Source organism: Tachysurus vachellii, chromosome 21 (genome assembly GCF_030014155.1).
Source record: "Tachysurus vachellii isolate PV-2020 chromosome 21, HZAU_Pvac_v1, whole genome shotgun sequence".
Lineage (NCBI taxonomy): Eukaryota > Metazoa > Chordata > Actinopteri > Siluriformes > Bagridae > Tachysurus > Tachysurus vachellii.
The window spans coordinates 11,305,196-11,372,603 of record NC_083480.1 but is presented as its reverse complement, the minus strand read 5'-3'; the positions used below and the strand labels follow the sequence as shown (position 1 = coordinate 11,372,603).

Below are 67,408 nucleotides of genomic sequence, written 5' to 3'. Positions count from 1 at the left end.
AAAAACAGCAACAACTACAAATGCAAATTCAGAACAAACATCAAGGCCGGCACGAGCCACAGCACACTGGTCCACAACAACAAATGTACAAGCACTCAAGCAGAAACTGTTCCAGTTTCACCACAGCCCCAGTTATTAGAGTAAATGTGACATTATTTACAACTGGTACAACTTTCACTGATTTATATGAATTGCTGCAAATTTGCTGAATTGTTTCTCATAACCATGTTTTATTTGTTATATAATTGGAGTCAAACCGAACAACTGAGCAACTTTGGTTTATATGAGCAAGAAGTAGAATTTGATGGAAATGTAAATTATGTCCTTTTTTAAAATAATGGTAACACTGATGCTGATATTATAGTCTCACTCTGCTTTATAGAGAAATGTTTTCACTCTCGGCCCCGTGAAAGATATGAAACCTCCCACACAGCCAAGATCTGTATAACCCTTGAATACGGTTGGTGTTTGTCTAGTTACAACATTTCATGATGCAGCAGTTAAAATGGAAGAGACTTCAGCAGAAATTAACATAGAGAAAGCATGCTTGATTTTTTTTATTTTATTAAGCGGTGTAACAAAACACACTATTTATGCATTTTGCATAAACTTTGCTTTTGCATCGCATTCAAATATATGCAGCATAATTTAGCATTTATTTGTTTGCTGTTTCTCAAATAATATCACCTGTGTAGAGCACCACAGTGAGGGATGATGACTGCTTACATGGCACACGTTCTCTTCATGGCAGCCCTAAACAAATGTTTCTTCATTAAAAAACATTTATGTTGTTTCATCTTTGTCTAGGAATGGAATACTAGAAATACTGCAGGAAAGATGATGTTGATTTTTTAACATTAACCCACCGGGTGTATATGAACAGATGCTGGATCACCCTCTGAAATCATGACAGTGGACGCATATTAGAATTCGCAAAGTGGGACCGCAATAAACCAGACACGTGGTGTAATTCTCCCTGTAGTACCACTTTGTATTTCTTCTGCTACACAGGGTTCAGGAGGTTGTTGCACAGGAGATGACGAGCTAGAAGAGCTGAAGAGCTAGACAGTTGAGAACTGCAAAATGTCCTACACTGACCTGCTTTAGCTTGACCTCAGATACAACTCTGGTTTTGGCCAAAAATACAAGGTTGAATATTCACATGCCTAGATTTTGGATATGAGAGTTTGGATATGATTTGTGGACAAACAGAGAGCCTCTGAGCTACTGGGCCATGTTGTCCTCATGTCCTTTGTGGAGCCCAGAATAGTGGTGCTGAAGTCTAAGAAAACTCAGACTGTGAAAAAAACTTCATACATTTCAACAAAAATAGCTAAGTATCTGAAGTCTTCATAAACTACTACAAAATTGATTAGTATTAATGTGGCACTGTTATAAATTTTGAAATCATTTATATCATTGTGCTTTAATGAAAAAACAAAAATATAATGCCTTTGAATTAAAGTTTTCTCTCACAAAGGTTATAAAGAAAAGGACCACTGGCATTAAAACCGCAAGAAAACGTTTATATTATATGCAGTACAGAGATATTAATGTTGCTATGTTGTAACACTGAATTTTCCTATGCTATCATTTTGTTATTATGTATGATACGATGACAATATAATCTTTTACACATTATTTCATATAATGATTCACAGCAAGACCATAAATATAAAAATTTAAATGTGTGCAGTCAGGAGGTTGAAACATCTCTTTTCCTTGGTGTTGTATATTTGCTGAATCTTATGCTGAGCGTTGCATAAGTATTTATTAACCTTCAATAATTTACTTATCTTTTTTTTTTTTACTATTTTCCTGAAATGTCTCAAACGATATATGGAATAAGATTAGTTTAATGTGTGCATTATGATTTCTCCATGTGGTTTGTCCAAAATGGTTTTTGCTAAATGTTCAATTAGCACTTGATCTAGATCTGTGTTACAGAACTGCTGTATGGTTCACAGATTAAATGTAAATAATTGAGACACTCTTATCATATTTTAAATAAAAAACTTGTTTTCTATGCAAAACACACAACCAAACATGCTTTAAATAAATGCATTATTGTTTTTAAAAGGATTATAATTAAGAATTGAATAGCAATCAATTTCTGTAGTATTGCAATTATAGGTGCTTATGGCAAGATGAGTTCTTTTATTATACACACATATAGAGGGTTTAATAGTTGGGATGGTGCCATTTACTTTAGTCTGGAGTTTGTTATGAACTTGGAATGGTGAGCATGTGAGTGATGGTGCCATTTCTTTTAGACACCCTGCCCCCAAAGTTTCTATGCATGGGCCAAGTAGTTTCTATGGGATATTATCTTCTTGTAGTAAATGGCAACAGGTAAAATAAATATATGCTTTTTTTCACTGGAATTTATATGAACTTCAGGTCAAAGCCTCATAACTCTACACATGGTACAAAAATAGCATGTGTCCTTCACATATCTTGGGTTTCATCCATAACAGGGTCAGTGGTTTTTTATTTTCCATACGTGAGGAAACTTTGGAGGTGATCTCTCTGCTCGCAGCAGGAACAGTGCAAGTGAGATTGCAGTGTTTGTATAAGGGAAGCACTGGGACCTTGCGAAAACAGACTGTCGGAGCCGAGCAGCAGCCACAGTGCAGCCTGTCAGTGTAATGACTGAATAAACACTAACCAGGCTCCCTGACGCTTTCTATTTGTTCACACATCACTCACACTATCAACACTAACACAGAAGGGTTTAAAATGCAGGTTCAGGGTGTTATAGAAACGTTGATTCGGGTCAATATGGGTATAGTATGCTGCGCCTGCTCGTTTTCTTGGAAGCTGAAATAACACCAGGGAGACGCCATATAACAATCAGAATATCAAAAGAAACAAGAAGAACAAGTTTCTTTTCATTTATGCTTTCCCCCTGATTTTTTTAGTCACCTGCCAATTCACACTCAACAACCAATTCTCAACTATAACATGGTTATCTTCCATCTTTTAGGAACATGAGCTCACAAATAGTCATGATCCATTTGGATCTCTGCAATACAGCATTTTCAACTATACTAAAGCACCCAAGTGTCTACAGTATATATTAAAAGTATAATCTGGACACATTAACTATAGTTGTTGTTTGTAATTAAAAACATTAAAATGTTCATTCACTTATGGTCAAGCTTTTCTACCTAATACCTTACCATTACCTATTGGTAATTACTGGTTAGAGAAAAGGGAATGTAGTATTTTATTCCATATTTTATAGTTGCTGCTACTACAAGTATTCTTTCCACTTCTAGACAATACAGAACAGAGACCACACTCAAGGTATGCTCTATTTATATATTCTGCTTCAAGTCTGTGTGTGGAAACTGGAGATTGTACTGATATCTGTGATGCTCTGACAACTCTGTGACATTTACAAGCCAAGTGTGACCGTGCAGTTGTTTGCAGTGATCAAGCACACAGGAGCCACATGGCCAAGCTGTGGTGCAACAGGTCAAACACTTATGTCATTGTGTGTGTGTATGTGTGTGTGTGTTTGGGATGGTTTGTATGCTTGAGAAATTCTGGAACAGGCAAAGACTATAGTAGTAATGAATAGGTAGTAATAAAAGCTTGTAATAAGCATCTACAGTATAACAGCAGTTACACAACGCGACACAAAACATGTAATAAGCTACTGACAACTAAATGTTTCTCCACATTGCAGGCCATGTTGACTGCTTCAGAAAACACCACACCAATTGTGTACTCATTCACTCGTGCGCATTTGCAGCTCCGGGATTAATGTTTTTCTAGAGACCAGAAAGTTGTGCGTTTAAATCCAATGACTGCCAGAAAACTAGGGACTAGAAGAATCTTTTAGTCTTTAGAGACTTCCCAACAACACACTGCTAAGATCTAAACCAAGCGTGAACTCATCCTTGAGCTGATCCTAGAGCACATCCTAGATCCTTGTAATTGACCACCTTCTATAGGATCTTGAATAAAGACTTTGCAAAATATAATTTTATCATTCAAACTATGTATCCTATTAATTATCTCATCGCTCCCTATTTTCACTATTCTCTCTGCTGCTTTCTGATTGCCCCAGGTTTCAGACATACAGGTTTAAGTCAGATGCTGCTCTTTTACATGGGCCAGTTTCCGGAAGTGTCTGCTGCCCTGTCTCTAGCCCGATTTCAAGGCTCAAGTGCTCAATTTCACGGGCTCAAAGGATTAGCGGGGGTTCCCAGCGGCACTGCAGACATGTAGGGCGTTCACACAGCCTCCGGTCTGACCCGACCATTACACAGGTCACAGGGCGGCGCTATCCCAGGGCACACTATGCAAAGGCCAAATCGCTGCCATTTTGTCAGGGCAAAAGTCAAATACAAGACTGGAGATATCAAGGCTTGTTATCAAATAAGGAAATGTGTGAATGTGACAGGGATTGTGTATATGTGTGTATGTGTGTGTGCTGGTAGACTTGTCATCAAAAGAGCAATGAGATGAGACTGCAGCTAGCCAGCCTGACAGAATAATGACGTTGAAATCCATACTGTACATGAGTAATGGAGAACAGATTTAAATCTGTTTTATGTTCCAAATAAATGCATCCATGTTCAATCCTCTGTAGTATATTACAGTCTGGAACTGCTCAGATTTCTATTTTTAAAGGACACACATGCAGTCATATACACATACACACACGCACGCACATACACACACACACGCACACACACACACACACACACACAAGACAAGATGAAAGTATGAGAGTTCACAGACCTGAGCCCCCCTTTTTCTCCCTGACCGCACTGCTATGGTTGACGTTTGCATGTGGATGGCCACCCACTGTGAGTCACCTCAGAACTTCAAGCACTTCATTATGATCACGAGAGTTCCCTGAGAACTATTACATCTCAGACCAGTGTCAAACTCATATCAACAAACGGCAAAAACTTCATATTCCTTTCATCATTCCTTCCAAAAATGTAGTCACGATTGAAGTCAGCTCAACTTCCACAAAGGACTCTGGATATCTGGATCCATTTCCATGGAATCACATGGAGTAAAATCGAAAGGCTCTGACCACAGATCGGCTCTGTAGCCCAAAACACGACAGCCTGTCAGCACTTAAACCCTGCTTTTGTGTTTAGCGCTCATGTTTCCTCCTTCAAATATTCATTCAGAATTAGCAGACTGGAAAATGTTCAGTTATGTGAATCAAAGTTAGCTCGACTCTGGAAGAATTAAAGCTGTAGAGGTGTGTAATGTTGTTGATGGAGACTGCTTGTAGATAACCAGTGACAACTGGTTTGAGGCTAAAATCTAATGCCTATACAGTAAGTAAGCTTGACAGCGAACCTTTAGAGTTTAGCAATCAGTGTATATAATAAGAAGACACATTTTATTACATACACCCTGAAAGACAGGAAGATGAAGGAAGTGGAACTAAATAAACTAACATTAACTTTCTTAACTTAGATTTGTTTGTTCTCATGTTCATTCGACAACTCAGCTATTACCTTAATAGCTGCAAAGAAGAAAGTAAGAAAAAAATGCACAAACTTTTGCACATTCTTACCATGTTGAAGTTGCTATGATGACTGAATTGGTATGAAAAATCTGCATCAAAGAGTCATGGCACCAATGGCACCAAATAATTACAAAAGAATGGAATGATTTAGAAGGGAAAAGGAAGATGTTTTAACGTAGCACACTTTAAAAGTAAGGTTAGATTAAACTTCATTAACTAATTAATGCATCTTGGATGTGTGATCTTGAACTGTATAAACCGTATAAACTGTATAAAAAGTATGCACTTACATTTGGGATGTTAATGTTTTTCTAGTGTAACATCTATCCACAATGGCTGGTCATCCACACAATTCCTTTCAATCTCTGATCAGCAGCTATTCACAACAGATATTAAGATAAGCTGGTTTTTATCCTCAGAGACAATAATAGCAGTGAAACCACTTAGCTTTGTGTGGAATCCACTCTCACTGTGGGGGTGAAGTGGCAAATTTGGGTGGAACTGCTGGAGATCTCCAGAGAGGAGAAACCAGAATACTTTTATTATAATTCACAAAGCCATCAAAGGAAGGTGCAAACAAAGATGGGAGGAGGAACTCTGCAAATCATTATTACAGTGCTTACACACACACACGCTTGCTAAAACACATATAACCACATCACATGCTTACATAAACATTTCCAAAGTGACTGAAGGGGCTAGAGTGAAATGTGTAGGCAATACTCAATGTCTTTGGACTTGTCATGGTAAGAGATCACAGGACAAACCCCCAACCCAACCCCAACCAGCCAACACCAACACACACACGCACAAACACACCACACACACAGTATGCACACAGGCATATGCATGCATGCATTCATGCACACACACATTCACACAAGCAGCACAATGCAAGGTGTCACACACATCTCAAAGGGAATTAGGCACTACTTCCTCTCCCAGTATACAAAACAAAGCCAGTCTTCCTCTGTGAGTGGATTCAATGCACTGCTATTTATAAACAATAAACACGTCCCGCTGCCTGTCCTGCCGAAGAGCTCATGGTGACTTAACACATTGTTTCTGAGACTAGAACATCTGTCTGTCCTGTACACTGGATGGCGGACACCATGGCGCACCAGTGAGACAGCATAATTGTCTAATTATTTTTGAATTGCATGGATAAGTAAAGCATAATAATTAAGAGTTACGAATTAAATATGCAGTTTAAGTTGAGGAGTCACAGGGCACCATGCACACACACATTTGCACACCCGTTGACACCTAGGGATCATTTAGGTGCTCCCACTTATCTAGAGACATGTTTTGGGACATAGGAGAAGCACATGAAACTCCACACAGGCTACAACCTGAACTCAGGATTGAACCAGGGCCTCTAGAGCTGTGAGGCAGTAACACTATACCACTGCACCATCAGACTGCCTGATGCAAGAACTATTGTGTGCATGTTTGCGTCCTTAGTAAATAAAATGTTGTCAGAAAGAATACATTTTTATGTGTATCCTCAGGATATTATCCTTCAATATATGAAATAAGAAAAATGGTTAAATAGTGCAGGTTATAATAAAAAAACTGATTGGGGAAAAAATCAGTATCAGTTTAAATAGTTTGTATTTCTTCTTCTGGATTTGACATCATTTTTGCCTCCAACTTTGCATCTTCTGAGCTGTTTTTGGAGTCTCTTATCTGCAATGTTCTAATTAAATACAGTATATGACAGATACAAATAGATGTACATTTTATTTTTTGAATCTAATGCAAATATATGTACTGTAGAATGTATAGATGTCCATACAGTATTAATATGTAATAAGACTTCTGATAATGCTTCAGTTTAATCAGACTTTCATCAGAATGATTGTTTTAAAATAAAAACAATAATGGCTACCATTGCATGCCATGTCACAATATTGTACAATGATCCTATAGTCCTGATCTGCTCAGCTCATATGCTGAATGGACTCCATCTCTTGGCATGGATTTAAAGAGGCTGAAGGTAAAAAGGGAAAGCACAGCAGACCCACTGAGAGAAGCAAAAAGCTTCAGCTTGGACTGAAAGGAGGCCCAGGGCATGCTTTGACAGAGGAAAATAACGTTGTGTTGTTGGGCCTTCACCTTCAAAAGAGAGTCGGCGAGAGCACTAATCACAACATGTGATGAGACACTAGAACAAAGGCGAACGGCAGCAGAAAATAACGGCGTGGGAAACCTCTGTGAACTTGAGTTACAAGTCAAGTCCCCCTCCGCCTCCTCACATACACACTCTCAAAACACACACAAACACAAACACACACCAGCTCCTTTGCACCCACAGCACGCCCCACCTTCTGACACCCCACCAACAATCACAGGCAAACATGGGGGGGTTTATCTTTACCGCTAAGACCAGGCTGGTAGCAAGAACAACAACATGAAAACAAGCCCAGAGTGTTTCCTCTCATTCATGTATGCAGAATAAGAGGCTTCTCTTCTTCACAATTAAGCGTGCTGTGCAAGGGTCGATAAGGATCCGGTGCCCTGCCTTTCAGCCTGCAATGTAGCCCTGTGTATGTATGCAGACTCTGTTCTGTGTCCTTTTGCTATTCCTGGAGCCAGAATGCTGTTTAGTCAGAACTTATTATTTAAGGGTGGCACTTTTGGTAAGAGAGGAGGATGTTTGTCATGTACTTTTACTTGGATTGAAGCTATGATATGACCCTGAAAGATATTTGTGATAATCCTTGCAATTCTAAATGAATTGTTAGTTGTTGCTGTGTTTTCATTATTCCTGTAAAAGTTAAAAGCATCACAGCAATGAGCATGAGTGTTTAAAGTTTGGAAATTGATCAGTTTGAGCACACTGTATAAATAAGAAGGGAAAAGAGTTAAATATCTTAAATTAATAAAGCGCTGTCACGTTGTGATATCTTGAGGGCTAAATCTCACCGGTACCTTAATAGCAGAAAATCAAATTTGTCAAAATCAAAAATCAGAAAATCAAACAAGTCAAGATCACATGGTAGCTGCAAGTATGCAAAGTTGTTCACGACAGCTTTTTCCACTAAAAGCTGAAGTTTATTACTAAAAGTGGTGTTAAAATGTTAAAAACTCATCAGATTATCAGCTGTGGATTTATTTTTCAGCAGCTTTCCTTTGGATACTGCTAGTGCATGTCCAAGATTTTAGACAATAAAATCTGGACATAGTTGCATTAGAAGAATTTCTTCTTATAGATTTACATTTCTATACAGGCTTTATTAAGTGTAGTGTATTGTTTAATAATTGTTCTGTGTAAAGGCAAAGATAAATAAGTATGATATAAAGTATTTACGCATAGGACAAAATTGCATTTTAACAGTATTTGATTTTATTCTGATACACTCTGATGAGTTGGCTGAGGATGAGGATGCATCATGCATGGCTCATTTACACAGTGCCAAACATTTGCATTGCACGTGGACGATATGATATAAACATAAACGTGTGTTTAAGAGCGAACACGGAGTCCTTGCCAGAAGCTCACGCGCACACGTCACTGAGGGCGTGCGTCACAACCTGAATCGGTTTTAATGGTTTTATCTCCTTTCTCTTTTATCTACAGGCTGTCAGTAGTGTGCTCGCAGATCACCAGGCGGGGGCTGGAGCTGCTCGGGCCTGAGGTTTGAGTCAGGAGGTTTCCTCTGTACGCTGCGCTCCCCGTGATGAGTCAGTATCAGATTACAGGTTCACACGCTCGCGCACAGACCGCCCGTCGCCCCGACCAATTGCCCCATTCAAGGCAGCGCCGGAGACGGTCGTTCCCCCTGATTGGCTGATCCGCTCCGGGGCTAAAGGAAACCAACAGAACTTTCCCACGGCCTGCGCGTGCTGACAGGCGGCCGACCTCCTCCCTGCCGCCGCCTGGGCAAGACGCCGGTGGAGCACGGGGAAGGGCGGGGCTAAACGGCTCGCAGGATTAACTAAGATTCCTCCTAATTGGCTCTTCGTCGAAGGTATGCAAATTAATAAGGTGTGTCTAGAGCGCAGCTCTGGCGAACTGTTCGCCTCCGAACGCGGAGCCTCGCACTGATTGGCTCTGTTAGGAGACAAGATCCGCCCCTCGCGGTGCACCGGGGTGTTGAAATGACACCGTGGGAAAGCCGTGCTGTTCAAACCGCAGCAGACTTCACCTGACACCGCACGGACAAGTCGCACATCCATCCACGGCTTCAGCATGAAGAGAAATCACGACTTTAGCTCCTCGGACAGCGAGCTGGACGAGAACATTGAAGTGGAGAAGGAAAGCGCCGACGAGAACCTGTAAGTAAGCATGAAGCTTCTACACTCCATAAAGCTCCTACTATAAGGATCTATAAGGATATATACAGTGATCTATAATGTAAATGTGAATGACTGGACTGCTAAAGAGATGTTTGGGTTGATAAACTGCTTTTGTATTTCAGAGACATGAGCTCTCCTCTCGGGTCTGTTTCTCCTGCTACAACATCTCAAGTACAAGCAAGAAAACGTCGCAGAGGGGTGAGCAATGTCCTACAGCACCAAACAGAGGGGAACGAGATGAATTATTATGTGCATTAGGATAAATAAAAATATTAAGAAGAAGAAGAATAACAACAACAATAATAATATAATAATTCTATAATTATTATTATAAACCTTATTATTATATAATCTATATTATATCTTATTATTATTATTATATAATCTCAGATTATATCTTATTATTGTTATTTTTATTACTATTATTATTATTATATATTATAATTATTATATTATGTATTATTATTATTATATATTATTATTATATTATGTATGTATTATTATTATTATATTATATCATATTATAATTATATTATTACTATTATTATTAATAGTAGTAGGAGTCGTGGTTTTGTTGTTGATGATGTAGTAAATTAACAGTGTTTTAAATGTGTTTACACAGATCATTGAAAAGCGGCGCAGAGATCGCATTAATAACAGTCTGTCTGAACTGCGCCGTCTTGTTCCGAGTGCTTTTGAGAAACAGGTAAGGCAGCAACACTTCTTTAGTAAATCTAATCTTTTGTTAACGCTCATTTTACATGTTTACCTCTGGCTGATCTGAATCAGTTAAATTAAAAAATATCTTGCCTTTTTCTATCTAGGGCTCAGCTAAACTGGAAAAAGCAGAGATTTTGCAGATGACCGTGGATCATTTGAAGATGCTTCATGCAGCTGGTGGAAAAGGTAACACGCTGTTTTCCATATTCTATGCATATTGTAGCTTACTGTGAAATAGAATATACTAGATGTAGAAGAAATTAGAAACGTAGAAACTACCAGATCTTGTTGCTGTGGTGATGTGCTTAATCATGTACCTTTTGTACCTTTAGTATATCTTTTTACCAAGAAAGATGCATCTTAGTCTACCCTTACCATTCTTAATAAAGGAAATTACAGTCAGGCACATTATATTCACATTTCCAGGTGAAAGATACATATTAAAGGTTCAAAAGATAAGTGTGCCACCCAGCAACAATGAAAGGTAGGCTTACATGTATGAAGTTTATAGAGTACAGTGTGAGTTTATGTACAAAACAAGCCATGCTGTTTTAACACTATGCTTAAGTACATTTGAAACTGTTTAACAAAAGCTATAAAACCACAACCAAGCTTGGAATTATACATCAGTGCCAGAACTTCATAAACTAAAGCAAAATATCTAATTATATCTCTTCCTTTTAGGTTACTTTGATGCCCATGCTTTGGCTATGGATTATCGTGGCTTGGGCTTCCGTGAGTGTCTGGCTGAAACAGCCCGATACTTGAGCATCATTGAGGGTCTGGACAACAATGACCCACTCCGCATTCGTTTGGTGTCCCACTTGAGCAGCTATGCCACTCAGAGGGAGGCTCAGACCGGTCTGAGTCATCTAGCCTGGGGCTCAGCCTTCAGCACCCCTCACTTGGCACATCACCTCCTCTTACCACAGCATCAGCAGGGAGCATCGTTATCACGCAGCCCTAACAGTCTTCCATCCTCATCCTCATCATCGCCCTCCACTTCGCCATCAGCACCATCCTCAGAGCCTCATGGCTGCAGCAGGCTGACTGTCACAACAATCAGTGAGGCAGGAAAGAACAGGCTGCTCAGGGTACCCCATGCAACAGGCACCATTCCTCCAGGGCTCACAGCAGCATCAGCATCAAAGCTTTCTCCCCCACTTCTCACATCCCTGTCCAGCCTCTCATCTTTCCCCTTTCCTCTGAGTGCTTTTCCTCTGCTCTCACCCAGCTCACATGGTCAAACCACCCCTTCCAGCAGCCTGGGGAAGCCCTATCGACCATGGAGCATGGAGATCGGCGCTTTCTGAACTTTTAATCCAGAGCTCCAGGAGAAATGACTTTTTTTTTTAAAAAAAGAAGAAAAAAAAAAAAGACTTTGAAGAGCGTTGGGTGTTTGCCGGTCAGGACTCAACTAAGTGGAAAGACAACCCAGGATTTATGTACCAGAGAATTAGCTATGTATTTGTATGTGTTTTATTTTGTTTGATTGTTTTTTTTACAGCTATATTTCATTTCCATCAAATTTGAGCTAGTCCAGGATAGGTTCTGCTGATAGTCAGGATAATATCTTAAAAGCTTTGTCAATAACTTCTTTTTTTTTCTTTTCTTTCTTTTTTTAAACAGGGTGCTGTACTGGTACATTGCCCTGCTTGAATATTGAGGGAAGGCGAGGTGTTTTGATGAAATGTGTGTTTTAAGGCTGCGGTACTGTTGCATCTAACTAGCTGGCACTGAGAATAAAAGTTTTTATTATAGCAAAATATAATAAGTAATATCAGTGTGTAGTTCTAACTAAGAGACAGAATGTTTTCCACCCTGTGTTTCAAATAACATCCCAGAATTCGGTTCCTGAGATAATATTTAGAAATCATTATGACTCACAGGTAAAAAATAATGAAGTCATTTTTCTGCTTCCTCTCACATATTGCCAAGATAGCATATTTTGTTTTATGTTTGTATTTGACTTTGTATTTTACAAAGTTCAAGAGCTATGCAATTGATCAGTGGTATGACAAGATTACAAGATCTTCAAGAATTTAGATCTGGATCTTTCTTTTATATAAATACATACAGTAAAACCTATGCAACAAAGCCTTTAACACAAATGAATTAGGATTTTGTCTTGCGACATTGCAAATTTTGACTTTTTTTTCCATATATATTTATATGAGATATCTTGAACTGCGGTAGCCAGGTTTTAGTTCAGTTGCTGTTATAGACCCCTTTTTAAATCATGTCAGCTTTTAACAATGTTTCAAAAGGACAATCTCTTAAAAAGTCACTAAATAAATAATGTACAATATCATTTATGTGTTGTAGTCATGATTCACGGTATAATGAAATCATAACCACACATGCAGCACATACACATGCAGCAGTAGCCAGTTGATATGGTCTCTGTGAATAAATTATTATACTTCACTGACATTTATACCAGAAAGTAATGACTGTCCAATTTCTCTGTTATTATGCTCGCTTTGTTCTCTGAAAATGTTTAGCGACACAAGTCTGTATGACTGCATAACTGTACATGTGTACAAAATACTCGGGTTGAAGATAGAACTCCAGATTGCAGTACATCTGCATGTGAAATGCATTAGAGCCAAGCTATATGACTGAACCTGGTAGGTGACCACTGAGTAGTCAGGAATAATATCTACTGGTGACAGTATGGGTGAGTGACTGACAGAGAGAGAGAGAGAGAGAGAGAGAGAGAGAGAGAGCAGCAATCTTCAGGGCCTCTGTGGCCTGTCTATGTGTTCAGGAAGCCATTAACAGCCAGGGGATATCCTGAACAATATCAGGCCATGATGGCTCAGTTTGTGTGGGAAGGAGAGTCTGAATGAGAGAAAGAGCAGAAATGGATGAAGGAATGAGTAGATGAAGGAGAGCAGAGACGGGGTGTGTGTGTGTGTGTGTGTGTGTGTGGGGGGGGGGGGGGGGGGTTATGGTGTTGTATGCTGCAACTTTGCCCAGGAGCCTTTGCAGCAGTTCACACAGCTCCTAGGTTGATGAACGCCCACGTTACAGCAAATTCTGTGCAACTTTCAGATTTTCCTCCTACACACACCATGATGCCAAGATGCACTTTTATTCTCTCAATCTATTAATTTTTTACCTTTGTCTGTCCTTTCTCTTTAGCCCATCTCCTGCTACACTCTGTAAAAATCTGTACAAATCTGTTTTAAACATATTCATAAAGCAGCATGTCTCACAGGAGACACTACTGACGTTGAGTCCGAACAAACGCAGTGGATGTAGACACGTGGTTCATCAAACTGCCGCAGTGACTTGTTTTTTATGAAATATTTTGCCGACACCTGCTGGTGATGCACGGTATTACACTGTCAGATTTACAGGTAAGACTGTACCGTGGTTTACCTGTGAACTATGGGACAATATGTCTTATACATTTCCTGGATGTCTTTTAAAAATATAACTGAATTAATGAAAAATATATATTCTTTTAATAAATACATTGATTTGCTAAATAATGACATATTACTGTGTCCTTCCTTTAAATAATGTTGACTAGGGTGTTTCTGTGTCTTATGAGGAAATCCCATATGTACCATATGAGAAAATTATTATCTGGAACAGACATGATATTATCACATTATCTTTAATAACTCGATAGTTATTTGTTCTACAAGAGAAATACTGTATAATTATTGCTTTAATCATACTAATATACCAAACCATTACTGTATTATTACATTGATTATACAGTATTCCCTAGTAGGTCATATTAGTGAATTAAGTGTTAATATAGTACTATTAATTCTTTCCTGTTTAGTTCCACTGAATGGTGGAGACATAGCTGTTATAGCATTTTATAAAACTTTTTATACTTATACTTGTGCCACAACATTAAACATACATGTATGTTGTTCTAGAAAAACCACACCACTATAGAATTATTTTCTATAATGAATTTCTTTTTTTAAATTCATAGAAAGTTTAAAAGACCTATGAAGGAAGAAGGAATAAAGGAAACAGCCACAGACACATCCTGTCATTCACAGAACCCCAAACCTTTATTCACCACAGCTTGCTCACATCGATACATGTGTTAAGGGAAGAAAGCACATGAACAGGAGAAAGGATGCAGAATGAAGGTCTGTGACATGGGGATCTCTCAAATCCCCTGCTCTCACAAGAGCACTGACACACTCCTTGCACCCATGTCTCTGTGGACACAAACACACAGACACATAGACACACACATACACACTTCGCTATGGATGATAATATGAGGTCACCTTGTTCTCTATGGTGACTCTGTGGTGTCCATCAGTAATGTGCAGATATTCATCAGTCCCTGTTAGACCTCTGTGGCTACAATTTAGTTTCTCTCTGGCATACTTTGATTAGAATGAGAGAACAATAAATAAATAAGCCACTACAGTATGTATTGAAAAATTGTGAGATTGACAGTACATGGGTGGCACTGAAGTGGCCGTGAGGCACAGATGTCACATTAATTAATCAAGTACTGTAAATGATGATTTAGAAAGATCCTCCTGAGCAGATGCCATCTTTGCTAAATATGTATGTTTGTACAGTATGTATGTATATATGTGTGTGTCCATGAATAAACAGTGTGTGTGTTGATCTAACTCTCAAGAAAATCTGAAATGTGTGTGATGTGATGCAAATAAATATGTTCTTCACACCAACATACATACACAAAAACATTTGGGGTTGAAAAGGTGAAACTGCTAAATATCAGCTAGCCAGCAAATTCACAAACACCAAAGCCTGTTACAAGAGAAACTGCAGCAGATTGGAGAGACACAGATAGAAGAAATTAATACATCCATTGATATATAGAGAGAAAACTATAAAATGGCACAATGCAATACTTTTTTCGCCTCATAAATATAAAACAGAAAAGGAAGTATTTACAAAAAAAAAGAGAGAGAGAAGAAAACTCAATACCCACTTTGAATTGTTTCATTTTGAATCAAGCAAAAACATTCTTGTTTAGGGAGCAGTAGGATGCGTGTTGCTTCTGGGTTTCATTTTTTTACTTTTTTTGCGAGGGGAAGATGGGATAGGAATGTGCTGTTGGTGCAGACTGGGGTTTGTCCTTCTACCTCAGGTTAGGAAGTCAGGAGCAGGGGTTTGGGGAGGGGGCTGTGTGTGTGTGCGTGCGTGTATGTATGAGACTCTTTCTCTACATGGGACAGGGTAATAGGGAGAGAGGGTCTCTGACTTGGTCAGGCGGGTGATGGAGGGCGATTAGAACTGGAGATCTTCATCTCCGCTCAGCTCATCCCGCAGTTCCTTGTTCCTGCGTACCACCTGGGCATGTCTCTCCTGTACACACAGAGCCATAGATAAACAAAACATTATACTCTACAATGCAATCCACATATCACTTATTTCCCACTTTCCTATAACCACTGTGCTATGTGGATTTAGTAAAAGTCATATATAGTGACAGTTCTTTAATGATTTTTCTGTTGGAGCCACAAAGAACTGCATTTCACACCACTAACGCTTACAGCATGTGTAGCAGCATGGGAAAACCTTTCAAATGGTGAAATTTGAATGTTTTCTTCTATTCATGATGAAAACTATGTATTTCTCTGAATAAAATGTGTTAATTTTATTTTGCATGTATCTTAACCAGAAAAAAGCTTTATCATTTTAAACCTTTATTACTAGCAAAAAGTAAAAAGCGCTAAAATTGAATTTAAAGATTTTTTTTTTCAATTCTAGTGTAAACTGTCTAAGTGTGTCTAACAGTTTTGCAGCTTTCTTTTTTTGTGCTTGAAGAGCCAAAATTCCCCAAATTCAGTACACTTGTGTCTGAGCAGTTATCAGGCTACATTTTTCAATGAAGATGTGTTTAGCATTTAGCTCTGCCATGCTAACATTAATGTTAACAAGACAAAACAACACAACTTGTCACAGTTCTGATAAACCAGAATATCTCAAATGTCCTCTGTTGTGGAGAAAAAGACTTCTTACATTACATACACCTCTTCCATAAATATATTCTATTTATTTTAGGCTTAATCTGCCATGTAAGTCCCTGTGTCAGCTACTACTATAGAAATAAAACTGTATTAAAATGAGCACAATAATATAAACCTGTGATTTCATTTACAGCCTGAACTACAGCCAGAGTTGCTGAAAATGTATAATGGATATATTTTTGGCATCATATATATATATTCCTGACAAATACTGAAAATGTAACGCCATTTTAAATCTATGGATATAAAATGAATGCTGGTAAGAAATTTTCACAATTTAAATCATTTAAAATGTACTCGGTGGGTTTGATTGTGTCCATTATTTTTTGGTTATAAAAGCTGGATATAGAATTAGACCCAAGCAATTTAAAATATTCCCCCGCAATCGATAGATAACTTTGTAGAAATGTATGCATCCAACATTTCTAGTGAAAGCATTTTGCAGTTCAAATAACTTTTTGAAATTCAATTTTTCCCAAATAAATTTAATTCCTCATCACATTCAGGAAGGTGCTGTTTTTTTCCTTACTGAAGGAAATCCTCACCTTCTCCTGTAGGCGCTCCAGCATAGCTGTGAGCAGAGCCTCGCGGTTCTTGCTGATGTGCTCCATCTTCATGACGAGTTTCTCCTCTGCCATCTTGCTGAAGTTGCTGTTTTCCTCCATGGCCTTGAGCAGCACATCGCGCTCGTGCTCACGCTTATCAGCCAGAGCCTTTAGCACCTGAGCCTCCTGAGACTGCAGATAGAAAGTGTACAGTGAAAACGGTGGGGAGGAGAAGAGGAACAAAGAAATACCAGCTAGACAAATGTGAAGAAAATCAAATGATTCCTGGCTACTCAATTACTACCAGAATGTTCTGGTCAATAACTGAGAAAGCAAAAACTGTAAGAAATTGTTATAACTAATGAATCAATAATAATTTGTAGAAATCAATAGAAAATTCTGGTCCAGAATGCAGTTTCAGATATTAGCGCTACATTATTCTTTTTTTTTTTTTTTTTACAAAAAATGCAATTTTCTGCATTGACACTGATGAAGCAGATGTGTCACTCACTTTCCTTCGGTCCTCAGCTGCCTCCAGCTTCTTCTGAATGTCTTCCAGAGAAACGTCCCTCTTCTTGGGGGGAGAGGTGATGCTGTAGCCCCCATCAGATGTAGGGGATGGTGGTTTCAGGATCACTTCGAAGGCTTGCCCAGAGGCTCTCTTGTTAATGGGCTTGACCTTCATGTCTGAGCACAGCCAAGGCACAGTGAGACATATGGACAACATGTGGTTTAACATTCGTATCCATTAAACAACATTAGGTTCTAATGAAGCTTTGATAAATATATTGACCTCACTGTCATATTTGTTGTTGTTACTTTTACCCCAAGCTGTACATTTTAAAATGTCTCATCTACCAGTTTTGCTGTAAAACAACCTAATAATATTAAATTCACATAACTGTTACCGTTCCTACCTTCAAACTCGCCCATCATCTTGTTCCGGGCTTCTGGATACAAGCAGGAGCAAATGAAAGAGACGAGGGACAACTCCTTCATCTTCTCTTTGTAAGCTGCAGCAAAACACACCACATCAAATAAGCCCTTGGCCCAGATCTTTTATCTCTTTATATCAGCAAATATGCAAAATGGGAATTAATTTTCAACTGAGATGGAAAACAGCATCACAGCATGCTCTCAGTGGCCTGAATTAGCAGTGGAATTGTTTCCAATTATGTATGCAGTTTTTATAGCTGAGGAAGAGGCTTGGTGTCTTCAAAAGGTCCTGAATTTCAGGCAAGCATATTCCCCATAGGTTTCCTTCTCCTTCCATGGATGAATGTTAAATTATTTATTTACTCAGCAGACATCCAACTGCATGACTCCACTGCAATTCCCCCCTTTTTTGTTTAGCTTGATGCAATTTGGCAAGATGATAACCTACATAATGACTCATTCTAGTACATTGGTTTTAGTTGTTAGCTAAAACAATCTCAGTTGTTAAAAATTATGTGGGACTATGTAGGATGATATTTATATTGCACATTGCAGGAACTCTGCGTCCTCCCTCCAGATGAATATCAGCTGTCCTTTGACATTTATTTATTTTTTATTTTTCTCAATCCAACCATATTTTCTCATCACAGTGGCGTACAGAACTCCAGAACTCTCCTGCACATAATGATAATTTTGATAACATAACACACTGAAAAAAACAGGTCATAAGGAACAAAGACAGGGGTGGTGTCCCTTTAGGATTAGCAGCAATGGCCAGGCTAATGGAAGCTGTCCACTTTTGGTGGTGTGTAAGCCGTAATTTGTAATTTCCAGAGTGAACCATTTGAGTGAGCAGAGCTGGGGTGGGGGTTTGGTGACAGAATACTAAGCATGCATACTGAGCATTTAGACATGTGAAGTCACTCTCCCTCTTTCCACATCTCAGTCAGGATGAAAGGAGAATGATTGGCGGTTCAATGGAGCGTTTAATTCAGGTCTTCAGATTAGTAGGTCAAAAAGAGAACTCCAAAGAGGGCAAATGTCTGCGATCTGTAAAATCTGTTATAACTACTGAGCATCACTTAGTGAGTGTCAAGATTACAACCAGAAAATCGTCACAGACCACACCCATACACTGATCACTGGGTCATAAGAGCTCAATAAAGATATTTTATATCTTTTTTTTATATTAATAAAATAATATGGTAAATTAGCAATTGTTTGCTAAGAATGCAAAAAATAATGTATATGGATTTAATAACATCTACAAAGTGACATAAGGAGCATAGTGTCAACAATGAAAGAGTGGCCACAAAAGCAATGTCAGTAAGAAAATGGCTGTCTTTGTGTGGCACCTTCGATAATGAATCAGCCGGGCCAGTCTACAAATCAATAATCTGACCCTCCCCAGCTACACCATATGTCCTGCAGACATAAAACCATTATGAAAGGCAGGAAGGATCGTATGATTTATATTTCCTGTGGCACTATTAACACGGTTTCAGCATAAACATCAGTGGTGCATGTTAGAAACGTTTGTGAGACATTGCCACTAAACCAAAAGTGAATATATGCCAAATGTATTTTATATGCCAATATATGCCAATTTTTTTGTGTCTTATTGGTGCCGTATAATGCAGGGTGCTTGTGCCTGCTTATCTCTCTGAAAACTGTACTTATGAACGCAACAGCACAGAGATAATGACTCTTGGAATTTTTGAATAATGCAATTTAGTGCATGTAATTGGAAAAATATTCATTTTAAGAGCACACTAAGAAGTGCCTTCACACGATTATATATAGAACAATGTTACATCAGTGCAAAATAAATGGATGCATAATCAGCTTCATAATTCCTTTCAAGTTCCTAATGCACAGTGGATTTGATGAAAATACCTACACCAGGCTAATCATTTAAATAAATATGATTCATTAAATGTGTATGATCTGTGACCTTTGAGAGACTTAATTTGAGGTTGTTTCAAGGCTGGTGGCTATCACCCTGTGTCAACCTTGTAAAATATACAAACAATGCTTTTTTTAATAAGGGCAGGACACAGCAGTCATCAAAGTTAATGATGCTTTTTTGATTAAAACCACAAAGTAAAATCTAGGGATTTGAAGGATGCTACAGCTGAAAGTGCTTTATCAGCTCTGCAGGCAAAGCAAGAAGCACAATTTTTACAACCTCTACATTTATTACTGTATTATACTGCAGCTACTCCCTAGACTCGGTTGTGTGGTGTACAATTATTATTATTATTATTATTATTATTATTATTATTATTATTATTATTGTTATTATTATTGCTGTTGATATTATTAAGTCATCAGCTCTCAACTACGTAAGATGTCTGGAATTTCTAACATCTAACTGATATCATTTACCAAAAGGTAACATACATAATACAGCAATTGAATGGCATGCCTTGCTTTTGCCTATTAGTTAAAATGCATATATAATCCTGTAAAAAAAACTTTCCTCTTGTGATTCAAGATAAATATGACACAAAACAAAAAAAAAAAAATGTGACTATACAAGTCCAAATGGTGAGTGGACCTCAACATCTCAACAGCTTCAAATCACCTCAGACTTTTTAATAAAAAAAAAAATATTGCTGCTTTTTATTGATGAATTGCAGTGCAATAATCCAGAACTGCAGTCCCAATGACATCCGTTTTTACACAAAGCTATGGAATCTCCATCGCCTTTAATTTTGTTTATCTCTAGTATGTTATTTTGTCACTTTGTGGTTCTCAATGACTTCTTAATCATTGTATTTGGTTGTTCTAGGTGTCAAGAGATGAAAACAATATAGTGAGCAGGCCCACAGCCTCAGCATCCACCCATCAGGACTCAATGATGCCAGCATCTGATCCGCCCCACTGTCTATATAAGCAATAAAACATGCCTAAGGGTAAAACGACTTCAGGCCACATTTCCATGACATTTTTTTCAAGATAGCATTCATGTATCCACCCATCAATCATGGATCATGACAGCAGCTTCCCTGCCAAAAATCCAAGCACATGAATAAAAAGGAACTGCTCATGAATAAATCATTTACATCGCACAAATCTTATAAGGTTGTATGCCAGTTGTTTACTCCAAATAAAACCAAGATGCCTGCACTAATGTCATTTCATTCTACACTGCTACAATGTCTAATGAAAATAAGGCCTATGTGGCCAAATATATATGATGTAGTCAGTAACAAAATGTCGGCTTGGCATCACAAATTCGCCATAAGGATTAATAAGAGAATAAGAATTCGGTTCTGACAGCATCGCATCCGGTTTCATCGCCTTTAAGGAGGACAAAACCGGGGCCGAAGATCATGAATATGATTCTAAAAGTCCGCTATCCGTTATTGTGGTGCTGAAGCGGATCATAAACGGAGAGCGTGATCTTGGGTGCGGTCCCTTCTGCATCATGCCGGAGAAAGAAGCCTGTGATGGAGGGGTGCAGCACCGACCACCCCGAAATACAAGGCATTTTTACCTGCTTCAGAGCCATTTATTTCCCCCAAAACTTCGCAAATAATAATCACAGCATGCTTTAAGCATATTTTCCGAAATCGGATAAAGTATAGAGGCAAGTGATGCACAAAAGATCCATGTGAAATTCAAACATGCATCTGCGTAATCAATTGAAAAAAAAATACATTATTATTTTTATTATTATTATTATTATTATTATTATTATTATTATTATTATTATATTCAACATAATATTTAACAGGCTACTGTAGGATGCGGTTTTGGATATAACCTATGCAGGAGGAGATTTTATGCATCATGGGTGTCGTCTTCACCTCTGTAGCATCTCATACATCATTAACTACAGAAAGATAAAACAGGTTGAAAATCATACAGATTATCTTACCGACTGCGGTTTTGGCCATGACTGCGGTTGTCGTTGCTGTTAGCTGTAAGGAGCTGTAGTTCCGGACGGTGTGGAGAGACGGGACTGTTCCGTAAGGCACTGAGTCAGCAGAACGGCGCTCTGAGGCGGAGGAGAGCGGAGACCGACAGCTCGAGATTATTAACACACGGTCGCGCGTTCCCGGTACCCTGGGCGCGCGCTTCAATATGGTGCGCCAAACAGTCCATAAGAGACTCAAACACTGAAGGCAAATGGGCCTAACTTACAGACCTGAACACGCATACATTTATTTGTAAATTTACACAAGAAATGTAGTTAAGACAGCATGGCTCATACACAATCGCAGACATAGGAGCAATTTTGTAAGGTCAATCCACCATAGTTTGGGAAAAAACAAAACAAAGAACCCATGGGAAACATACATGGACATGAGGAGAGTTGGAGAACCTCGAAAGCTCTGCACAAACTAGAACATAAACTCAGTACTGAACCATGGATTGATCCTTCAGCTGTGTGGTGGCTTGTGATTGCGCCAACATATCTGTTAAAGATTAATCACTAGATAATCTGTATTATACAATTCAACACACAAAATCAAAATGACAGGCTTTTCTCACAGTTAATCGGTACATTAATTATCAATTATTACTATCATTTCTGGAGACATATAACATATACAGACTGTAAGGCCCAGTTTACAGCAGGCTTCATATCCCTGCAAAAAAATAAAATTAGATTTAAATAGACACTCCATATGATGTTTTTGCTAATTAACTTTGGTACACTGTAGAATATGTCTACCTGATGTTTAATATTTGCTCTGAACGTCCTGTCGTACAAAATGCTCAATATTTTTTGGGGATTTTATGAACTCTGTGGCTTTCCATAATTAAAGTCTGCGTCACTTGCCCTTGTTTTGGCACACCGGAGAATTATGTATCAGACGCCAATAATGTCTTCTTCATCCTCTCTATAAAAGAAAAACTCTAATGCCGTGAGCCTATCATGAATAATGAAAGAAGCAGTGTCTGTATTATGAATAATAAAAGTTGTATTGTCTGAAATAAACAGTTGATGATAAATTAAATAGCTGGTCAATATACCAATCAAATAGTATAGACGTTCTCAAAAGTTTTGTTGTTGTTGTTTTATTATTATTATTATTATTATTATTATTATTATTATTATTATTATTGTTGTTATTATTATTATTATTATTGTTGTTGTTGTTGTTTTAAATAATAACAGCAAAAAAATGTAGTGTGAAATGACAAGCCATAACAGATGGAATTATGCAGTGATTAAAGAAGCAATAAACAAATTATAGCTGTTTCGTATTTTGCACATGCGTACATTGCGCATTTTCTCAAACAGCTTCATGAGGGAGTGCCAGGAGTTCTGTCAGTCCCCAGCCAGAGCACTAGAGGGCGTTCTGGCAGGTCTCCTCTTGTGCACGTGTTTATTGATTCTATATGGGCGGTGCCACGCCCTTACCTGGTTTCCGTCTTACCTGTATCTTGTTAGATTGTGATTAAGTGTGTTATATATGTCTGTACAGGTCTCGAGGTGGTCGTGAGTCATTGTTTGTATGTCATGTGCACTCCTTGGTCATGATGCCAGGTTTGTTATGTTAGTCATTGTGTCATGTATGCTATGTAAGCGCACTGGAAACTCAATTCAAACTCAAACGCATTTGGATCTGGTCTCTGTTTATCACGGGCGGACGAACCTCAGGCGGAGATCCAGTGGTGATCCAGAAGTGATCCAGGAGTGATCCGCGCCATCGGTGGTGTCTACCAAAACGTGCACGTTACAGGGAGCTTTTTCTTATTCTTCCCAAAAAGGCCAAACTCCTCACCGTTTCTCTTAAATGCTCAATGAAACATTACATATTAAATAAATCATAAACTCATTTTGATTCAGAAATGAACGTGCAATGAATATGCAAAGTCTATACACCCTTATTAATATAGTATGGGATAAATCATTTCAGACCATTTCCACTTTCAGTGTGAAATCACAACATATAAAAATTAAGTGACAAACTGTTTTTGGGGGTAAAGGGGAACACCCATCAATAACCTAGTTGTATACGTGTCCACACCCCTAAACTTACAGTTTTCTTAAACACCGTTTGGTTTATTTACACCACAGACTTTTTTGTCTTTCTGTGTGGCACATCCTGACTTGGCAATATTTTCCAATTTATTATTCCTATTTAGTTTTTACTTTTGAACAAGAGATTGAGTGTGAATTATTAATTATAAATAATATGTACACATGCAGGGGGGGCACGGTGGCTTAGTGGCGTTCGCCTCACACCTCCAGGGTCGGGGTTCGATTCCCGCCTCCACCTTGTGTGTGTGGAGTTTGCATGTTCTCCCCGTGCCTCGGGGGTTTCCTCCGGGTACTCCGGTTTCCTCCCCCGGTCCAAAGACATGCATGGTAGGTTGATTGGCATCTCTGGAAAATTGTCCGTAGTGTGTGATTGGGTGACTGAATGAGAGTGTGTGTGTGTGTGCCCTGCGATGGGTTGGCACTCCATCCAGGGTGTATCCTGCCTTGATGCCCGATGACGCCTGAGATAGGCACAGGCTCCTCGTGACCCGAGGTAGTTCGGATAAGTGGTAGAAGATGAATGAATGAATGAATGTACACATGCAATCAAGATATTGTAACTTTTTATTTTTACTATTTTCTGTTAAATGTTTTTGATTGTTTTTCCTTCAATTTCACTTAATGTGGATCCTCATGACAAAAAAAAGGTGCTTTGTGAGTGAAAATGTCATTAATATAGCTGTATGTGTCCAACAATATATAGTTAAAACTTCATTGTACACATTGACGTGAACCTTCACTGAACCCAATGTTTAAATAAATGGATTATGTTCAATAAATAAATCTGTAGTGAGGGAGATAATTTATTATTAGTAGTAGTATTATATTAATATTGTTGATATTATTATTAAAGAGGTCTCTAGTTGTAAAACGTGAAAATGCTGTTCTATTTCAAACCACAAGATGGTAGTAGTAGCTTTAGACCTACTAAAATCAGTAATATGACTCAACGATTAATTGTTTGCCCACCTAACCATCAACCACTAAGCCACTGAGGCCCCCATCAAGTACCAAGTAAAGTTTACTCTAATCCAAGTCATATTTATATATTACTGTATATATATATATATATATACAGTAATATATAAATATATATATATATATATATATATATACGTATATATACAGTATATATATATATATATATATATATATATAACAAGGAAATAGACTTTTAGTTACAGTTTAGTTTCATAGTTAGATGCTTCTAAGACATGTGTTCCTTGAGTACTCATGTAATTCATGCATTCATGCATACAATATTATACAATACATATTTTATTATTATATATGCATACTGCATATTTTACATGCTGCATTGAGTCGTCATCTTTATTATACTAGATATTGCATTTCTAACATTTACACACCTTCAGTGATAAGTCCTTTTACCCTGTGGGTGAAATCTGAAGATATGACAGCCAGAACATTTGCATTCTTGTGCTTCATATGCAAAAACAAAATGACTTAGAGCAGGGTTTGTTGAACACAGTGACTGATTGAGGACCTTATGAAAAATGTTATTGTGAAACAATTTCACTAGAGACTAGAGTCATTTCTGTAATAGATAATAAATAATTGTTTTGTTCTGAGTTCCTTTGCTTTAACAACAAACCAAAGGGAAAGAGTTGAAGAGTTGAAGGTATTTGGTCAGATACATCCCAAATGGCTGTAATTATATTATTTAATTATCTAATTTGTAATAAATAGTAATGTTTTTTTTTTTTAAATAATGTTATGGAAAATTATATACATTTAAAAATCAGGTCATAATACTGAGATAATATATGAGAAATTACTTGGAAATGTGCTCTTTCTTAATTATTCTCAGAATGCTCATGCTTGGCTATTTTTATATATCCAGTAAGTTTATATTAGAATTCAACTCAGAGCTTCTTTTCAGATCCTTCCTGGGTTGTGTGTAAAAGCCAGGAAATCCAATAATGGGATATGGACCATAATAGATGGGGGAAATGTCTATTAGAAATTTCCAATTACTACTGAACATTATCATAGGCTAATTTGAAAAAGTTCATTTTTTGTTGTACTCTCATTTTATTTTTAGTCATTTAATTCATAAGCTATAAACTTCAGAAAGGTGCTGAGATTATATTTTAAGCCTGCTGTATCTTTTAAAGGTCCACATTTCTTTATATAGATTTTGCTGCACATGGCTTGGATGTTAGGCCGCTGCCATTTTGCTCTGCTTCATGTCTGCTTACAAAACCAGGCTTCCAATTGCTGTGCTGTAACAATGATTTGTAGGTTTTATAATTTTATGTCATTAACAGCCGTGTAATAAAGGTGTTTTCGACTGACTGCGGTCATTCATCTCTCTGCCTGAATCCAACTAGAGCTGTGTGTGTATTCTATATGAGAATACTCATTCTTTATTAAATAACCCACAGATTTCTTGAATGAGCTAGAAAAAAGAATACCATAAACTATACACACAAATATTCACTCAATATTAACTGTCACAATGTGTTAGCAGAAGAGACACCATGATTGTGTTTCATTATGTGTATTATGTTTGTTAAGTAAATGTTTTACACGTACATGCAGCATCTGTGATGCAATTCCTCGTGAAAGAGATTTGAATTTACAAACAATAGCATATTAGAACGAGCACATTAAGAAGGTATAAATCTGATTTCTTTTGCAGACTGTCGGAGCTAATAAAGCAACAAAGAATAAATGTTAATAAATCATAAATGTGGGGGGCACGGTGGCTTAGTGGTTAGCACGTTCGCCTCACACCTCCAGGGTCAGGGTTCGATTCCCGCCACCACCTTGTGTGTGTGGAGTTTGCATGTTCTCCCCGTGTCTCGGGGGTTTCCTCCGGGTACTCTGGTTTCCTCCCCCGGTCCAAAGACATGCATGGTAGGTTGATTGGCATCTCTGGAAAATTGTCCCTAGTGTGTGATTGCGTGTGTGTGTGTGTGTGTGTGTGTGTGTGCCCTGTGATGGGTTGGCACTCCGTCCAGGGTGTATCCTGCCTTGATGCCCAATGACGCCTGAGATAGGTACAGGCTCCCTGTGACCCGAGAATAGTTCGGATAAGCGGTAGAAGATGAATGAATGAATGTAATCATAAATGTCAAAGAGGATTAAAATAAACTAGACTAAAATGTATGTCAAATGTTTATTTAATTAAAATCCTCAAATTTATTGATTCCTGTTCATATCAAAATTAAATCAAATTCCATCTATATGTCCAAAGTGGCTTACAATATGGTTTAGGGGCTTGCAACCATAAAACTTTGTTAATGCAGTGATTTAAAATGACAACCTTCCATTCAGTAGGCCAAAGTCTTAACCACTGATCCACCACTTCAAAAAGGAATCATTACAAAAACAGATATTAACATCCAATTAGCTAGTTTAATAAAGTTTATTTCAATACTGTTCACAGTTTTTATTATTATTATGATTATTATTATTATTATTATGATTATTATTATGATTATTATTATTATTCTGATGATTCTGATGGTGCGAGGTGAAGTGAGAGGAGTAATTTGAGTTTTTGGCTTTGAGGTAAAAGGGAGCTTCTTCATTTTTGGCTTTGTAGGCAAGCATCAGTGTTTTGTTCACATTAGCGAGGAAAAGGACAGATGCGAGGAAAAGGACAGATGATTGTCCATGGTTACCGCAAAGTTGCAAGTTGTGACTGAACGGGAGATCAGATCATTGAGCAGGGATATTGCAAGATCATGACCTGGGGATGAATCACCTGGGATGATCAGCAGTTCAGTTTTGCTGGGATTGAGTTTCAACTGATGAGCCATCATCCACAATGATATGTCTCACAGACATGCTGAGATCCGAACAGAAGCTGTGAAATCTGAGGGAGGGAAGGGAACACGTTTGAGGAAATACCTTCAAGAGAGTGAGTATACAGGGAGAAAAGGAAAGGACCAAGTACTGAGCCTTGTGGGACACTGGCTGAGAGTCTGCATGGAGCAGATAACACTCCCCTCCAAAGAAAAGCAGGTTAAGGTATCATTTGTCATTTTTCTTTCTTTCTTTCTTTCTTTCTTTTTTTCTTTGTGTGAAAATCATCAGATGTTGCTACAGCTGTCGGGAACGTTGCTACCTTAGTGTGCTTTTCTTACTATTTAATTAGGCTGTTAGCTAGTTATGTGCCATATCACAAGATGCCCAAATCACGTCACACACACACACACACACACACACACACACACACACACACACATATATATATATATATATATATATATATATATATATATATATATATATATATACATACATACATACATACATATAAGAATAACAAATTAACAAATCAAATCATACCACCCCATTTCGATAAGGGAATCAAATGAATCAAATCAAGCACCTAAACGAATCGAATCAGTATTGAGTCACCATTAAATGCTCGCTCTCAATTTACATTGAAGGGCGGAAGAGCTTTCATCATTCTCTCTCCCTCTCTCTCTCCCTCTCTCCCTCTCCCTCCCTCTCTCACCCCCCCACAGCTTGACGGCGTGTTACATCGTGTGTGGACTTTCAGAAAACGAAGCATTTTTACCTCAGGGCTTACTCTCGAAGGTGAGCCCTAACAAACAGGACTTGTTTTCCTTCTCTTGCTAGCTGTGTAGATATTTTTTGACTTAAGGAGCTGGTTCGAATGCACTGAAGCTAAGCTTTAGCTGCTACCGGCTAATTTCCGTGTGTCAGGTCTCCTCATGAACACGGACATCATTTACAAAGGATTAAAACATTATTCGTGGCAAGTATAAAAGCTATAAGTTGTGATGTATCCGGCGGATATGTGAAGGAAGTCGGTAAGTGTCGGTATGGTCAATAAATGATCACACTTGAAGTATAAGGAGATAAGAGAGAACTTCATGTTAGCTAATATGAGTCCAGTTTGCTTTTGTTAGAACTTCCCCTGTCGTGTAGCGCTGGAGATGAGAGTAATAAATCAGCCAAGTATGTATAGTTTTGTTGTATATAAACTGCATAGACGTAGGTTACTACTATAAAAGTTAATCATAAACACAATGCAATAATATGAAGGAAAAGAAAATTATAACAAATCTCTCACCCAGTGGATTAAAGTAACTCCATTCATTTCTGAACACAAAGCAGGTTCCCTTTTCTTTTTGGTTAAAAGGGAAAAGTGTCTGAGTATTTAATATTTTAATCCGCCTGACATTTAATAAATAAGGAGGAACAATAAATGCACCTTAGAAGCTATTGTTTTAAATGCACACAGTGTTTTAATTGTCTGGTTAGAAAACCTAGATATCGGTGCTGTAGCTATAATGAGAAAAGAAGGATATTTGTATCCTTATTAATAATAATCTTTTTTTTTCACAAAACTTCACGTGTGGTGTTCAGTGCTTTAATTCACGTTTATGTTAAACTCTATAGATTTATCATGATGGCTTGTTTTTGTTAATAAACGTCTCTGATGATGCTGCTATGCAGAGATGCCAGTATTCACGGTTTCGCTGTAGAGTTTAAAGCTGTTTATCACTTGCTAGAGTAAATACATGAGAGCTGAAAATACTGCTTTCTATGACATGTTCACTTAGTCGGCATACTACAAAAAAAAATTCAGATCAAATTTGGGTGTAAAATGCAGATAAGTGTATGCAAATTTTTATTTTTTGAGACAACAGTCAAAGTACAGGTTGTGCATCCTAATTTCATCTTTTAAATAATAACAGCATGGAGTCGTTATTAAAATATTTATTAATGTCTGTTTTGAGATAGTGTTCCTACTCTTCCTAACTGTTTTTTTATTTGTTTTTTCTTTCTTTTTCTTTTTACAGATTTGACCCTGTGACAACATATGATGAGACTCACAAAATCCTGATTTTGTCATCTGGTATTACCCCCTCAGATATTTTTTCCCTTCTTCTTTCTTTTCTGCTCCTCTGTCCTCAACAGATTGTGTTCAAAGTAAAGTGATGGCTAAAGCAGTTGACACCGATTCAACCAACTCCATGCGTTTGAAGCAGGAGATCTCGCTCTTACATGGAGTCTGCCTAATTGTTGGCAATATGATTGGCTCGGGCATTTTTGTTTCGCCAAAGGGTGTGCTGGAGTACACAGGCTCCTACGGGTTCTCGCTGGTAGTTTGGGCTATAGGTGGCATCTTCTCTGTATTTGGTGCCCTCTGTTATGCTGAACTCGGCACCACAATCCGTAAGTCAGGTGCCAGCTATGCCTACATCCTGGAAGCCTTTGGTGGCCTCCTGGCGTTTGTTCGTCTGTGGACTTCGCTGATGATCGTGGAGCCGGCATGCCAGGCCGTCATCGCGCTTACTTTCTCCAACTACCTGGTGCAGCCGTTCTACCCGACCTGCACAGCCCCGTATTATGCCGTGCGACTCATCGCTGCTCTCATCATTGGTGAGTTTTATCATAGAGAGAATTTGTCTTTAGATACTCACAGTATATAAGATTTGAAGGTTTGTTATGGTCAGCTATGAAAGTCTAATTCATACTACTGAATGCTTCTCTAGAGAAACTCCCCACAATGCTGCTTGTTATAACTTTGTAGGGTTTAGATCAATTGCTGGATACAGAACTGCAAAATAATTCAGTTCTGGTTACATTAGAAAAATGCAGCATGGATGTTAAAAGCATTGCAGGTGACACATTTTTAAAGTATGGAAAAATATATGAGTCAAAGATAAGTTTTTTTTATTTTGTTTATTTATTTGACAGGATTTGTAAAATAAGTAATGATTAATTAAAATAGTAGTTTTTTGTGTATTTGTTCTTTCATAAAGGTGTATTAAAAGAGGAAAAAATGTTTTAATGTACAAAATGTTTTGTTCAGTTTATGGTTCAGTGTGTAGATGTATCCATATGTCTGTAGGTGTATATATTTTGAGGTGTTTGTCTAATTTACACAAGTTGTTTGGTGCATTGTGGAAAACCAGTGTAGTCATACAGGTTTATTTTCTTCTCTACAGGTAAAAATCAGTCAGCATAATCAACAACATAGTTTAGTGAAGATGATGCAGGTTTTTTGTGGGTTTTCTGATTTCTCCTCTCGTGCAGGCAGATTGGCTTACTGAAATTTGTACACACAAGAAGAAACTAGAAGTCTACTCAATACCAGGGTTTCCGCAGGGTCATAAAAAGTCATAAATTTAACAATAAGAATTTAAGGCCATAAAAAGACATAAAAACGTCCGGATTTTCCATACAAGGTCATGAAAAACATTTAGCCACGTCTTAAATTGATATGCTCGTCCATTAATTTGTTCTTCAATCAAAATGCGCTTGCGGCGGCAATGGCATTCATTTGTTTCGCCTGTTGTAGTTCTGTATGAGGAATCTGGGTGGTATCACACTGGTATCACAGCGTTCCAGAACTACAAGGTCCATGCGGCAGCATACAGACTTGTCGGAAGGACTTTCACAGAAACCCGCGTGAACTCCGAACATCCTGAATCATACTGAGTCACTGCTTAGTATAATTGAAATCATCCTGGCTACCACAATGGGAAAATGTACCTTTAACGATCTGTGGCTCGAAGACGGTGCGTTTAGTAGCTGGCTTAAGCCCGTCGCTAACAATCGGTATCAAGCCTATTGCACACAATGTTACATTACAATGTACAATGTTCCTGTGTTCTTGATACTCAAGAAACAGAAGGCGAAGGCTTCAGTTTCTTAATCTTAAGTAAGTAATAATAGAATTACTCTTTAAATAAAAAAACTTGTTACTTTCAATGAAAGTCAATAATAAAGACTTTTAAAAGGAATTTTAATGACTGAAGTTATTTATCGTAATTGGTGTAGGTCATAAATTCAAATCATAATGGTCATAAAAAGGTCTTAAAAAGTCTTAAATTTGACTGATTAAACCCTGCAGAAACCCTGCAATACATTTAGAGTTTGAGTTATTAAAATGTTTCTCTGGAATGTGGAATTTACAATTTCCACCGTCTTGCCAAGTTAACATATAAATATCAGGACGGTGCATGTTTGTAATTAAATTCCTGTCTTCCTGTTTATGTTACTGTTAGCTCCGACCTTTATAAAACGTCTCCTCTCTAGAGAATGAGAGTAAAAGGTGGTACTTCAACTTTTCATTGTGAATATATCATATTCTTTAGCCAATTTCTTCTAATCTGAATATGGCAACTTCTTCAAACTGCAATTAACTTTAGCATGATGTAGAAGGCTGGCATCTGTCATACTCGTTAGACCTGTGGCTACTGTCAGTCTTTTGAAGTTGAATTGTGTAATCTGTATTAATGCAAATATATTTTATTCTCTGGCCCTTTAGCTAACAGCCTAGCTACCAAGTACCAGTTTTTTGCTACTAAAACAACAAACCGAGCTCTGGGTTCAGAGATTTTACTACAGCATTCCCAAAAATGCTGTATTTCAATTTGTATATTTTATTTTATTATGAAAATTAGATGAAAACCCAACCTGTACAAAAAGAGTATTTGTATTTCTAAATTGTCAATTTTTGAAATTATATTACAGTATTCATACTGTTCTGTTGTCCAGCCTTACAGCTTCACATATGTTGCCAGAATATCCCATGTAGTATTTGGTTGTGTGGGTCGATCGACAAAATAATTTTAATAGAAATAGAACACATTAATATGGGGGGGCACGGTGGCTTAGTGGTTAGCACGTTCGCCTCACACCTCCAGGGTCGGGGTTCGATTCCCGCCTCCACCTTGTGTGTGTGGAGTTTGCATGTTCTCCCCGTGCCTCGGGGGTTTCCTCCGGGTACTCCGGTTTCCTCCCCCGGTCCAAAGACATGCATGGTAGGTTGATTGGCATCTCTGGAAAATTGTCCCTAGTGTGTGAGTGCGTGAGTGAATGAGAGTGTGTGTGTGCCCTGCGATGGGTTGGCACTCCGTCCAGGGTGTATCCTGCCTTGATGCCCAATGACGCCTGAGATAGGCACAGGCTCCCCGTGACCCGAGGTAGTTCGGATAAGCGGTAGAAGATGAATGAATGAATGAATGAATGAATGAATATAAGCCGGACAAATGAATACAGAGCTTAGATACTTTACATCAGTTCATGTGGTGACTCAACTTGAACTCGTTGGAAATGAAAATGTTGCAATGAAATCAAGTTATTACATTAAAATTTACATTACAGCATTTGGCAGACCGTATGTTGATATTTTGCTGATTTTCCCTCTCTGCAGCTCTGTTGACCTTTGTGAACTGTATGAAGGTGAAGTGGGGGGCCATCCTGCAGGTCATCTCTACTGTTGCAAAAGTGCTGGCTCTCATTGTCATCATCATTGCTGGTCTAGTCGTCCTGGCCCAAGGTAGTTTGAAATTCATATTTTGCCGTCTGCATTGTGATGTTTATTGTGTACTGAGAAACAGATTATTGTAGGTTAGTTTTCAGTAGCTGGGAGTTCAGAATGTGTGTTATGTTACAGGAAAGACAAAGAACTTTGAAGACTCTTTTAAGGACTCTAAACTGAATCCTGGAGACATGGCATTGGCTCTGTATGCTGCTTTATATTCATACTCTGGCTGGGACACTCTGAACTTTATTACTGAAGAGATCAAAAACCCAGAGAGGTCAGAACAGTCATGAGCACCGAACAATGAATGATAAAACATTTCCTTTCGCAGTCGTTACTCACGTGTCTATTTTTGTGATCCTTCACTAGAAACTTGCCACTGTCTATAGCCATATCTATGCCCATCGTCACAGTTATCTACCTCCTGACCAATGTGGCCTATTACGCAGTCTTGGATGCAGATACTGTGTTGCAGAGTGAGGCAGTAGCTGTGGTGAGTGTGGGCTTCCACATTTTTTTTTTACATCACTACTACAGCTTATAACAGGAAATATCAAGTGGCCATATCATTCTGTGTAGTGATTAAATGATGTGCAATTATGTGCAATTACTACGGACAAGGAGTATGTGCAAATTACTAGATTTTGACATTTCCTTGTACTAATCTCTTGTTTCACTTAACTTCAATTGCTTGTCATTGAATCTGTAATTAATGTGATCATTTAAACAACTTTAAAACTATAATTGTTAGACAGCATTAATTATGTATTCATAACTGAATGTTTTCTGAGATTCATGCAACACCAGGTTCAAAAAGAAACTCTTAGAACAATAAAAGTTAGTCCATCAAAGGCCTTAATGCATGTACATGCACACATCTGTATCCACACAGTCATTTACACCACGGGACAAGTTAACCTAGCTAGCACACCTACCTCATTGCCTCCTGAGTTTGAGGTAATGCTTGTTCCAAGGTTTTCCATGTGGTTTTCCATCTCCCAAATGCATACAGTACAGGTGGGAAGATTGTCCCAGTGCTAAAATGTTTCCAGGTATAACGTGTGTGCATGGTGCCATACAATGGCAAAGCACCCAGGATGAATTATCTTGCCTTGCAGTCAGTGTTCTGGGGATAAAGCATAATAAAGTGGTTACTGATGATGAATAAGTGCAACTGAAAGATGGTTTGGAAACCTTCCAAAGGAACCCACATTGAGCAAACTTCTGATGATGACGACTAAGGTAGAACATGTGAAACTTGTGCACAAATAGTAATCTGTGCTCAAGATCAAGGCAGGGACCCTGTGAGGTGACTATTCTAGCCATTGTGCCACTTATGTTTATTTTAAACTAAACTGAATATGTTGTTGTCTCATTACCAAAAGTAGTCATATCTTCAAAAGGATATTTACAAATACATGAGGAATACGGTTCATTGAGATCAGCTTGTAAAACCTGATCAAATGACCACACACACTGTCCTGGTCATTTAACCTCCTGGTTCCAGGAAGTCACAAAACAGCTCCTAATTGCCAATATCTGGTCAGGGTAATTTGAAACAGACGATTTTCATCTGCTGGTCAACTGATCGAGTTAGGTAGAGGAAGCCTCAGGCAGGAGACTCTCAGGAGATTCTGACTATTATTCCAAAACAGGAGATGAGGTACTCCGTTGCCTGGTAATGACCGTGTGGCACAAAACCAAAGCCTATTAGTCAATCTACCTCTTTGTTAATTTGTTGTTCTTTCTCCTTCTTTGGAAAACTTTTTAGAGACATATAAAAAAAAACATATACATATATATATATATATATATATATATATATATATATATATATATATATATATATATATATATATATATATATATATATATATATACAGTTGAGGCCAAAATTATTAGCCCCCCAGGAATTTTGGAACATTTTCCTAAAGATCTTTCCAATGTTTGCAGCATTGATAAAACTTGATATAATCAAACATTCGCCAGTGCTATTTAGTAGCTTTTGGTACATTTTGGAATATAAAATACATTTTTAGGCTTGCTTTATAATCAAATATAGTGAAAATGGGGTGGTCAAAAATATTAGCCCCTTGTGAATATTTGCTTTCAAAACACACCCAATTAATCAATCAGCTTTCAAAACACACCTAATTAATCAATTAGCTTTCAAACCACACCTGTGCAGTCAATTGGCTTCCTAACAACACCTGGGCATTCAATCAGCATTAAAGGACTCCAAGGAACAGGGCACTTGAACACATTATTGGGAGAGACTACTTTTACTCACCATGCCAAAGACAAAGGAAATCAGTCTTGAGCTCAGAAAGAAGATAGTGGAGGCTCATGATAAGGGGGAAGGCTATACTGCCATTTCCAAGCTTTTCACAGTGTCTAGAACCGCCGTACGTTGCATCATTGCCAAGTACAAGGAGACAAATTCTGTAAGAAACAAACCTGGGCGTGGTCGTAAGCGCAAGATTTCAAGAACCCTGGAGAGGAAAATAGTCAGAGATATCAGCAAGATGCCCCAGACATCTGCCAAGATGATTGTTGCTGACCTGGCCTCTTCTGGAGTTGATGTTTCAAGGAACACAGTTGTGAGGGCTCTTCATCGTGGTGGGCTTCAGGGCCATCGTCCCAGAAGAACCCCTTTACTCAAACAGCGGCACATCACAGCTAGACTGAGGTTTGCCCGTGAACATTTGAAAGGTAAAGATGAGTTTTGGGAGTCTGTGCTTTGGTCTGATGAGACTAAACTGGAACTGTTTGGGCACATGGATGTTGCTTATGTTTGGCGAAGAAAGGGTGAGGCCTTCAACCCTAAGAACACAGTTCCCACAGTTAAACATGGTGGTGGGAGCATCATGCTGTGGGGCTGTTTTGCAGCTTCAGGCACAGGGAGCCTTGTTCGGGTGCATGGCATCATGAAAAAAGAAAATTATGTTGACATTTTGAGGGATAATATGCAGAAATCTGCTCGTAGTCTAGCCTTAGGTCGTCGCTGGGTCTTCCAACAAGACAATGACCCAAAGCATACATCGAAATTGGTCCAACAGTTCCTGAAGGATACCAAAACAAAGGTCCTGGAGTGGCCCGTACAGAGCCCAGACCTCAATCCTATTGAGAATCTGTGGCGAGTGCTCAAAGTGAATGTCCATGCTCGGAAACCACGTAATTTGGACCAGCTGGAGCAATTTGCAATGGAAGAATGGGCTAAAATCCCTCAGGAAACCTGTGCCAACCTAGTAAAGAACTACTCTAAGAGGTTGTTGTCAGTTGTGGCTCAGAAAGGGTTCACTATTGACTATTAATGACCGGGGGCTAATAATTTTGGACGTTTCATTTTTGCCCTTTCTTGTTTCAACTCACTATTTCAATTAAATATCCTAATCAAACTTAGTGGAGATTTTGTCTTTGTTATTTTGGAAACAAACACACTATAAAACACTTGTTGTTAATGGTCATTTCCATGGAGAAATCTAGAGTTTTGTCTAATTTCATAAGGGGGCTAATAATTTTGGCCTCAACTGTATGAGTCGAAAGTAGACATATTGTTGTAGTTTCATAAATTGGTTTGTGTGAAGATTCTCATTGCCAGATTTTCTTTAGAAACGGGGAAGGTACCAATCTTATCTTGAGTATTACCGTAAACATATAAATAACTGCTCATAATGTTCCAGTTCTAATATGCCAATGCAATGAATTCAGTTTTGATTATATTTTGTATCTTTGCTTTGTTGTTTTTGGTTACATGACTGTAGAATATTTCAAAACAAATTTAAACTCTCTAAATTGAGATTTGGTGTGAAAAGTATATGTTGTCTATGTGCAGACATTTGCTGACAGTGTTCTTGGCTTTGCACGCTGGCTGATCCCCCTGTCTGTGGCCATCTCCTGCTACGGTGGTCTCAACTCCTCCATCATCGCTGCCTCCAGGTCAGTTATAACTGAATCAGGTGTACAGCAAACTCTAAAAGGTGGCGAATGACCATTCCATGACCACACTGTAGCTGTCCTACAATTTTTTAATAATCCTTGTGATTCTCCAGGAATAGGATGCTTTTAATGATTTCTTTGATTCCACAGACAATATGAGTATTTAATTTCTGAGTTTTAGATGATTAGTTTGCATGGGGTTTTATCATAATGTAACACTTTTACGATTGCAAACGTCTGTAAGTTCATTTCTCAGTGTTATCATTTTATTCCCTTCAGGTTATTCTTTGTGGGATCTCGGGAGGGTCACTTGCCCAACGCTTTGTCTATGATCCATGTGAAGCGCTACACGCCGATCCCGGCCTTGCTGTTCAATGTGAGATTTTAGTAAAAAAGAAAATTAAACAGTTATCCACAAGCATCTGTATTTTTAACACAGAGCTCTGTTTCTCCTTAGGGTGGCATGAGCTTGATTTACCTCCTTGTTCAAGATGTGTTCCAGCTTATTAATTATTTCAGCTTTAATTATTGGCTGTTCATTGGCCTGTCCATTGCCAGTCAGATCTACCTGCGCATAAAGGCTCCTGAGATGCCTCGCCCTGTGAAGGTAGAACCTCTATTTGTCTTCTGGGTTTACTGTGTGTTTAATAGACACTAACAGGAGTTTGTGTGTGTGTGTGTGTGTGTGTAGCTTAGCCTATTTTTCCCCATAGTGTACTGCTTGTGCTCCGTGTTTCTGGTGGTGGTGCCACTCTACAGTGACACTATAAACTCCCTGGTGGGCATCGGGGTGGCTCTCTCCGGCGTTCCATTCTACTACCTCTTTGTGTACCTGCCTCCCAGCTCCAGGCCTGCCTTCTTAGGCAGATTGTTTGGTATGTAAATTGCAGCAGGGTTGGTCAGGATGAATTTTAATAAGAGACTAGTCAGGTTTTTGTGACACACCTAATGTCTTTTTATTACAAGTCCTGGCTTTGTAGCTTATTAAAGCTGAGTGAAAAGCACATAATATCATAATTGGTATTTACTGTATCAAAGATCCTGTTCTATTCAGACTTTTCTATAATGTGCATGCAGTGTGGTTATAATAGTGACCTTTATAACATCAACCGTTTCCAAAGTCTTATGCAAGATGTCATTTCCAGTTCAATTTTGCTTTGCTCAGACTGACTTGTGTATCATGCTTCCAGAGCTCATTTTACTATTTTTGCTTGTACGTGATTTGTGCTGATGCAGTTTTTACATAGACCAAAAATTATTCTTAAAATTACTATAAGAATAGTGGAATCTTTTCTGAATACAACAAGCAATGTGAAGGCAAACAGGGAATGCGGAATCAGTAATAAAGCTGTGTGACCACCAAATCTGCTCTAATTACAATGCAGCCATTGAATTCTTATCCTTATAAGTATGATCAGAATTGTTTTAATTCCAGTATTGAGAGTCATGAATATCATACACCAATTTTCAAACAAATCTTTCTCTCTTCATTTAGATAAGATCTCACTGTTCACCCAGAAGTTGTGTTTCTGCTGTGTAGCAGACCCTGGCCTTGACCTCGACAATCCACCTGAAGGGGACAAATCAAAATGACCATAAACTAAAACTCTGCTTGTTTTTTCTGCTCCAGCCATGTCATTGAACTAGGATTTTACACATTTTTTATTTTTTATTTTTTTATCCAATTTTTGTATTTAATATATACAGCGGTTAGACCAAATGAATTTTAAAAAACTGTTTACTAAAGCAGAAAGGACACATGATGTGAAAGACATCAAATGCTTCTGGAATTACTTTCTGGTCCCTTTTATTTGTGAGTTTTGTGCCAAGAGAAAGTTTGCAGGAATGTGGTATTTCTGGTCAACTTAAAATAAAAATGGAGCTGCTTATTATTATCAAGCAGCATTTTCACCAGACTTTTACCTTGCTGGTTGTATGTTGTTGTTTTGTACACATTAAAAATAATAGCTTTTGTCTATAGTTTTGTTAATCACGTTCGTTCTTTGTGGTAAAATACTTTTATATACATTTTTTTCTGTCTGTCAAGGGTTTTCTTGTTAATAATGTTGACTTATGTGTCTGTTGTAATGTAATCTTGATCTAATGTGTGCTAGCCAAGTACACTGGCACAGGTAAATGAAGGATAGCTTTGATTGATAGCCAGACTAGATAGGGCTTTTTCTTACACCTAGTAATATATGCTGTAAGCGTTAATATATTCATTGATTTTATTTTATTTTTTCCTTTGTTTATTTTTACTGTTTACTTTTAGACCCATATACATTACAGCCCATGACATGACAAAAAACGTTACATGGATTATTTTTTCATGTCCTGTGACCTTTGCATAGGGAGACAACTTGTGCATAAAATGGAAACTTGCTAATCCCTATAACATTTTTGTAAGAATAGTGTATCCAGTCCTTTCCGGACATTTTCCTTTGGATGCTCAAGCTGTTTTAGTGTCTTTATAATTGTTCTTTTCATGCGCTGTCTTCTAAGAAAGTGGCAGAGCTGAGCACATTTGTTGTAGTTCAGGGCAGAATCTATGTCCAGACAGGAAAAACGCACACAGATACCTTAAGTTGGGAAATTAAGAATACCTGATGCAATATTTCAGCTCACAGAGGTTGTAAGGTAACAAAGAAGATATTTTGATTATATGTCTGTCACTTTATGGCACAAGGACACATTAATAGCTGTTTTAATGCTGGATTTCAGGATGTAGCCATCTAGTCTCAGGCTAAATCACAAGCTGGTTTATTGTTTGCCCTTGAATTTCTTGTTATTAGTGCAAAGCTTCAGATTAGGGTTCTGTTCCTAAAGAACAGTTTTCATTGCATCACATTCATTTCAGCATATAATAGGATTTAGGATCTTGTGATTATCAAAGCTGGGTGTGTTTATTCTTCAGCTGCAATCTTTGTTGTATTTGTTCTAGCACCAGCACACTTGAACCAAAAATGTTGTTGATTTTGGACCTTTCATGAAATGTTGTCTTTATAGACCTTTATAAACCAGGACATTTTATTATCTTCATTTTAAAACTTTAGGCATGTCAGTTAAAGAGACTTTTTGGAAGATGCCCTGAGATGCCCTGTTTTTACACCTTGTACTGTATAATTCACATGTTCCTTGTTCACAACTTGTTCACATGAATTTATTTTGTGATGTTACATGCTGTAACAACATACTGTATTATAAATGTATAACATTTATGGTTGGTTTACAGTACATTTGTTTCTGTCTGTGTCTGTATGAACATTTAAATGTGGTTAGGTGTGGGTGTGACTCTCCTGTCTTACCTATTTGCCATATGCTGGTTTTGTTCTTAATCATTTTGCATCTATGCATTCAGTTACTGCTGACTTTGTATTTTTCTGCCTGATTTTGTTTTCTGATTTTAAATTGTCTATACCAAATTAAAAAGGTGTTTTAAAATTGTAAATGCAACTTTGTACTTTCTGCAATGAACAGGAAAATCCTCTGGAGGGCGCTTCTGCGCTATTGGAGTACTTTTATTGTCTTTGTCGTTTCATGTCATTGACCTCGGTTTGATGCTTCTTTTTATGGGAAGATGTATTTTCTTGTTGTATTGTCAAAAGCCTTGCTCTTTTGGAATTGTAAGTAAATTTGTTTACTTCTTGTAGGCTTTATTTGGTCAAACTCTATCCCAGCAAAATTAAACTGCCGGTCATCCCAGGAGATTCATCCCCATGTCAGGATCTTGTGATCTTCCTGGATAACTTGCTGGTTCAGCCACTGCTCGCAGTCTTGGGGTAACTTATAATTTAACGCTCTCATGTCTGTATCGCTTTTACAATACCGGAACGTTTGGGCCATTTTTTATTTACACAGGCCCCTCAGGTGCATGTTCAGTCTCTTGTCATTTTGACAATGGACTTCTTAGTCTGCAACCTAATGTACCGTTATTGATATATTCAGTGATGGAGACTTCAAAGCACTTTTGTACATTGCCCTGGATAAGTTCATCTGCCAAATGCTGTAAATGTCTGAGCAGCTCTCCTGCGATCTACAACTAGTTTTAGCACTGTGAGTGTGTGTGTGTGTGTGTGAGAGAGAGAGAGAGAGAGAGAGAGAGAATGCTTCTTCTTTGTGACTCAATGGCATCATGTTACAGGGTGTGAGTGTGCATGTCCATCGTCCTGGCCGTGAATAGGCGCTCTTCGCTGGGCCACGGCAGCCTGTGGTTCACTGAACCGTATAGGGAGTTTGTTTCCCTGACTCATGCATAAAATATAGTGCTGAGGTAACCCAAACAGATCCAAGGATATAAGAGACAGCAACCAGAGCCACCATCGCTACGAAAAGAATCACTCTAGAGAAGTGTCTTCATTTTTCTGTCTTTTATACAAGACATGAAGTGTCCAGTTGTGCCTACAGTCGTGAGCTCAATTTGAAAAAGTGGTGACATTAAGGCAGACGTTAACTGGATGCGTTTCTGTGGATGGATGCTGGCTCGAGGCCATGGAACTGCCTCGACGGCTACGCTGGATCCACAACCGGCCCTGGAGGGCACGGGCCCATCGTCGGGCATTCAACAGTAAGATTGAGAGGAAAACGGGTTGGAAACCTTTACGGGTTTTCTTTAAATCCTTTCTGTTTGTTCTCTATAATGAGCAGAAGAGAGACGCTGATGGTCATGCTGAAACTTTGTAAATGGGCTATTATGCAGCAGCAATATTGTTCTAGTGTTACTGTAGTTGTAAGCCTTTCTATAAGCAGGATTTTGACTTCTTTAGACTATTTTGTAAACAATGAATTATATAACGGTTGTTTCAAAACTCTATGTATACTTGTGTATATTCTACCAGTATTTATATTATAAGTTTACTGGGTGTTTTCACTGGAGTGCTCCTTCAGCAATAAAAAGCAGGAGTGTGGGGGATCAGGTGCCGTTCAGATGCTGACATCCAGCTTTGTTTCTACATGATGAAATGACTTGGTGTCTGTTTCACGTCATTCTGGTTAGTCGCAGCCAATCAGAGGAGGCCTCGGCCAGTCGAGTTAATGCCAGAAATTTATACCCACTGGAGCACACAGGAAATGAATCTGTGCTGCACTAAGCAGTGATAAACCATTTAGTGAAAACAAACATTAACAGACTTTTAGTTCACAGGATTAATTGGTCTGAATATCTGATATATTGCAAATTTAATTGGAATAGAGTCATTGTAAAAAACTTTGATCCCTTCCTGTCATAGGCTAGGCTTCACGATCGGGCTTTAGAGAAGTAATTTGTCATTGTTCGAGTTGCCTTCTGCTTGCACTGAGAATTAAAATTGTAATGAAAACATTGATAAGTCTTCCCTTTCCCAGCAGCCATGTCTACCTTCTCTGTTGGAATTACAAGTACGAGATGACCGTTGATGATAAGTGGCTGCTCTGTTTTAGTTGTTAAGGGGTGGAGCAAATTTACCAGCTGGAAAAATAAATGTCTATAACAAAGAAACTATCCTGATCCATTGCACAGTACTAATCACTGATATTCATTAATTTATTCATCATAATTATATTAATCCTGATCAAAGCTGCAGTGTATCCAGTGCCAGAGCCTATCCCAGGAAAAGTGAGGCCGGTTATACCCAGGATGCCCCTTACTAATACTAATTTACCTAAATTTTAATCACGCGTGAGCAGTCAGCAACCCAAGCTCAAAGTTGAACCAGGGACATTAGAGACACCTTACATAATGCACCACTGTGTCAACCAGGATATTATTCATTTATTTTTAATTTTTAGTGTTTAGAAACATTTTTTTAAAAACTATAAACCAATGTTACACAGGATGAGCAAGCAGCAAAGTGTCAAGAACAGCATGGTGAAAAAATCACTGACGTAAAGAATGCAAGTGTAAAGAAACCGTAATGCTTGGGGAATCCATAATGAGGAATATGGATGTCCAGGACATGTTTTGTATCTTGGTGGACCCACAAGGATAGGAATATCTGAAGGAATATCTGTTTGGGGACATTTGCTTGGGCCCTACAGAAAAAAAAAAAAAAGATATGTGAACTCTAATGGGGGGGCACGGTGGCTTAGTGGTTAGCACGTTCGCCTCACACCTCCAGGGTTGGGGGTTCGATTCCCGCCTCCGCCTTGTGTGTGTGGAGTTTGCATGTTCTCCCCGTACCTCGGGGGTTTCCTCCGGGTACTCCGGTTTCCTCCCCCAGTCCAAAGACATGCATAGTAGGAAAATTGTCCGTAGTGTGTGATTGTGTGAGTGAATGAGAGTGTGTGTGTGCCCTGCGATGGGTTGGCACTCCGTCCAGGGTGTATCCTGCCTTGATGCCCGATGACGCCTGAGATAGGCACAGGCTCCCCGTGACCCGAGGTAGTTCGGATAAGCGATAGAAAATGAATGAATGAATGAATGAACTCGAATACTGACAGAATAGAGAAGCCCAGGAAAGAGAACACATCCAGCAGGTGTCTGTCTTTATTCATTTAAATGTAGAGAACAGTACGTCTACAATGTGTTCTCCTGTTGTTTAATATGATTCACTTAGACTGATTACTGAGGACTGGATTTGTCTACTCCTAAATGTGTGCTGATGATAAGGTTGTTTAGAAAATGACAGTTTTGATCACAATGTGCTTTAACCTGCTTGCGTATGCTTTCTTTCTTAACTCGTCCCTCACTCTGTTCTGTTCAGAGCCCTAATGGTTTGGTGTGAAACCACCATGGACACCCACATGTGTGTAAAATTAATCAGCAGTGTATTAAGTGGGACATGTAATGCTAATTATTCCTTAGCACTGAATCTTTCTACTCGAATGTCAAACTGAATTGGAGTCTGTATTTTCACAATCCTCCCACTCAGCGATGAAAACCTATTTTACATCTGACACAAAAGATTTAGCTGGAGCTCATCAGATGAATTTAAAACAGTCACTGACTGAGGCCCCACAACCCCTGAGCATGGCTAATTTGTTTTAGCCAAGAAAAAAAAAAACAACTCCTTCCATATTCCCTCACAACTGCTGATCAGAGAATGTTTAAACTGTATTGTCAGCCACAGACCTTACAGTTGCTTCCCACATGCTTTTCATTTCACTGTATTATTTTTATGTTATTTAGAAGCCAGATGGAAAGAATTTATTTTTGACCAATATTAACCCTAATTCTAGTTTGCTCTATAGTATATTTATTTTGCTAAAGTTTTCTAATGCCTGCAGCTGGTTGAATACTGAATTGCAAAATCCTCATTGCATCTTTTCACACATTTAGTTCATCTTCTTTCAATGGTCGGTCCCATCAGTTGTACATCTGCTGTACAGACAGAAATGCTTTGTTTCTTTGTGTATAAAGGAAGCGTGAAGGTCTCGGGTTGAATCCCAAACCACCCATATAAAAATAATTACTGGAGTATGAAGCACCACACATGCTTGGGGGCTTCTTTAATTTTAAAATCTTTCTTTATCTGGGTGACATGTGGATCTGGGTTGTCTGCTTTTTTTTTTTACAGATGTAGGGCAGAGTTTTCTTTTTCTTTCCAGCTGAACAAAAGGCAGTGTAAGGCTTGATCCACCCTGTCTAAGGTGAGTGAAGGATGAGGCCAAATTCTCTGCTGTCTTAACCTCCAACCTGGTAACCCCCATGACTTCCTTTGATAAAGAAGGATTATCAGAGCTCATGGCTGCCTTCTGCAATAAAAAATGCACTGAGACTTCGGCTTTGAACTTCACTAAACTCCCAAGTGGTGACTGGGAGACCAAAATGGTGTATTGATCTCAGAACATGCCTTTTTTTGTTGTCTAGTCCCTTACTTAGGTGCCTGAGTCCATCCTCAGAGAAATGTATAATTGGAGTGATTTGTTAGAAATTGATTACTTACCCCTTTGTACACCAGAAAAAGAAAGTACTCTACATAATTCTTTAGATTTTTACTACATAACAATTCTGGTATTAAGCGAGTGGAATAGTGGTGCTTCAGGTTTCTAGCTTTAATCCTGGGCATGGGTTACTCACTATGTGGGTTTTCTTTGCATATTCTTCTGCATGGATTTACTCCTGGTTCTCCATTTTCCTTCTTTCTCGAACACGTATGGCACTATACCGGAATCCCATCCAGAATATATATTGCAGCCTTACATCCAGTGCTTATGGCTTAGGCTCTGAATCCATCAAGGCGTTAACTATGCTAAAACAGTTAGTGAAAATGAATGATTGAAATCGTTGATAATCACATAATAGCTAAATTATAATAATTAATGTGAGTGATCTCAGTCAGTTACATCATGTAGCCATTTTTATTTCAGCAAAGTGACGAAGCAGGACTTTCAGAAAGATTCTCTTCAGCTAACCCTATATTAAAGACTGACAGGGGAGGAAAAGGTGCTATTCTTAGCTGGCTATGTTCTGTGTCTGTCTGCAATCAGTCAGCAGCTCATTACTGCTCCAATCAGTGCCTCGATTGCATTGCGTCCTGAAACAGCAGGGGAGCCGAAGCTGTCCACCCACAGACCTGGTGTTTGTGCCAAAAGGTGCACATTCACGAGGTGCTGTATCAGGGAACTAGGTGCTGTGTCAGGGAACTATATCTAAAAAGGGACTTGATCTGTTTTGCTGTTTAATCGTTTTAGTGTAGAATTTTGCTGAATGTACTTTTACTTTAAGCACTTTGAATTACATTGTGGCTCAGCTATGCTGTTGATTTGCCCAGGAATCACCACAAGGTTTCTTCACTGCAATTCTGACCCAGACAGAGCTTACAGTACCAACCTCATGTATTCCTGTAAGCATTCAGAAACAAACTTACCACCAGAATTATATTGACAAAAAATAACAATAAGTGCACACAAATAAATGTGTGGTTATACAGAGTTGTGTACAGAATTGTTTTTGTGTGTGTGATGTACCCTTGTTTATGTGTTAGCACTATAATTATCAGTTTGCAAAACTTGAAATGTGAAAATTAAACATGCTCCATCAAAACTGAAGTAATCAATCAACCAATCAATCAATCAATCAATCAATCAATTACTTAATATGAACCTTACTTACAACTGAAATGCAAAGGGAAGCCCACAGTTCATTTATGAGCACTGTTCCTCTGAGCTTAAAACATTTCAGTGTTGGAGGAAAAGGTTTTGCAATGGACGGTTGCACATGATTAGCTTCACAGAAAATGAAAGAGAAAAGGCGGAAAGCTTTTGCAATGCTTATTGCTTATTTAAAGGTTTTCTGCATTTCTCACAGGCTCTTGCAGCTGTGACACACCCGGGATGGATGATAAAATCTGACTTATGGTCATAATAGGAAACCTTCATGGTGAGGTTATAAGTGTACATTTAAGACAAGATGTTTCATGAATCAACATTAATAGAAATGAATATTCTTAGAAGAAACAGTGTACATATATATATATATATATATATATATATATATATATATATATATATATATATATATATATATATATATACTCACACTTATTATACTCTTGAAAGTTTGTTTGCACTGTACACATTTAATGTTTCAATGGCTCAATTCATGAACCACTGAGCCAACATGTCCACGGTTTTGAGAACAAATCTACAATGGGGATGCAACCACATTTCCACCTTACTCTCTATCTTTTCATTTATATATTTTCATTGAACAGGCTTTGCAGGCACAGCATCTTCCCACTCCATGGCAACACGCCTCTCTCTTGCTAAAGCCGGACCATGAGCGCAGCACAGGGGAGAGCAGAGAGCTGAAGCGTGCTGTGATTCACCAACAATCTCTCTCACGCTCTTCTACACTGCCCACTTATTCATTCTAGTGTTCTTTTCCTTTCATTTCCTCTTACTATTGCTCCCATTTGCACAAGACATCCGCTAAGGCAAGTGCTTTAAAAGTTTCAAAAATGAGCCAGCCAGAATATTTCAGCCTTTCTTTAAGATTTTCTGTCAGATTCATAATATAGTGACTTTTCTGACAAGTAGCTCTAATGTAATCAAAGGTATAGTTTTTATAGGTAAATACAGAACAAAGCCTCATATAATTCAACTGCTTCTTGTCAGGTATTCTGATGTGCTTTGAATACATTCATCATATTGACACTAAGCCTCACTGTCCTCTGCTGGAATAAAGCTTTCTTTTAAACAGCAGATCTGCAGCATGCTGCTTTTGATTGCCTGCTTCTAGCACAGGCAGCACAGCAGTTTGCCATCATTTTAATATACATGGCAGCGCACATAGTGGCATGTGACAATGAAAGCCTTGTTATCATGTTTACTTCTTCTGTATAATACATTTAAGCCATACTATCCTCACTGAAATATCTGCAGTGCAGTCAATAGGCATCCTTGATGTTTCCTTTATAATTAAAGCATAATATCTCAGTACAAGCAAATATGCATCTGTATGCTTCTTGTATGATGTAATTGTACATATCCAACAGATGCAGTAGGTAAAGATCTAGAATAATCCCAGAGAACTCCTTTAACCTGTCGCAAGCAGTATTGCATTAGATGACTGTAAATGTGAATCATGCTACAATTTTCCTAATAATAGAAAAGTGTAGGTCAAAGGAGTCATGGATAACTGAGAGTTTGTGATCAACACTGATAATTAAGCTCACTCGGTAAACAGAATGTGGTATTTAGTAGACAAACTGTGTTTTAGCAGTCGGAGTGTCAGCAGACAGCAGTGAGTTGGCTCGAACTCTCTGTATCTGCTCTGAGAAAAATCACAAGTGAGTCATGCCATCCAGGTCCTCTGAATAATGTCCATCCTCAGAAACATCCTGCAGGACAGCATGGTGCAAAACAACACAGCAGCGTTAAGCTCATGCTCATAAATCAAAAAGAGAACAAGTGAGAAACTAGAAATAGCAGTTTGATGGCAGTGTGTTCCCGTAAATTCCGAGTGCATAGCCAATGGAGATTAATAGGCTTTTATAAGCAGCTATGAAACCCATAATAACAGTCTGAGCATGATCCATGTCTCATATATCATTCTCTGCAACCACAGAGCTGATGGCCTGCTCAGATAAGTGAGCGTGAAACATGACACAGCGATATGTGAGGGGTGTCACACTTTTTTATCTATAGCAATAGGATTTTACATGCAGTTCCCTTTTGATAGAGGACACTATGCTTTTCTTTGGACCCCTGCTTGCTTTGGAAGCAGAACTTATTGAGGGCCTTTGGGCAATGCCAGACTGGCTTGGTTTTCTGTTCTGAATGTGTAGGCGTGAAAGCCATTCGTGGGAAGACCTATTCTCATGCAGATCAACCAGAGAGAGGCCCTTGTCTAATTTTGAGCTGCATATAAGAATCACTTCACACTAGGACAGAATCCGGTAGTTTCTAGACATCATGGTCCTAACGTGCTTAGCATACATACAGGGTCAGAATAATCTTATATTATCCACTGTTCATTTATTTTCTAATACAGCAGTGCTGGCAAAAAGAAAGACCACAGGTTTCAATGAATGTGCCCATTCGAATATATTATTATTTCTATAATACCTATAAGAGATTTAAAACGAGTATATGTTGAGAAGCAATTTGTATTAAGTAATCAAGATTTTTGCACTTTTCTTTGTCTTATTAATTTCAAGAGAGAATAAAAATATGAAATGTCTGGCTTTATCTGCTAATAATTTATCTCTCTTTAATAGAAATTAAATTGTTAATATTTGTAAATTGTTGTATTTGAGGAATAACACACTTCAGGAAGGACTATTATAGGAAAATAACAGTCTTTATTTTACTTACTTAACGTGATGCCAATCAGAGAAGCAAAGAGAACATGGGACAGTGGATGCTGGGTTGTAATCCCATCCCAATAAACGCCTGCTGTCTGTGAACCCATGTGGGAATTTCCAAGCCCACAGTATGATAACATAACACTGTTACAGGCCTGTTACACATCAAGCCACACACCGTTGCTTTTTTGCAGGAAATTGGGTAAATCTGAACTTTTAGCACCACTGAACCACACCTTACTCTTAATCACATGAGATGAGATACACAGATCTTCCCTGTTCTCTCTTATATATTCTACTTCTCTTTTCTCTCTCATCACCTGCAATAGTAACGGATACTGTGGTATACCACAGATACCACACCCACTGCCTGGACCACTCTCACGATTATATATATTTATTTATCTAATTCCCATGTGAATAATGTTAAATTATATTATAATATATATATAAATTTGAATTTATTCACATATAGAGAATATAAATTTTCTTTATACTATTTCAATAACCACAAATATTGCTCATTATATTTGGTGCATTATATATTCCCACACACACATAATCAATCAGGTAAACATATTAATAGTCATTTTATGCAGATATTTTTATTTTATTTTTTTTTCTTAAGATTTATGTATGTGAATCATTCCCTGAATCATCCTTCGATTATTCACTTTTCAGACTGCCCAGGGATATGAAAATGAGTCTGTGTACTGAAAACAGAAGTCAAAATGAAACCTACAGCTTTAGTGTGCTGCTTATTATCTCTGTCTCTTTACGCTAACAATTGGGTCCCACCTAAAAGATGCAGTTGAGCACCAACACAGATGGAAAGTTCACCTAGGCAAACATTCAACCATTAGCTGTAGCTAGATTAGTCAGATAGATGAACACATACCAGGCCACATCAGACACAAGCAGAAACTGTCATTTTACAGTCACTTACACTGACTTGGGTCACTTGTTGTCTTTGGAGTAGCCTAATTCTAGAGGAACAATAGTGAGGTGCATAAATTAACTATAAAGACAATATGGAATCAAAACATACATAATAGTTAAAGTACAGAGATGCAGTATATGTCACTAGAGAAATATATACACTGTACTTTGACATTTTTTGGAAATTAAGATTGTTTAAGTTATTTCAACATACTGTTTCAACATATTAGGAGCTCTCCATACAGGTTCTTTAATTCAGATGTGAAAAATAGACTGTGACTAGTCCAAAAAGCTTGATGTAGTGAATAATTAGGAGTCAATTAAGGTTTTACATGAAACACTGAAAATCTTATGCCAGTTGACATAACAAGCAAGCCAGAATACCAGCTTACCCTTGGTGCTGTTGCCTTAGAAACTCTGCATAATTTCAAACATCACACTTCGTATAATTATTCGCCATTGTTTATGCACAGAGCAGAAAATGTGTGAAAGTAAGAGGAAGTGCTTGATCACAGAGGGTGAAAGAGGCGAACTGCTCTTTTGATTCTTCAACTTTCTTACATTTTGGTCTTTTATGAAGTCAAACACAAAACATACTCTCTGGTTGAGGTCATTCATTTTTGCTGTGAAAAAAAATAAGCAGGAATTTTTGCAATGTCCTAGCTTCTTTCAACTTCCTTCTGTGTTTGCTCTTTCAATACCTCGAGGCAAAAAGTCATCAAAAAGAGTACTTTATAACAATCAGAAAAAGCACTGAAGGGCAGATTGTGACCAGAACCCTGACCTCTATTGTCCCCTTGTGTAGAGTTGAGGATGGAAAGCGCTTTCTTGTTTGACTGGAACAGTCCATTTGAAAACTCTTATCAATACATTGTTCATGGAGTGCTGTTAACACACAGGTGTGTACATGTGTGTTCATGTTTGACAGCTTCCCTGGGGTGCAACAGTATCTTGTTATTATGGAGAAATAATGGCATGAGTGCAGTTTGTGCTTGAGGATGTATGCCGATGCTAAGGTTGCAGAACCGTCACTTTTATTTACACCCGTTGAGCAAGGCTGAGATTCTGTTTATACCTGATCTTGTCAGTGCTCATAACCTGCATTTCAACTTAAATTTGTTTCTGAGTATTCAGATTTAAATATGATGTACTCGTACTGTTGTATTGTTCCCAATATGCAAATAATCCACCATTTTCCTGGTTGCCAGTTCTTAATCCAGAGATGGTCTGGTTTTGGATTATATCACCGTATCCACAGAAGGGGAGAAAAAAATATTAATCAATAACAATATATCATGTTTAGCCGTCCTAGGAGAACTTTTTTTGTTCAAAAACAAACAAGATTTCTTGAGTGTATTTTTAAGATATGTTCATAATCATCATTGTTATCACTAATAAACTAGCAGTTATAAGATAGGATTTCAAACAAGATACTTAGGTCATATTTAGAAATATTCACAATAATCAACACTAACACTGAGAGCTAACAATATTTCTGAAGAGGATTCTTATGTAATGCTTATTAATATTCCTAATCAGTACTAATAGAAGTAATGAAATAGCTGCGATAAGCTGAGAGGATAAATGTGTCATCACTGCTAACATAAACGAAATAGCAGTTAATAGTTAACCTGACCGGATTTCTAGAAGGATTTTTCAGTCATCTTTCTTATGATGATTGCTAATAAAATATCTACTATACGATGACAATGACAGGTTTTTCACGGAGGATTCTTCAACCATATTTATAAATGCTTATTGTTAAAGTTAATTAGATAATGAGAGCTAACTTGTAACAGGATATTTCAGAAACCTCTGAGATAAGATACATAAAAAGATTTAATAATACTTAGTATTAAATTTTTGTTTTTAGTAAAGATAATCTGTTATAAAAAATTAAAAATATATATACAGATGAATATAATAATAATAATAATAATAATAATAATAATAATAATAATAATAATAACGACAACAACAACAATAATAATAATAATATTAATAATTTACAATCTGATATTGATTTCAAGACACATTGGTCTGCAGTCTGTAGATAAGAAGAAGCCTTTATTTTTGACCAATATATATATAACACTACAGTGAAATGTTTTCTTCATATATCCCAGCTTTGGAAGTTTGGATCAGAGCACAGGGTCAGCCACGATATACCTGAGAGGGTTAAGGGTCTTTCTCAAGGGTCAAACTGTGCTGTGGCTTTAACCCTGACCTTTCAATCAACAACACAGAGCCTTGACCACATGAGTCACAACTGCAGCTGTACAGATGTGCTTTGGGTGCACCTGCATTTTTCCTCTATCCGAATATAGTCAGAAATGTCATGACACATGAAACAAAAACCTTTACTCAGAAAAATGTAAATATTTGAGGTCTGTGTTTTGTTTAGAGTGATCACATCAGTCATTTATGTTCTTTAATGGATTTGTGCTTTTGACTTTTTTTATGCTGATGTTTAAATGTAGTGCATTGCTACATGGGGCAGCTTGTTGTGGGTGGGATGTGTTAGCAATAGTAGGTCTGTGTGTGTGCATGTGTGTGTGTGTGTTGCTTTCACTGGTACTATGACTAACATTTCAAATAATTTGCATTCTCTGAAAATCCAAGCGGTTACAGTGAAACAAAGTGATGCATGTTGTGACATAAAAAGCTATATGCATATATAAATACTTTCTAGTACTAAATTGTGTGTGTGGGTTTGTTTAATATTCACTTTCTGTCTCATGTGTTGATTGATATCACAAAATACAACATTGTAATGTATTGTGTGAGTGTGTTAGTACAGTTATTAACTGCTACACTGTGTGGTGTGCTCTTTTAGTGTGTTTTCTTTTCTCAAAGAGTGTCCGAGCACATGACTGACTTGGGGATCTTGTTACTCTCCTGTCCTCCATTATTTATGTACACAGGTCTGAATAACACCTTCCAGCTTACTTCTAACTACTCCACTCTTGACTCTAGCCTGCCTCTAGAAAAGCCCCCCATCCCTCTCATATTCAGATGATCAGAGTTGCCTATAAACATGCCTGACCATTCTGGTTTTATTTTAATTTTACTGTTTGAAGAATGTTTTTTGTGAACACTGGGATACATCACGGCTGTGCTGTACTATGGCTGCAGCTGGAACTGGCCCTTTCATTAATGAGATTGCTGTAAGGTCTGTTCCACAGGGAGTTAAGGAAGGCGCAGAAGAATTGTAGCGGATATAAGACATGATATATATCCAACCGCTAGCCTAGTTACTATTTCAGCCTGTCTCAGTAGACTGGCACATGTCATCTTTCTCTGTTTGAATATCCTGTGTGAAATGAACAAAGGCCTGTGTGTGAAGTCACAGCATTTTGTCCTTTATTTTTATTTGCACTGATGAAGTTGAGTCATTCTGTGACCTGTTTATGTTTAGTTAATTTACTCACCAAAATTTCCTGGTTATGTGAGAACATTTTTAGCAAAGCCCTTTATGCAAATACCTTGCATTTTTAAAAACTATTTATTTGTATTTTATATATATATATATATATATATATATATATATATATATATATATATATATATTTTTTTTTTTTTTTTTTTTTTACCATACAATTAATGAATTAATAAAGAGCTTTTAAAAGTACTGGATATGTTAATTTTTCAATGATACATACAAGTCTTTTATACCTAACTTTAGAAACACAAACAAAAATGAGGTTTTAGATTCTGGTGAGATTAAATGGGTTAGTTGTTTTAAATGGGTCATTAGATGGGACAGTTATGTAAGTAATAACACATGAAATGACTGTGCTCCTATAGGAAAATAATCAACATTGAAATGTAATTCCCAGACGTTTTTATTTTTTCCCTACAGCAGCACATCCCAGAGTGTTTTATTCCTCATATAGGACAGTAATTAGTCAATGCTAACAAATAAAATAAAAGTTAAGTTATTAAAGAACAACATGTACTTTTTCCATTTATAGTTAAAGTTGTCTGACCTACAAGTGTTTGTGTTATCATTTATGAAATAGTGCCTATAAATGGTAGATCTCTTAACCAGTCTTCTTTTTTTTTTATTAAATAAGATGCTTATCATACTGGCAAGAAGCTGCAAAGTCCTCTCTGTCTAAAGGAACAGTCTTACTATATAAACTATTACAATATAAACTTGTGAATTATAGAAAATGAATTGACTTAAGATTACACCATCAGACAAAGATGAGGTGTGCTTGCTGAAAACCAGAGTTTAGACCAAACATACATCCGCCAGTCTCAACATTCTCATTTAGATTTTTCATGATCACAGTTTGGCAGACTCACAGATCTTCTCTCATTCTGCACTCAACACACACCCTCACCCACACACGCCCGCTCAAAGTTTGCTCTTCACTTCTTCCCACTGCGCAAACACACGTTAGATTATGAAATCATCCTGTTGTTGAAAGCTGGCCTGTGTGGTGTGGGCTTTCTCTCGCTCTCACACACTCACACACACCCTTGTGTGGAGAGCAGAAGCACTGTGTAGTCCTTGGCTCTCTGCTCAGGCTCTGATTGATATCAAGCTCCAGATCAGTACAAGGAACGTAGCAGTGAAAGAGAAGGTAAAAACTTGAGAAGGGATGGCCTTGGCTGACATCACAGAGGATGACTTTACTGAACTGATGCATGAGGAGGCAGAGGACGTCTTCATTGATGGTAGAGTGATCCTGGGTCAGGGAATTGTGGGTGGGCTTTGGGTACACTCTGGTCATGGTTTTGTAGGTGAGAATTAAATATATAAGGTCTATTTGAGGGTAATAGGAATAAGATTGGGTCTAGGTTTGTTTGGTTATTGAAAATATATGTTAGTATTGCATTGTATGACAAATTATGTTCAGTTATAGTGCAGCATATCAGTAGATAGGAAGATTTTCATATTTGTTCCTGTTGCAGAATGCAAATGTGGTGTGTGTGTGTGTGTGTGTGTGTGTGTGTGTGTGTGTGTTAGCACTATTACTTTGTCTTCCATATCAAATATTATGTACTGTTGATTACTTGTAACTATAGACCCAGTTATAAGGTCACATCAGTAGAAATGGCAAGAAATTGCTCTTCTTCAAGGTAATTGTCATTTTAATGCCAATTTAACACTATGTGCATGAGCAGGAAGCAAAGTAATACGGCCAAGAGACAGATGAAGCATTTTAATCTGCACTTCAGCACTAGATATTGAAATCTACATATGCCGCTCTACTGGGTGAGATCAAGAGATTGTGTAGGTGTAACGGTAGGTTGTAGATGCAATTAGTTTGCTGTATAATTTACCAAAACAGGCACATATGGATATAATATAATCCCTAATATGGTTCTTTAAAATCATCTAACTTTCATGTTAGTAGTTTATGTGATCTTGCAAGGTCACAAAATTGTAAATTGCTAGGAATTATGTTATGAAACAGATATTTTTACACGTAATCACACATGAACATCTGAACCTTGTAGCTGCTGTCTTTAAAATGTTGCCTCATCATCCGGTATATACCCTCATTTCACTGAAATACAATAGGGCATTTTTTCCTTTCAACTACTAAAAATGAAAAAGACTGAAAAGAGTGGCTATATGATGAAGCATTAGGATGCCAGTGTTAACTGGCTGTCTAGGGCTTTATTGTGATATCCCTGCACTGTTGCCAATTTCTACCCAGAAGCTGATAAGCATCAATCACCTAACAGTTGAATTTACAAAATGTTTCTATATCTATTTTTATTAGCAGTGTGTATATTTGAAATGTATATGTATACGTATATCTTTGGCCAATCCTTCTTCCAGTTTGCACATAGATAGTTGTTGTCGATTACCTGAGCACCCTCTTATCACACCACAACTCCACTAATGCACCAATCTGTATGAGGCTAACAAGCTTCTTTTAAGTCTCATGAACCCTCCACATCTTTTTTTCAAATGCTTCTTATCATAACCCAGCTATACATACATGGAAGGGAACATTAATTCTCAAGAAAGAAATAAAACTAGGCAGGGTGTGCCATTATAGGAATCAATGACAAGGTGGTTTGAGACACTCAGAGTTTATTACTTTCCAGTATTAGTACCATATAAACATTGCCATTGGATACAGATGAGGGTGATTAAGTCATGTGACATGCTGGGAATTGTAGTTATCATGCTGGGAATTGTATATATCATGACAATCAGCAAATCCTGCTTTGTTTTATTCCTCTTTTAGCACAGCAATTTGCCAATGACTTTAAAGCTACGTTTGTGGAATCAAAACAGCTGTAAACATCTGTAAACAGCTGATTAAAATTCCTTCACCCAAATTCTTGTCTTTCTTCAAGTCCCTGTGCAAGCAATAACATATTAGAGCAAGCAAATCAATATAAAGCTTTGTAGCAAGAACTACTGTCAGAGCAAGAAAAATCTGTCAATATCTTATGACTAATCAGAATTGAGAATTCAGCAACAATCTTAAAAACTGTGAATTCTTAGACATCTGCAGCCCTCTGAAGCTCTGAAGGGTTAGACCTGATAGGTGTCTATGTGTGTATATCCCAAGTTTTGTGTCACTTTGTTCTAGGTCACATTGTACTTGATGAATATTTAAAACTAGTCTGTGAAATTGTATCTGTACATACAGAAATTGAATGCATGTAACATGCAAGGCACACACAGGTAGTTCTAGCACAGTAAAAGAAACAGGGTTTTTTTCCTTTCAGAAATAGTCCAAAGTATACCGCATTTAGAAATCTAGAACCTTTGACACCCCAAAGAACCCCGTAGGGAACTTTTTTAAAGAGATGTGAAGACATCATTAAAAACAAAGATTCTCAGTTCAGAATGAGGTCTGAAGTCTCCTATCTATCACAGGCCACTAAAACTGTACTCCCCTTCTCTGCTCAAACCTGAGGAACTGGCTCCTGATACGCCTTCACCCTTCCTCAAATAAACAACTGCCTCACCCACTGACTTCTCTCTCTCTCTCTCTCTCTCTCTCTCTCTCTGAGATAAGCCTTCAAAACATTTCTAATTAACCTAATTCAACCTTGCCAAGACAAAAAAAAAACAGCAAAAGTAAATGATATACAAAAATATGCAAAAGGAGTCCATTAATTCCTTTTTGTTGGCACCAGTTAATCAGAGAGCCTTTTGCAGGATCGTATGTGTGGTTCCTGAAGCAGAGGCAAAAAGTCTTTTAGACATAGTCAGAATTTTGGGAAGACACTTTGAACGTTGAGCCTTTTTCTAAGTTAAAAGTCCTTAAAATTAATCATACTGCACCTAACGTTCTATGGCTTGTGTTATATCAGCTATAAGAAACTATGTAATGTACCAGCCTCAAGCCCTGAAGCTGCTGTATTATAAATTGAAAGACCATACAAGCCCTAGCATGTGTCATTACCTCACACGTGTCAACAGCTTTTACTGCTATAAGTAAAATATTTATGAATCATGCTCTAAAAAGAAGCTGTTTCTGGAAAGAAGCTGCTTATCATCTCAGCACTGTGGATTTTAGGCTCAAATATTTCATTTGCAACACCTGGCTTTATCTCTGTATAATCCCTTGGGCAATCTAAGCACTTCTGTCAAGTATTACAAGGAAGTCTCTCTTGATTACTGCTTGTATCCTTGCCTTTTTTCAATTCTCAGTTTCTATATTTCTGAGGTGTGAAGACAAACAAAAGAGGACAAAACTCCTTTTGGGAGCCTCTTCAGGTGGTATCGTGGTATTGAATGTGGTGGATTAGGTAAAGACAGGACAGATTTCACGCTCACTCTCAATTCAGCCGTGACGTCACGATCACTGTGAAATGGTAATCCTTTAAGTGCAAGACGTAATAACAAACCAAAAAACAGCAAACCCGAAAAGGACAACAATTTCTAAAACTCTACAGCAAACTGAGTAACAGAACAGTATTAGCTCACAATAGAAACGATGGGTCTGAAGTGTCACAGATGGGCACACTCTGCAGAAGTTCAGTAGAGACATATCTATTCCATTTTAAGTTAATGCTCATGTGTTGTATTTGTTGTGTTTTTGCCTTTGTTGTTGGTTTTCTGATTGTATTTTATTTTTATTTTTTTTCCCATGTGATATGCTACTGTTCAGTGACCACTGTATTCATCCAGGCAAAAAGCAGTATCAGGTTTCACAAACCCATTTATTGCACTGCTCCTTATCTACTCTCAGATCTCATATCAGGGTTGGGGGAAGTGTGTCCTTTCAGGCACCTCTGCAGAGCCTGTTGAGGTGGTGTCTGGTTTCAACTTATCAAGTTATTTTGCACCTTACAGCTGATTGGGTGGAAAGAGGGAGATTTGAGACTTGCTGCACCAGAATTGGAGACTGTATGCTTGTGGAAGCCTTGCGCTGAACTAAAAAAAAAAAAACAATCAATAAGCAGGACTACTACACCATCTGCTCAGTCATTACGCTGTTGAATGTAGCCACTAAAACCACAGATGATTAAACTTAATTTTTTTGGTAAAACTGAGCAGTTATAACTTTGTGGTGAACAAAGCTCGGACTTTGTAAACTCAAACTGAGAGTCATCAAATTAGCATAGATAATTCTCTACAGGTATTATTGCACTGCTCAACCAATTATACTATTCCCACATTAATGATTTTTAAGTGGCACCACCATGGGAGAGACTAGGCCCTCTTTATACACTATAAACTTACATTGGGTTGATTATGATTTCTGCCTTATAGTGCAGACCTGCATAAAACTAGTATTTAACACAGTATTAAAAGTATTAGATCTCTTGTCTTTATTATTAGTATTAGTATCCAGATCTCTTGTCTTTCCAGTGGCTGCACGGCGGTGTCCTCTGGTTTCTCAGGTTTCCTCCTCCCACCTCCCAAAAACATACCAATTCATCATTCATTCAACATTTGGAGCATCACTGAACAAAAAATACGTCAAAGACGTAAAGATTTATCTGTTCTATTGTGAATAAAATATTGGTTAATGTAATATGAACGTCTTTTAGTTTTCATTTTATTCAACTTTTTTGGAATCCAGGTTGTAAATGCATTTCTCAGCCTCAGCATTTTTGGCAAAATTCACAATTTTGTATCAGTGGCGGGGCACGGTGGCTTAGTGGTTAGCACGTTTGCCTCACACCTCCAGGGTCGGGGTTCGAGTCCCGCCTCCACCTTGTGTGTGTGGAGTTTGCATGTTCTCCCCGTGTCTCGGGGGTTTCCTCCGGGTACTCCGGTTTCCTCCCCCGGTCCAAAGACATGCATGGTAGGTTGATTGGCATCTCTGGAAAATTGTCCCTAGTGTGTGATTGTGTGAGTGAATGAGAGTGTGTGTGTGTGCCCTGCGATGGGTTGCCACTCCGTCCAGGGTGTATCCTGCCTTGATGCCCAATGACGCCTGAGATAGGCACAGGCTCCCCGTGACCCGAGGTAGTTCGGATATGCGGTAGAAGATGAATGAATGAATGTATCAGTGGCTCATTTACATCCTTCCATTTTCTATTGCATTACATGCACTGGGAATCCCCAGTATGAGCAATCCTATTACATGTACAACTAGTAGTTTTGGTTGCCTAGACTTGCAAAATCAATCATCCTACCATAGAGGTGATTGTATCCATTCAAAAATTAGTTTCCACCTTCAAGATGCTTAATCTCACACTTTTCAGACTGGAAAATCTTGACCTATGAAGTACCATGTTGTAGCATTAGTGTCAAGTAGGCATGTTTACAAGAAGAATTAATGGTTAAATATTTTGACCTGTGTTCCCTCATGTTACAGTCCCTTATGTTACAGTGGCATAAAATACTGATGTATTATCTAGAATGATAGAATCTTTCCATTTGCATGAATTAAAGGACCGTTAATTCCTCTGTCCGTTATAATTCCTCTTTTTATTTTTTAGGTAAATACCTGAAGAGAAAAGGTTGCTTCCCAGCATTTAACACATGTTCTAATCAGGCATGTGCACATGATAGTGTGTTTTGTTCCTGTTTTAGAGTGCATGAATGGGTCGTCTGTGATATTCCTGAAGGTTTGGGATGAGTTTATGTCAGAAGGAGATTGCATGGTCTGCTCACATCAGCTTGGGATACACTGCCCTTGGCACAAAGAACAAGTAAAGCATTGCTTAGATTGGGGAGAAAAAGGAAGGAGAGAGAGAGAGAAAGGGAGAGAGAGAGAGAGAGAGAGAGAGAGAGAGAGAGAGAGAGAGAGAGAGAGAGAGAGAGAGAGAGAGAGGACGCATGACTTTTCCTTGCGTAATATGTTTGGTTAGTGAAACTGGATTTCATAAAAATGTCTTTGCACCACTCCGTCCAGGGTGTATCCTGCCTTGATGCCCGATGACTCCTGAGATAGGCACAGGCTCCCCGTGACCCGAGGTAGTTCGGATAAGCGGTAGAAGATGAGTGAGAGTGAGTGAGTGTCTTTGCACCTGATTCCACTGTCATAGAGTAGATGCTTCGGAATTTTGTTATTACTGTAGTGGGGAGGCCTTTTAGGATATATGCCTCACATATTGCATGACACTTTTGCCTCTTTGCCTGATGACACAAGTACACATTGACCTACTTTAGTCCAAATGAGCTAAGCTTTCCACCAACACAAGGCTACATTTTACAGTGAATGAAGAGAAATTATGTTGAGAGTATAACACAGCCATGCTGATGACAATTAAGCAGAGCTTCTTCCTTAAAGAGTGTGAGGCCTTTCAACAGCCTGCAAACAACTGATCAGTATCAGTAGTGATGAAAGGCAATGTTGTTGTCTTACAGTCACCCAGGAACTATGTATGTTCTGTCTTTCACCATTATTGTCAAACCACTGATCCACCAATGTAGCAAAAGAGATCCCATTACGCAAACATAACTCTCTCTCTCTCTCTCTCTCTCTCTCTCTCACACACACACACACACACACACACACACACACACACACACACACATCTGAACACCTGGCGAGGAGTGTACAAGCAGCTGTGCTGGGTGGGCGGCCTGGACCGTTACCTACAGCTGAGTCTGTTATTAAGACCAAAGGCAGGAGATGTGTGTTTAAGGCATGACAGTCTTTAATCTAACTAAGCCTGACTAACTGTGTAAGCGTGCTGCCAGTGAAAATATACACAGGCGTGAGACCAGGCTCGGTTTTCCAGCTTTGAAGAACTTTTATTATGAAATGAATGTGGATTTAATTTTTGTACAGACTTATACACAGTAGCAGTCAAAAATGTAGAGGTTTTAATGTTTTTAACTGTAAAACTGTCTGTAATTACCAAATGTGTGATTACATGAAACTGAATATTTGTATATAACTATATAATCAAATTTCAACGCTATAAATAATCAGCTTCAGATTGTGACTTCAGAAAGTGAACTTGGGTGAGTCTCGGTTGAAAAAATACCTTATGTTAGAGGCTGTAATTAAGGAAAAAGGTTGCAATTTTTTAAATCCTCAGTTTAGACACAATTCTAATTTTATTGAGCGTATCTTTGATATTGTTGTTTTGTATACAGTAATTTTTTTTTTCCGAACTGTTCAACCACAATCCAGTGTAGCTGACTGTATAAAAAGCTCATTGGCTCATGTTATCTCACACCTTACACTCTTCATGAACACACACACACACATTCTCACATTCCTTCACAGTTGTGCTTGCTCATCCTTACACACTGACCTCTATGACTTGTGTGGTATTTCTGTATAAATCTCACACTGTCGGACATCTTGGACAGAGAAGCGTGTGTGAACAAATTCAACTATATTCATGTTTAGATTACAACGCTTTGGACACATTAGATAGTCTTAAAGACATTTTGAAAAAGGATCATGTTTGAAATTGCTCATGTATACATTTATTTTTTTAATCCTGAATTTGAATCCATTTTTTCACTGAGTTGACATTTTGGTTAGCAATATATTATTATTAATTAATATATTGAGACAATATTCTGAATCCATAAACTAAGTATTGCATTTCTACAAAATATGCAATTTGAGCCCACAAATTCCATGGAACATCATACTTTATATGTGGCCATCAGTTAATAATAATAATAATAATAATAATAATAATAATAATAATAATAATAAGAAGAAGAAGAAGAAGAAGAAGAAGAAGAAGAAGAAGAATTTGGTATAAACAAGTGATGAAGTCTGTTTACTTTGAGAATTTGCTTAATATGATTTGGGCTAATATCTGTATGTTACTCTGAATACTCCAGTCTGTCTTTATGCATCATTCGACAATTAAAGTGTAACAATAATCTCTATGTTTTGGTTTTATGTAATCGATTTCGTCTTTTGTTTTCAAATGCAATAGACACTATTAAATATATTTAATGGCCACAAAACAGATCTAGAGGAATTTAACATATGGTCTCAATATAGTCATTTACAGCCACACCTTATTAAAAAAAATAACAACTATAACAATCATCTAACTCGCACTGGAATACATTTATTTTATTGTTTTATTGTTCCCCAATTTTTCTCCCCAACCTGGTCAGCTGTAAATTCTCTCCCACACACTGTTCCCTTATCATATGACAGCAACTAATCAGGGAGGGTGAAGACTAACACATGCTTTCTCTAACACTTGAAGCCAACTCATCACATCTTTTTAAACTGCTCATTCTGCAACACAAGGGGTACACACTTTTTTTTATCTGTTTATCTGTGAGCTCGCAGACCTGCATGATTTTTTTGTGTTGCTGCGCTTGAGGGCGGAGCGGGTATGCCATCCCTCTCACCCAGACAGCATAGGTCATTTTTCTCCCTTGACTCCTTAGTATGGTTTATTGAGCTGGACTGTAATGACCATAGGACAAGAAGATATGGTTGGTTGGTTGGTAGCTTTCACCATCACCAAAATGTTAATGTTAACATGATTCAGCCAAGTGACTCAACCTCATAATTCAGTGACTCAACCTCAAAAAAAAAGTGAAGAAGAATCATTGCAGTTTGAAAGACCTACTGAATCAAATTAAGACCTTGTGTTCTGGGTGTTATTTGTATCCCTCACTTATATGGTGTTATGGAGAATCAGAATCTAAAAATGTTTTGTGAAAGCTTAAATCAAGGTATCTTTTGAGATTCCTTATGAAGGTCCAGTATACCAGTTGAGATGTATTTTTTTAAGATGTTTGAGGAGTGATTGTTGTTTGTGTGCTGGTAAATATAGTTGTTCGTTTGGGGGCTGCTGATGACACCTATAATTACAGGATAGGTTTTACAGCATCTGAGAGAGGAGGCGTGTGGAGGTGTCTGTGCTGCACTGCCCAAGGCTAACTACATGTGTTCTCTTTGCCTTGCTGATTGACGTACAGCACATGAATTAAAAGGCCAGGTCTGTTTTTTTTAAAAGTCAGGTACAAGCCAAAGTTACAGCCTTGAGGTGGAAGAGTGAGCATGTTATGAAGAAGCGAGACAGCACAGGTGCTTGAACTTTAATGTGGTTGCTCTGATTTCACTATGAAATCACTCTGACTGTTGCTCATGCATGCTAAAAGAAAAGGAGATCTCTTCAGAATCTCTTTTCTGGCTTATGTAGATTGTACCTCATTCATTGGCCAATTTGTCAGGTACCTCTACCGTATGAGTGTCACGATGTTGCGGCAGGTAGTATTGCCACCTCACAGCTCCAGGGTACATGATTGTATCCTAAGCTCAGGTTACTGTCTGTCTGTATTCCCTGAGTCCATATGGGTTACCTCCATATTCTCTGTTTTCTGACTACCTCATAAAAACAAGCCAGTAAGTGGACAGAACTAAATTACGACTGAATGTGTGTGTGTGTGTGTGTGTGAACGGTGCCCTATGATGTAGTGGCATCCCGTTCAGGGTGTTTTCTACCTCTTGTTGTTTATACAATAGTTTCCACCATAGGCTCCACCATGATATAGTGTTTAATGAAGATGAATGCAAGAATGAATGAATTTAACATGAGCTATGTGTGACTCTGTACATGAACGATGTAGGAGCAAATATCTTTAACAGATTGAATTTCCAGTTTTATAAAAATCCTCATGCATGCATTGTGACCTAAAACGACTGCCACTGTTGTTCCTGTGATAAAATTTGTCAGCTGGTTAGTAAGTTACATTCTTCTCCATGTAACCCTGTAGCAGAGCTATTATTATTATTATTATTATTATTATTATTATTATTATTATTATTATTATTATTATTATTATTATAGTCTTGCTGCATTCGGGTCCATGCTTAAAACGACAGCTGAGTAAATATCAAACTAACCCTGGACTACAGACACATGCACACATGTACTCGGGCACATGCGTCACGAGACGAATTTAAGCCTAATATTTAGGGAGAATATTCATGAGGGCGCGTGTAGACTCCGCCCACTTTTGCAGTCCGTACTCTTGATTGGTCAGTTCCCTTTGAAGGGGCGGTGGCTGATACAAATCTAAACTGGGCATACACACGAGTTTGGATCGGAAGCTATCGTTTCGGTGGTGTTATCGTTCAGAGACGCTGAGTTGTGGATGATTTAAATGACTCGCACTGATGGATCTCTGATGGAGCTTCGAGTAAACAAGATTTAACTGGAATAAGTGTATTTCTTTGAAGTGCGGTGAGTACAGCCTTTGATACTTTGATACATTGATACATTGATCCTTTGATACTTTGAGCCTTTGATGCTCTCACGAGTTTTTTAATTCAGTAAGGAAAGAAATAATAATGATGATAATAATAATAATGATAGGAGACAGACTGTCTTCTTGCTCTGCCGTTTTCTATTAATATCGTCTACAAAACATCGTTTATGGAATAAAGACGCACGGATTTGTTTATTTCTCTGTTATTTGTGGTTATAAGGAGAGATAACAGAACATTTACTGCTTATTTTTCCGTCCTGATTGCTTTCTTTACGCAGGTGGTCTCATTCATTCTCCCTAAAGAAGCCCAGAAGAGGACCCTTGTGCGTAATATCTAATTAAACAACGTCTGATCAATATATCGTTTTCACTACAAATAGCCTTTACAATATTGATATCGCAACAGCCGTGAATAAACTACATTGTTTTATTGTGTTCTTTGAAAACTCGGTCCAGTTACAGATTATTCAGAGAAGTTTTCTGTTTTGGCATTGGCACCATCCATAGAAACATGTCAAGACTGTGTTTAACTGTTATATATCACGGTCTGGAAAGGTTGTGTTGCAAGGAATATTCCAAATATCAATGTGCATCACAAATGTGCAGTATATTCAATGTCCATATGCATCCCTGCCAAGTACCAGTCAGATTCACATAATGAAAATATAGTGTTTGCTATGCCTGAAAGCTTAGCGTCTATTTGAAATGATTACAGTAATCTTGCAGTGCTCTGAACTGTGTTGTAATTTGGGTTATTGTCGTCTGTTGAAAAACAGAAGTGGTTGGAAAGTAAAATGGCTTACATCTCAGGGTTGGGTGAAAAACAACTTGCTTGCTTTGATATGGTTAAATGCTCAAGATTTGCTTCACTGGTCAAACCAGAGTGGCCTCTTCTGGATACTGAGGAGACCATAGAGCCAAGACCTTATGCTGCCAACATGGCCACTGCCACAGTCAAATCCCCCAGCTCTGTCACCCAGTTCCTCTTTCCTTCTTTTTCTGTATCAGACTGTATTTTCTTCTGCTTGCATTTTCTCTTTCCTGTCTCTTCTAGTTTGTGTGACAAGCCGTGCCATGTAACTCACATTAGAACATGTTGTTAGTAGGTGTTCTTTGACATTTCTACAAAAAAAAATCAGAGGTTCATCAGGGTGATGAAGATCTGAGCCTGTGGGCAGGAATGAATGAGTCAGGCGATGTTTCAATTTGTTGTCTTGGTGCAATGCAACACTGGGGACAATGGGTTTTTCTTGGAACTGATATCCTTCTGTGTCTCATAGATAAGAGTTAAATCAGTGTCTGAGATAGTGGATGAGACAATTTATTATTCTCACACTATTCTTTGTCATGCATGAGGAGGACTTAAGTGGTTTAAAAAGCAATCACGCCATAAACCAATAAATCTATTTGTTAATTTAACAAAAAAATTGCTGTGATGTCTCATTAAACTAATGGTACAGATAATGGCTTTTCCTATTTTATATCTCAGTCTTGATAGCTTTTCGTAAAAAAAATGTAAGAATGAAATTATATTTTTCATTAGTTTATACCTGAGATTCATGTTGTTGAGTATCCGACTTTTAATCCTGTAGCGGCTATAAACAGTCTTCCCTCTTGAAGTTAGTAAAACAAACATAACTCAACCACACTGTTGTATAATAAGCATACAGCCATGTGACAGTTTATAACACGTTGGCTTTTTCCCCTGTGAAAGCAGGTTAAGGAAAAAATACATCAGCATTGCATGTAGTCTAAATGTTGAAGTTAAATGAAGACTATCTATCATTGCCAATACGTACTGCTGGTATTTTCACCAGTAATTGTCACAACATCCAGCCATTGTTAATGCAGAAGCATTGAAGTAGCTAATGACAGAAAGAATATAAAATTTTGTAATCGCTTATTAAGTGAGTTTGTGACTGTCAAGAATTACTTTCTGTAAGAAACGGGAATTTCTGAGCTGTTATATCTTAATGGCTGTAGGTGGTTGTTTAATGATTCAGCCTTTAGCAGCCAGCATTGTATATGTTTTGTTTCCTGTCCTTTTATCCTTTATCAACAGTAAAGATAAAGCTGAGATGTAAAACTTCCTCCATTGTGCAGCTCTGTACAGCTGCATCCCATGTGTTTCAGAGTAAGAGGATGAAGTGTGTATTACAGAGTCCTGCCAGAGTTATCTGTATTTAAACTGCCACAGAGTCTGCTCTTGTCTGGACAAATCCCAGTTGGAGAGCTCGGCCCCGAGGGTGTGAGGAGGGGTATTTTAGGAGCGATGGAGTCAGGGGAGCATTTGGGGGCTGGGGAAAATGGAGATATTTGAGATTCTCTGGAAGGCCTGTGGTTAATTGGAAGATTGTGGAGCGGGGGATGAAACCAGACGTCAGACTTTTTATCCTCAGCTGTCCTGCGGTCATTATGAGTCCTACAGTGTGTTGCTCAGCATCACAGTAATGACAGTGATATTAAATCAACTTGGTGAATTACAGGTGAGGTCTGCATGATTGCTGTAATGACAGATTGCTGTAGTGGTTTTCTGCCCTTTAATGCTAATCTTTCAGCATTTTGCATTGCGCTACTGTATAATTCAATAGGGGTCAGTATTTTATTTATTTATTTATTTATTTTATTTTTTATTTATTGTATTTGAATTTTTTTTAAATACCACAGAACTGTACAGCATCATTGTGTTTTTACGTGTATGTGGGGCAATAGAAATGATCCTTCCAGGATTGACGTTTTGTCATGATTATTCTCTGGTGATTATGGTGAGTGTGACCTTGTGTCTTAAGTGGATGGAGCAGCTGCAGAGTTGAGTATATGTTGATGGTCTCTGAGGGTTTCTTTTTTATTTTGCTTTCACTGTAAGCAGATGATCTGACTCGACAGTGGCACTGGACAACAAGGGGCTGCTCCATAATAATC

General features: G+C 38.0%; 4 protein-coding genes across 9 annotated transcripts in view; 3 read left to right on the top strand and 1 right to left on the bottom strand.

The window, feature by feature from the left end:
* Window positions 1-9,483: 9,483 nt before the first annotated feature.
* hey1 (hes-related family bHLH transcription factor with YRPW motif 1) lies at window positions 9,484-12,839 on the top strand. The gene is made up of 5 exons (XM_060897601.1): window positions 9,484-9,787; window positions 9,931-10,006; window positions 10,431-10,514; window positions 10,633-10,714; window positions 11,213-12,839. The coding sequence occupies exons 1-5, from the start codon at window positions 9,702-9,704 to the stop codon at window positions 11,839-11,841; spliced, it is 957 nt and encodes a 318-aa protein (XP_060753584.1). The 5' UTR covers window positions 9,484-9,701; the 3' UTR covers window positions 11,842-12,839.
* Window positions 12,840-14,549: 1,710 nt separating this feature from the next.
* stmn2b (stathmin 2b) lies at window positions 14,550-22,048 on the bottom strand. The gene is made up of 5 exons (XM_060897602.1): window positions 21,889-22,048; window positions 17,984-18,079; window positions 17,578-17,753; window positions 17,067-17,258; window positions 14,550-15,856 (listed from the first exon to the last, which is right to left on the bottom strand). The coding sequence occupies exons 1-5, from the start codon at window positions 21,905-21,907 to the stop codon at window positions 15,779-15,781; spliced, it is 561 nt and encodes a 186-aa protein (XP_060753585.1). The 5' UTR covers window positions 21,908-22,048; the 3' UTR covers window positions 14,550-15,778.
* Window positions 22,049-28,487: 6,439 nt separating this feature from the next.
* On the top strand, window positions 28,488-40,679 carry si:dkeyp-120h9.1 (Y+L amino acid transporter 2-like). Of its 2 annotated transcripts, none has more exons than XM_060897660.1 (10): window positions 28,488-28,584; window positions 29,817-30,399; window positions 33,182-33,307; window positions 33,425-33,569; window positions 33,662-33,785; window positions 37,128-37,231; window positions 37,511-37,607; window positions 37,689-37,838; window positions 37,923-38,106; window positions 38,727-40,679. In XM_060897660.1, the coding sequence occupies exons 2-10, from the start codon at window positions 29,955-29,957 to the stop codon at window positions 38,822-38,824; spliced, it is 1,473 nt and encodes a 490-aa protein (XP_060753643.1). In that variant the 5' UTR covers window positions 28,488-28,584; window positions 29,817-29,954; the 3' UTR covers window positions 38,825-40,679. The 2 variants fall into 2 exon arrangements, with proteins under 2 accessions (XP_060753643.1, XP_060753642.1); XM_060897659.1 differs by lacking the exon at window positions 28,488-28,584 and adding an exon at window positions 28,593-28,820.
* A 13,663-nt stretch (window positions 40,680-54,342) lies between these two features.
* ripor2 (RHO family interacting cell polarization regulator 2) overlaps window positions 54,343-67,408 on the top strand; it is a 41,000-nt gene continuing 27,934 nt past the window's right edge. For 2 of the 5 annotated variants that reach the window (XM_060897357.1, XM_060897356.1), the window contains exon 1: window positions 54,343-54,579. In XM_060897357.1, the coding sequence (XP_060753340.1) occupies window positions 54,504-54,579 (76 nt within the window). In that variant the 5' untranslated portion in view covers window positions 54,343-54,503. Of the gene's footprint in view, window positions 54,580-64,317; window positions 64,462-64,764; window positions 64,810-67,408 lie in introns of those variants that run through there. The other 3 variants (XM_060897359.1, XM_060897360.1, XM_060897358.1) reach the window with 3 other exon arrangements.

What these genes read in the sequence shown, in the direction of transcription:
- si:dkeyp-120h9.1 (XM_060897660.1), top strand. Translation starts at nt 29,955, where the DNA reads ATGGCTAAAGCAGTTGACACCGATTCAACCAACTCCATGCGTTTGAAG. An exon ending in TCTAGTCGTCCTGGCCCAAG is followed by an intron (nt 33,308 to 33,424) that starts GTAGTTTGAAAT and finishes GTTATGTTACAG; the next exon opens with GAAAGACAAAGAACTTTGAA. An exon ending in TCCATCATCGCTGCCTCCAG is followed by an intron (nt 37,232 to 37,510) that starts GTCAGTTATAAC and finishes TATTCCCTTCAG; the next exon opens with GTTATTCTTTGTGGGATCTC.
- hey1 (XM_060897601.1), top strand. Translation starts at nt 9,702, where the DNA reads ATGAAGAGAAATCACGACTTTAGCTCCTCGGACAGCGAGCTGGACGAG. An exon ending in GAAAGCGCCGACGAGAACCT is followed by an intron (nt 9,788 to 9,930) that starts GTAAGTAAGCAT and finishes TTTGTATTTCAG; the next exon opens with AGACATGAGCTCTCCTCTCG. An exon ending in TCATGCAGCTGGTGGAAAAG is followed by an intron (nt 10,715 to 11,212) that starts GTAACACGCTGT and finishes TCTTCCTTTTAG; the next exon opens with GTTACTTTGATGCCCATGCT.
- stmn2b (XM_060897602.1), bottom strand. An exon ending in GATGATGGGCGAGTTTGAAG is followed by an intron (nt 17,754 to 17,983) that starts GTAGGAACGGTA and finishes GGCTGTGCTCAG; the next exon opens with ACATGAAGGTCAAGCCCATT. An exon ending in TGGAGCGCCTACAGGAGAAG is followed by an intron (nt 15,857 to 17,066) that starts GTGAGGATTTCC and finishes CTGTGTGTACAG; the next exon opens with GAGAGACATGCCCAGGTGGT.